The sequence below is a fragment of the Choloepus didactylus genome, chromosome 2 (genome assembly GCF_015220235.1).
Source record: "Choloepus didactylus isolate mChoDid1 chromosome 2, mChoDid1.pri, whole genome shotgun sequence".
Lineage (NCBI taxonomy): Eukaryota > Metazoa > Chordata > Mammalia > Pilosa > Megalonychidae > Choloepus > Choloepus didactylus.
This window is the reverse complement of record NC_051308.1, coordinates 216401574-216473432: the sequence shown is the minus strand read 5'-3', so window position 1 is coordinate 216473432 and position 71859 is coordinate 216401574. Positions and strand designations below refer to the sequence as shown.

Sequence of the window (71859 nt, the reverse complement as noted above, 5' to 3'; positions counted from 1 at the left end):
ATTTCCATAAGATCATCCATTTTTTTATTTAGTCTTGCAATGTCTTCTTTATGCTCTTCTAGGGTGTTCTTGATTTCCTTCATATCCCGTACTATGGTCTCATTGTTCATCTTTAGTTCTTTGAGTAGCTGCTCTAGGTGCTGTGTCTCTTCTGGTATTTTGATTTGGGTGCTTGGGCTTGGGTTATCCATATCGTCTGGTTTTTTCATATGCTTTATAATTTTCTGTTGTTTTTGGCCTCGTGGCATTTGCTGAACTTGATAGGGTTCTTTTAGGGTTTGTAGACCAGTTGAAGTCCTTATCTCTAATTTATCAGATCTACAGCTTCGTGGAGTACACTTTCTCTAACTAACCAGCAGGTGGCGTCCACGAGCCACCTGTTCTCCACAAGCCAGATCTCCCCTGCTTAGCCTTTTTGGTGAGTGGGGGAGTGAGTCTTGTGGGGCCCAATTGGTGTACCAAGCTTGCGTGTGTAGTTGGTGTTGCCTGCCCTGTATGTGGGGCGTGTTTCTGGGCAGTCGGGGAGGGGGGGTGGCCCTAACAATCAAATCTCCCTGATGGTCCTAGAGTTTTAAAGCTGCTGCAATAGTCTAATCCTTCAGTTCAGTCCTGCCACAGTTTGTCTCTGCCACTGACCCACAAGTCTTTGGTATTGGCGTATGGCTCCTGAGACTTGCAAGTGGGCCCCTCTTCCAGGCTGTGCACCCCGGGTCCTCTGTTGAGGGATGACTGTGCTATGTCACAGGTGAGTGCCGTCCCCCCAGTGCAGTTCTGGGCTGCTGGGCTGTGTTGGGAGGCTCCCAGTCTGCTCAAATGATGGCTGAATGGGGCTCTGTTAATTCACCCTGCTCCCCCTTCCCAGCTCTGGGACATTCAGCTGAGGTTGCAGGGAAGGCTAATGTCCATGCCCAGTTTTGTGGTGTGTGCCTGTTATTTGAAGCACTTCCGTCACACTGGGTTGTCTGGGGCAGCTCTGGGCTATGGGGCTGGCGATGGGCAGGAGTGTTTCCTGTCCACCAGGATGGTGGCTGTGAGCGGACACCCCCGTTTTCTTGGGAAGTTGTGTTGTTTAGTGAATTTTCTCAGCCACTGGATTATTGCCTTTTGTCTCAGAGCTCTCTTAGTTCTGCTCTTGACTTGAGGTGCCCAAATTTCAATTCTTTGAAGCTTTCTGTATTGAGCTTCTTAGAGTAATTGTTTTAGAAAAAGCAAAAAGGATTTAAAAAAAAAAACAAAAAAAAAAAACGGCCCTCCTCAGAGATCTAATGGGTTATTGAAATGCTAATAGACAAAGCAACCAGGGCCATTAAGGAAAGGTGCACAGGGCAGAGAGATCAGCTTTGCTTCGGGATTTGCATATGCGCCTCAAGGCCTGATCTCCGCCCTTCCCCTTTCTGTGTTCACCAGAACTCCAAAAATCCTCTGCTTTTATTTTGGAGTTTTTCGTGTTGTTTTTTTTCTATGCCTGTCTCATCTCTGCTGGGCTGGCTGCTCTCAGAGTCTCTGGTGTCTGGTCTCAGTCTATCTATGGTTGGAGTTTGAATCAGTAGAATGAGTTTCCGATAAGAGCAGCCACTGCAATTCTCCCTTCTCCTTCCCGGAGCTGACAGCCCCTCCTCCCCCGGGACTGAGCCTGGCAGGGAGGGGCGCGGGTCCCCTGGCCGCAAAAACTTACAGATTTCGCTGATCTCAGCAGTTCCACGTTTTCATGAGTGTTGTATGAAGTATGCCCAAAGACAGATTGCTCTGTGGTGTCCAGTCCACGCAGTTCCTGGCTTTTTACCTACTTTCCTGGAGGAGTAACTAAAACATACAGCTCACCAGTCTGCCATCTTGCCCCGCCCAAGAGGGACACTTTGAAGAACGCACAGGAGCTGAGAGAGGAGCTTCAGCTTACAGAGACGTTTTGGAGATGGCCGTTGAAAGCAGACTCTTGCTCTGGAGAAGCTAAGAGAGGACAAACACCCCAAGGGCAACTAAGAGTCACATTTTTGAGGAGCTAAAGGCTAGAGAGGAACGTCCTGGGAGAAAGCCATTTTGAAACCAGCACTCTGGAGCAGATGCCAGCCATGTGCCTTCACAGTTAACAGAGACCTTCCGGATGCCATTGACCATCCTCCAGTGAAGATACCCCCTTACCTTGGACACTTTATGGCCTTAAGACTGTAACTTTGTAACCAAATAAACCCCCTTTATAAAAGCCAATCCATTTCTGGTATTTTGCTTAAGGGCAGCATTAGCAAACCAGAACACTCTCCAACAATTATAATTTTGTTTCTTTTTAAATAGTAGCTTTTATAGTGGTTGTGAAATGGTATCTCATTGCCATTTTGATTTGTATTTCCCTAATAGCTAACGATGTTGTGCTTCTTCTCATGTGATTTTTGGCCATTTGTATATTTTCTTTGGAGAAATGCCTACTCAAGTCTTTTGCCCATTTTTAAATTGGGTTGTAGGATTGTTGAGTTGTAAGATTTCTTTATATATTCTGGATTTTAAACCCTTATTGGATGTGTGGTTTCCAAATATTCTCTCCCATTGTGTAGTTTAACTTTTTACTTTCATAATAAAGTTATTCCATACACAGAGGTTTTTAATTTTGATGGGGTCCCATTTATCTACTTTTTTCTTTTGTTGCTTGTGCCCTTGGGTGTAAAGTCTAAGAAACTTGCCTAACACCAGGACCTGAATACGCTTCCCTATATTTTCATCTAGGAGTCTTATAGTTTTGATTCCTATATTTAGGTCTGTGATCTATATTGAGTTGTTTTTTGTAAATGGTGTGAGGTAGGAATCCATCTTTATTCTTTTGCAAGTGGAAATCCAGTTTTCTCCCAATTGAGTGGACTTGACACTCTTGTCAAAATCAGTTAGCCATAAATGGGAGAGTTGATTTCTGAACTCTCAATTTGATTCCATTGCTCTATATATCTGTCCTTATGCCCATACCACTCATGCCATTTTGATTACTGTGGCTTTGTGATATGTTTTAGGATTGGTGAGTATGAGTCCTCCAACTTTATTATTCTTTTGCAATATGGCTTTGGCTCTTTGGAGCCACTTACCCTCCAATATAAATTTGATCATTGGCTTTTCCACTTCTGCAAAAACTGCTGGAATTTTGTTGGGATTGTTTTGAATCTGTAAATTGCTTTGTGTAAAACTGACATCTTAACAATATTTGGTTGTTTAATCCATGAACACAGACTATTCTTCCATTTATTCAGTCTTCCTTGATTTTTAGCAACGTTTTGTAGTTTTCCATGTATAAGTCCTTTACATCCTTGGTTAGATTAATTCCTAGATATCAGATTCTTTTAGTTGCTATTGTAAATATAATTTTTTCTTGATTTCTTCTGCAGATTGTTTATTATTGGTGTATAGAAACACCACTGTTTTTTTGGGTATTGATCTTACACCTTGCCACTTTGCTGAATTCATTTATTAGATCTATGAACTTTTTCAGGATTTTCTATATATAGGATCACGTCATCTGCAAATAGGGAAAGTTTTACTTCTTCCTTCCAATTTGGATGACTCATATTTCTTTTTCTTGCCTAACTGCTCTGGCTAAAACTTCCAGTTCAGTGTTGAATACCAGTGGTGACAGTGGGCATTCTTGTCTTGTTCCTGATCTTAGAGGAAAAGCTTTTAATCTTTCACCTTTAAGTATAATGCTAGCTGTGGAATTTTCATATATTCCCTTTTTATGTTGAGAAACTTTCCATCTATTCCTAGTTTTCTAAGTATTTTTTTTATCAAGAAGGGTGATAGATTTTGTCAAATGCCTTTTATGCATTAATTGAGATGTGTTCTGTTTTGCTAAAGCTGCCATTATGTAAAATACCAGATTGGCTTTTATAAAGGGGAATTATTAGGTTACAAATTTATAGTTCTAAGGACATAAAAGTGTCCAAACTAAGGCATCAACAAGAGGATACCTTCACTGAGGAAAGGCCAATGGCATCTGGAACACCTCTGTCAGCTGGGAAGACACGTGGCAGGCATCTGTTGGTCCTTGGTTCCTGGGTTCTGGTTTCAAAATGGGTTTCCCCAAAATGTCTCTGGACTTCCATCTCTCTTAGATTCTCTCTTTCAGCTCCTATGCATCCTTGCTTGTTCTCCCAGGGTGTTTCTCTCTAAACACCTGGGAGTCCTCTCTTAGCTTCTCTGATGCAAACTCTGGGCTTCATCTCTTAGCTTGACATCTCCAAACATTGTTCTGTCTGCATCTCCAAGAGTCTGGGTCTGGTTTAGCCTTAGCTCTCTTAAGGACTCCAGTAAACTAATCAAGACCCAACCTGAATGGGCGAGTCACAACTCCATGGAAATAACCTAATCAAAAGGTCTCACCCACAGTTAGGTGGATCACATCTCCATGGAATCAGCCTAATTAAAAGATCCCACCTATAGTAAGTCTGCCCCCACAAAACTGCATAAAAGAACATAGTCTTTCCTGGGGTACATAACAGTTTCAAACCAGCAGAAGATGATCATGTGTTTGTTTATTTTTCCCCTTCATTCTGATAATGTGGTGTATTACATTAACTGGTTTCCTTATTACGAACCACCCTTGCATTCAAGGGATAAATCCCACTTGATCATGGTGTATAATTCTTTTAATATCCTGTTGGATTCAGTTTGCTAGTGTTTTGTTGAGGATTTTTCATCCACATTCATAAGAGATATTGGTCTTTAATTTTCTTTTCTTGTGGTCTCTTTATCTGGCTTTGGTATGAGGGCAATGTTGGACTCTTAGAGTAAGTTAGGGACTGTTCCCTCCTCTTCAAGTTTATGGAAGAGTTTGAGCAGGGATTGGTGTTAATTCTTGTAATGTTTGGTAAAATTCCCCTGTGAAGTCATCTGGTCCTTGGCTTTTCTTTCTTGGGAGGTGTCTGATTACTGATTCAATCTCTTTTCTAGTTATCGGTTTGTCAATATCTTCTATTTCTTCTTGAGTCACTGTAGGTAGCATGTGTGTTTCTAGGAATTTGTTCATTTAATCTAGGTAATTTAATTTGTTGGCATGCAGTTGTTCATAGTATCTTCTTAAAGTTCTTTTTTATTTCTGTGCAGTTCATAGTAATATCCCCTTTTCATTTCTGATTTTACTTATTTGCATCTTCTCTCTTTTTTCTTTGTCATTCTAGCTAAAAGTTTATCAATTTTATTATCTTTTCAAAGAACCAGTATTTGGTTTTATTGATTCTATTGTTTATTTTCTCCATTTCATTTATCTTCACTCTAATCTTTGTTATTTCCTTCTTTCTGTTTGCTTGCATTTAGTTTGCACTTCTTTTTCTAGAACCTCTAGTTTTGAGGTCAGGCCTCTGATTTGAAACCTTCTTTTTAAATGTGAGCATTTAGGGGTATAAATTTCCCTCTCAGGACTGTCATTGCTGCATTCTGTAAGTTTTGGTATATTGTGTTTTCATTTTCATTCTCCTCAAAATATTTTCTAATTCCCCTTGTGATTTCTTCTTTGACCCATAGGTTGTTTAAGAGTACATTGTTTAATTTCCACATTTTTGCAAATTTTCCATTTCTCCCTTTGTTATTGATTTCCAACTTCATTCCATTATAGTCAAAGATACATGATTTCAATAGTTTTGAATTCATTGAGACTTGTTTTATGACAAAGATATGGTCTATCCTGGAGAATGATCCATGTGCACTAGAGAATAATTTATATTCTGCTGCTGCTGGCTGAAGTGTTCCACGCATGTCTGTTGGGTCTAGTTGTTTTATAGTATTATTCAAGTCTTCTCTTTCCTTTTTGATCTTCTGTTTAGATATTCTATACATTATGGAAGGTGGAGTATTGAAGTATCCTACTATGAATGTTGAACTATTTTTCCCTTCAAATATGTCAATATTTGCTTCATATGTTTTGGGGCTCTGCTGTTAAGTGCATATATATTTATAATTGTTATGTCTTCTTGTTGAATTGACCCCTTTATTATCATATAATGACCTTCTTTGACCCTCATAACAGTTTTTTTTTTAACAGTTTTTTCATACACCATACAATCTATTCAAAGTGTACAATCAGTGGCTCTCCTTATAACACAGAGTTGGGCTTCCATCACCACAATCAATTTTAGAACATTCTCATTGCTCCAAAAAGAAAAATCCCATAACCCATATATCCCTCTATTATTAATACTTATCATTGGTATGGTAACTTTGTTGCAATTTATGAAAGAATATTACAATATTACTGTTAACTGTAGTCCACAGTTTGCATTAGCTGTAATTGTTCCCATATACCACTCTATTATTAACACCTTATAATAGTGACATACATTTGTTCTAGTTCATGTAAGAACATTCTTATATTTGTATAATTAACCACAGTCACTGTGCCAGTTCGGATGTATTATGTCCCCCCAAACACCATTATCTTTGATATAATCTTGTGTGGACAGACCTATCAGTGTTAATTAGATTGTAATTCTTCGAGTGTTTCCATGGGGATGCACCCCACCCAACTGTGGATGATGACTCTGATTGGATAATTTCCATGGAGGTGTTGGCCCGCCCATTCAGGGTGGGTCTGAATTAAATTACTGGAGCATTAAGTAAGATCAGACAGAAGGAGCGAGCTTGCTACAGCCAAGAGGGGCACTTTGAAGAATGCACTGGAACTGAGAGAGGAGCTTCAGCTTACAGAGACATTTTGGAGATGGCCTTTGAAAGCAGACTTTTGCCCCAGAGAAGCTAAGAGAGGACAAACGCCCCAAGAGCAACTAAGAGTGACATTTTTGAGGAGCTGAAGCCTAGAGAGGAACGTCCTGGGAGAAAGCCATTTTGAAAGCAGAACTCCAGAGCAGACGCCGGCCACGTGCCTTCCCAGCTAACAGAGGTTTTCTGGACACCAGTGGCCATCCTCCAGTGAAGGTACCCGATTGTTGATGCATTACCTTGGACACGTTATGGCCTTAAGATTGTAACTGTGTAACCAAATAAACCCCCTTTTACAAAAGCCAATCCATTTCTGGTGTTTTGCATTCTGGCAGCATTAGCAAACTAGAACAGTCACCATCCACAAAAGGGTTCACTACGTTATAAAGTGAAACTTTTCAACCATAATCTCAACCATAATCAAACCCATAATTCACACTGTTAATACACTCACAGTTTTGTGCTACCATCACCTCTATCCATTTCCAAACATTTATAATTAACCTTATTAAAAATTGTGTACAAATTAAGTATCAGCTCCTCATTCTCTACCCTCATTCTATCTTCTGGTGACGTATACTCTAGATTTCAACTCCAAGAAATTGCTGATTATATTTAGTTCATATTAATGAAATCATACAATATTTGTCCTTTTGTGTCTGGCTTATATCACCCAACATAATGTCCCCAAGGTTCATCCATGTTGTCACATGCATCAGGACTTCATTCCTTCTTACAGCTGAATAATATTTCATCATATGTATATACATTTTGTTTATCCATTCATCTGTTGATGGATGCTTGGATTGCTTCCATCTTTTGGCAATTGGTAATAATGCTGCTGTGAACATTGGTGTGCATGTGTTTGTTCATGTCCCTGCTTTCATTTCTTCTGGATATATACTTAGTAGCAGGATTGCTGGATCATATGACAGTTCTTTACTTAGCTTCCTGAGGAACTGCAAACTGTCTTCCACAGTAGCTGCGCCATTCTACATTCCCATCAGCAGTGAATAAGTGTTCCTATTTTTCCACATCTTCTCCAACACATAGTTTTCTGTTTTTGTTTTTTTTATAGTGGCCATTCCTGTAGGTGTGAAATGATATCTCATTGTGGTTTTGATTTGCATTTCCCTAATAGCTAGTGACTCTGAGCATCTTTTCATTTGCTTTTTAGCCATTTGTATTTCCCCTTTGTAAAAGTGTCTATTCAAGTCTTATAAATAAGTTCTTGACTCTACCTCACTCCAGGTTTCTGAGTTGGGAGACTTTCCAGGCAAGTGACCCTTCAAGCCTGTTTCAGGTGCCAGAGTCACACTCACTTGTTATTTATATGCTATGTAATTAATTCAGTATCCTCACTTATATGCACAGATGTTGCAAGGGGGTGGGAGGGGAACCAGTAGTCTTTTCCATTCAGCATATACGACAAATATATACCCCATCAAAAAATACACTAATAATAATGTCATCAATAATACATAACAGTCTGACAATTAAGCCAGCCCACATGCAATATACTTTCTTTGCTCTTGGAATGAAGTGCTTTTGAGTGGCTTAAAGTGATGGAATGAAGTTAACTGGCTTGATTTTAGTCTCATTTTTGGCTCTTCCATGTACTAGTTTTGTGTCCTTGGGCAAGTCACTTCATAGTCTGGGCCAGTTTTCTTATAGTTTTGAGGCCAGGAAAATGTCAAAATCAAGGCGTCATCAAGGCTATGCTTTCTCTCCAAAGACTGGCTGCTGGTGATCGTTGTCTTCTCTGCAACATGGCAAGGCACAGAGCATCATTTGCTGGTCTCTCCCTTCTCTTCTGGATTTCATTGACTTTAGCTTCTTGTTTCCATGGCTTTCTCTGACCCTCATAACAGTTTTTGACTTAAAGTCTATTTTATTTGATATTAATATAGCTTCCCCAGCTCTCTTTTGATTACTACTTACATGAGATATTTTTTTCCCATCCTTTCACTTTCAATCTACTTATGTCTTTGAATTTCAGATGAGTCTCTTATAAACAGCATATAGTGAGGTCATGCTTTTTTATGCATTCTGCCAATCTGTGCCTTTTGACTGGAGAGTTCAATCCATTTACATTTAAATTAAATACTGACAATGAAGGACTTTCTTCTGCCATTATGCTATTTAGTCTTTTTAAGTCATACTTTTTTTTGAACCTCAATCCTTCTGTCAATGCCTATTTTCGTATTTATTTAATTTTTTGCATTGTACCATATTAAGTCCCTTCTCATTTCTTTTTGAATGTATTTTTCATATATTTTCTCTGTGGTTTTCATGGGGTTAAAATTTAACATCCTAAATCCATAGCAATCATTTTTATTTGATACCAACTTAACCTCATTAGCATACACATATACTGTTCCTATATCCCTCCCTCTCTCCATTTTTTTTGTTTTTGTTACAAATCATATCTTTTTATGTTGTATGTGCCAAACCATAGATTTATTATTACCAAAATGCAAATGCATTTGCATTTTAACACCTGTAAGAAGTGGAGTTTCATACCAAAAGATACAATATAATAGTACTGTCATTTATAAATATCCATATGGTTATCTTTACTGGAGGTATTTCTTTATACCACATTGATCCACTGTCTAGTGTCCTTTCCTTTCAGTCTGCAGAACTCCCTTTAGTATTGCTTGTAAGGCAGGTCTAGTAGTGATGAACTCCCTTAGCTTTTGTTTATCTAAAAATGTCTTAATCTCGCCCTCATTTTTGAAAGAAAGTCTTGCCAAATATAAAATTCTTTGTTGGCAATTGATCTCTCTCAGTACTTTATTTCATCCCACTGCCTTCATGCCTCCATGGTTTCTGATGAGAAATTGGCACTTAATATAATTGGGACTCCCTCGTACATAACATGTTGCTTGTCTCTTGCAGCTTTCAGAACTCTCTTCTTGTCCTTTGCGTTTGACAGCTTGACAACTATGTGTCTGGGCATATTCTCTTCAAGTATATCCTATTTAGGGCTCATTGGGCTTCTTGAATGCGATATTCATGTCTTTTGCTAAGTTTGGGAAGTTTTCTGTCATAATGTCTTTGTATATTCCTTCTGCCTCTTTCTCTCTTCTCCTTCTGGGACTCCCATAATGCATATATTGGTACACTTGATGGTGTCTAACAGGTTTCAGCCTATTTTTGCTTTTCTAATTCTTTTTTATTTCTGCTCCTCAACCTGAATCATTTCAATTGTCTGTCTTCAAGTTCAATGACTCTTTTTTTTTGCCAGCTCCAATCTGCTGCTGAAACCCTCCTGGGAATTTTTCATTTTGGTTATTGTGGTCTTCAACTCTAGTTGTTCTGTTTGGTTCCTTCTAAAACTCCCATTTCTTTATTAAGATTCTCATATTGTTCAATCATTGTTTTATGATAATCTTAGTTCTTTCTCTGTATTTTCCTTCATTTCCTTGATCATAATGAAGATAATTTTTAAAAAGTCTTGTCTAGTAGGCTCACTGTCTGGTCTTCACTGATGTTTTCTGGTTTTGTATTTTCTTCCTGTTCTGGTTTGCTAATGCTACTGGAATGCAAAACACAGAAATGGATTGGCTTTTATAAAAGGGGGTTTATTTGGTTACAAAGTTACAGTCTTAAGGCCATAAAATGTCCAAGGTAAGGGGGTATCTTCACTGGAGGATGGCCCATGGCATCCGGAAGATCTCTGTTAGCTGGGAAGGCACGTGGCTGGCGTCTGCTCCGGAGTCCTGGTTTCAAAATGGCTTTCTCCCAGGATGTTCCTCTCTAGGCTTCAGCTCCTTAAAAATGTCACTTCTAGTTGCTCTTGGGGTGTTTGTCCTTTCTTAGCTTCTCTGGAGTAAAAGTCTGCTCTCAAAGGCCATCTCCAAAATGCCTCTGTAAGCTGAAGCTCCTCTCTCAGCTCCTGTGTATTCTTCAAATTGTCCCTCTTGGCTGTAGCAAGCTCGCCCCTTCTGTCTGAGCTTATATAGTGCACTAGTAAACTAATCAAGGCCCATGCTGAATGGCTGGGGCCACACCTCCATGGAAACACTCAAAGATTTACAATCTAATCAACACTAATATGTCTGCCCACACAAGACTGCATCAAAAATAATGGTATTTTGGGGGGACACAATACATTTAAACTAGCACACTTCCTTTGGATGGGCCATAATTTCCTGTTTGTTTGTTTGTCTTGTAGTCTTTTGTTGCACATTGTACATTTTAATATTTTAAAATGTTAATTCTAGGATTTAGTCCCTGAGCTGTTCAATTCTTGAGTTTGTATTCACCTAGTGCTATGAAGAGATTTTCCTGAATGGGGAACTAACAAACCAAACAAACCCATGCAAAAAACACCTTTCATAGTCGTTGCAAATTGGCTTTGCATTGGCTAGTTATCTCCTTCAGAGTTCAGCCCTCCTATCCAGAAGGTCATCCCAAGGTGAACGCAAAGTGCAGGGTCTTCCCCGGATTTTTTTGTTTTGTTTTTTCCTGAGCTGTCTTGTCCTGGGCTTGTCCTTGCTGGTGGCCTCAGGAGTTTCCCTGTTTGCAGGAACTTGAATGTTCCCTCTACTCCCTAAGAAAAAGAACTTCTTTCTCCCTGGTTGCTCCCCCACAGAACGTGAAGTAGGTAAGCCTTTGCCCTGGGCTCTCCAACTCAATTGTCTCTTACACTGCTCTCACTGTCCCAAGCTGCTTTTGCCTGGAGGGCAAATTATGACAAGGGGAGTGAGCTGGAGAGGAGTTTCCTAGGTCAGTCTTTCTCAGCCAGGAACCCACAAAGGAAGTGCTGGCCAGCTCCACACTGCCCTGGAGAAAGGGCTGAGGGAGGGATGAGCAAGGGTGCCAGGAGCTTCTCCTAGAACTCTCCGGAAGCTGCGTTTTCTTGATTTGGCTCTTGCCTGGTAAACGCAGCCCTTTAACTATTTCCTATAGTTTTGAGGAAGGGTACTGCCTTTAAGACTCCTCTGCTACTTTTGCCTGAGGCAGGTTTGAACAATGCAGGTTTGAAGAGCCAGGCCTTCAGCAATCTGTAGCAGCTGATCAAAAGCAGTGATCAGTGGTCAGACTGCACATCGCTGGGTCTTGGGGAACTAGGTCTTTATATCTCACCCTGGCATCAGCAAGTTGAACCAGGAGCTAGGGTTTAGGATCTCACTGCTGTCTGCCATGAGGCTGGGGGATGGGGGATGGTAGATGCAGCAAGGAGAGTGAAATTCACTAGTATTTCCCCAATTTACCAGTCTCTTCCTTCCACTCTTCCCTGGATGCTGCACAGTGTTCTACTAGACCCCAGAGTTTCAAAATAGTTGATTGAGACAGTTCCTGCCTTTTTAATAGTTGTTCTGGTGGAGGGACAGATTCCTTGAGCTTCCTGCTCTGACATCTCTCTTCCCAGAACGATTCTTTTCTAGCATAAACCAGATTATTTGACTCCTCTGCTCAAAACTCTTTAAGGATGCCTCATCTCAGAGTAGTAGCCAAGTCCTTATAAAGGTCTACAGGCCCACCCTGAGCTGTCTGTTGTCCCCCAGACCTCTCACCTCCTATATTCTCCTGACTTGTTCCACTTCAGCAACCCTGGCCTCCTGGCTTTTCTTCAAACATGCCAGGCACACTTCCACCTATGTCTTTTGCACTTGCTGTTTCCTCTGCCTTGAGTGCTCTTTCCCCCAGAGAAAAATATGGCCTCTCCACTCACTTTCTTCACCCTCCTGCTCCAAGAAAGTGATATGTTGGAGAAGTCTTTCTTGACTACACTATTTTAAATTGCAACTCCACACCCACCCCAGCTTCTCTCCATTCCCCTTCATAGCTTTACTTTTCTTCATAAAACTCATTATGTTGCTTATTATATATTTACTTTTAAAAATACTCTGTTTTCTTCCATTAACAGTAAGCTCCAGAATCTCAGGGATTTTATATATTTTGTTCATGTCTTATTTCTTACTGCATAGAACAACATCTAGCACATGGGATCAACAGGGCTGCTTGCTGGGGGTGAGCAAAGAGAGAAATCAGGAACGACTTTCAGGTTTGTGGATTAAGCAACTAAGTGGATAGTGTTGTGCTATTTATTGGAACTTCCCCTGAAATGGGGACAACCTGGAGGGGAGCAGGTTGGGGAGAGCATGGTAGGGCAGGAAATCAAGTTTATTTTGCCTAAGTTAAATTGGATTGACTCTTTGACCTCCAAGTAAAGATGATAAGTAGGTAGTTGGATATAAGAGTCTGGAGCTCAGGGGAGAGGTCAGTGCTGGTAATATAGATTTGTAAGTAATTGGCAAATAGATGGTATTTAAAAGCTATGAGACCAGATGAGATCACCCAGGAGAGAATGCAGAGGAGAGAAGGGAGCTCAAGTTTCCAGGTGTAGCTTATGTGCCCATATTCAGGCACTTAGATGGGAAGCAGGAGCCCGGAGAAGGAAGATCTCCAGAGGGCAGGCCCTGCTGAAGTCCAGACCAGGGGTCCAGTGGGGCAATTGGAGGTGACAAATGACAACAAACATGAATTGATGGGACACAGAATTCTCTGAGATACTTGGGAAAAGGACCTTGGTAAGAGACTGGATTTCCTCAAATCTTTCAGGTTAAGGGCTAAGACTGTTGCTGCTTGTGCATTAGAGGGAAGTGTGGCTTGTGGCAGGAAGAACAGGGGTGAGAGGGGCATTTGGGTTTCTCTTCCCATCCATCATGAGCTTCCCGAGGGTAGGGACTTTGCCTTCTTTGTCTCTGTGCCCCAGAGCCCAGCTCACAATAGCTGTGGCATAAATGACGGAAAAGACTGAATGTTTAACAGGCTTTGTGCCAGTTCTCTCAGGAGATCTGAATAATGTAATCTGCCTGCCAGAAATAAAGGTGGCAGAGAGAAATTGGGACTGGACCACTCCTTAGAACCCAGACTGCCAACTCTCTATTGGTATGGAAAGTGGTGTGCTTTGCTGCTTCCCAGAGTGAGGGAATGTTTTGCCACTCTCCCCAAATCTGGGGAGAAATTCTGTCACCACCAAGCATAGCATCCCAGCAAGCTCACAATATAGACAGGCAACCATATGGAGGGGGCATTCTAGGAAATTCCCAAGGAAGATGCCAGCTTCTCCTTCCCTTTCGAACTCCAAAGGTAGATCCATGGGGGGAGAGTGTCAGTCCCAGCAGGTGAGGAGAGACCTCAAGCAGGTGTGGGGGCGGGTGGTGGGTGGATGGCAGGGCAAGCATGGCTCAAAGCAGTGATAGGCAGAGCTTCTACATCCTCCAAAGTTGGCCTTTGATTTTAGATCAGCCTGGTTGTTTCCGCGAGATGGAGTGGCCATTGTCAGTCATAAGAACACTGAAGTGGAGATTGCTGTTCAGGGGAGAGGGGAAAGTAGAAGCAGAGATGAGAAAGGACTAGACTACTGGCAGGTCTCTAATGACTCCATGCCCTAGTTCAGTCCTCTCCTAGGCCTGGCTGATTAGGGTCTCATCAGATCTCCTCAAATTCTTCCAATAAATTCTGCTTGGGTTAGTCTGAGTTGATTTCTGTTTCTTGACACAAAGAGAACCTTAATTAAGACAAAAAGTAGCCTGGCCTCTTTCACTTCTCCAACAGGGTTGACATTGCTGCCTTCCCACAGGACTACAGGAAATTCTCTGAAAGTTCCGCTCAGCAGCCCCTGGCTGGATTCTCATTTGTTCCGTGCATCAATTAAAATATTTCCTTTTTCTATTGCTCTTGTTCAGACTCCTCTGTCTGTTTTTGTGATGTTTGAACTACCAGGAAACAAAGGCATTCTTTACTGGAAGCTGTCTGGAAATTACATCTGAAAACCCCAAAGCTACAAAGGCAAAAAGAACAAAGGAACTCACAGTCAAACCTCAACTGTCCCCCTGGAAACCCAAATGGGGAAGTAATAACTAAGACTTGCTCACTTTTTACAGAGGAGGAAACCACCCCAGGGACCTTGAGCAGGTCTCACTTCCTGTGGCCCTAGTTCTTCAACTGGAAAATGGAGGTGTGTGTGACACATCCAACCAGCTTATAAGGACTGAAAAAAAGGATATAAAGCATAGTATCTGTCACATAATATGTTCTCAACAAGTTTTAATTATTTTTTTATTATTGAAAGTATTTCTGAGTAGCTAAAAAAGGGGGATTCTGGAAAATAAACATTTCTGGGTTTATGATGTTTAAAGTGCTTATCAGGATTTCTGGCACATAGGAAGATGAAAAAATGGTAGTTAATATAAAAAGTGTTACATGTATGGACAAGAACTGAAGCAAACTCAAGGAAGTGAAGGCCATTTGATTTAGTAGAGAATTATGGATGAAGTATTTCTTCTTTTTATTTAGAATTCTAGTGATGCTAACCTAACATGGTTTAGGCAAGGAAATGGCTGAAAACTTGTTAAAATTAGAGATGATATTTGCTAACCAGTTAACAACTCACAGTGAATAGTGAGAGTGGCCACTTGGATTTGCCAGAACTCTGTCTTCCAGGTAGAAAGGAGTGCCCAGGCAGGACTGGGGAGCATTGCGTCGCAGGAAAAGGAGGTGGTGGGGATAGGTGATCAAGTGACAATGTGGTGAGAAAGGATCTGCTGTCATGGAAGGAGGAAAGATGGGTGAATGGAGAGAGAAAGGAGAAAGACCCCTCTAGGAAGTGGCCTTCTTGGACAAGGAGTTGTTGTGGGCTCTAAAAGCTTCACCTAATTTCTTATGGTTGGGGGCAGAGGCTGCTTGTTACAACCAATACTCCATCCTCACCCAGCATGACTGCGACCCTGGCTTCTGGTCCCAGCTCTACCACCTGCTCTCTGCTTGGTCCCTGAAAATCCCCCTCTCTCTTGGCCTCAGTTTTACCATCTGAAAAGCAATGTGCTAGACTAGATGAACTCTGAGGGCCTTTCTATCTCAGACAGTCTGAGTACCTGAGATACCAGAAGGACCACTAGGGAAAGGAAAGAGGGATGTGCAGAAATTCCAAAGAGCTTCCCATCAAATTCCCCTCGTTCCATGCTGGGGGTATAGTTAACAAGTTATAGATGCCATAAATTTCTTTGTCTAAGGTACAAGAAGAGAGATTAGACTATTGAGTATATTTCCACATGCAACGTATTCCCCACCCCCCAAATATATCCCCAGAATGCTCCCAGAAGACAATCCCTTGGTGAAGGCATTGAGAAATACACCAAAGAAGGAAGCACTGTCACCTTTGAAAAACACTGCAATGGCTGTTCTCTCTAAGACTGGGAATACTGGTAGGAAGTTGCAGTTGAAATGAGCTTTTTGATATCAATAGGGATACCAAGGTGCTAGGGTGGCAGACTCCAAGTAGTAGCACTTAACCACTAGCAGCAAGGTGGGTGTGGTTATCAAATAGGCATAAGAAAGAGCTCAGATAATAGATGAAGAACAAATGCCCATTACAGTCGACCCCTTGGGCTATCTGTCAGTAGAGCCCCTTCTTTTCATACTTACACTTCAAAATACAGCTTCCACCAACAATAACATAACCAACTGTGTCAGTTTGTATGTATTGTGTCCCCCAGAAAAAGCCACGTTCTTTGGTGCAATCTTGTGTGGGCAGACGTATTGGTGTTGATTAGGTTGGAACATTTGAATTGGGTTGCTTCCATGGAGATATGCCCCACCCAACTGTGGGTGATAACTCTGGTTGGATGGTTTCCATGGAGGTGTGGCTCCACCCATTCAGCATGGGCCTTGATTAGTTTACTGGAGCAATATATAAGCTCAGACAGAAGGAGCGAGCTTACTACAGCCAAGAGGGACACTTTGAAAAATGCACAGGAGCTGAAAGAGGAGCTGCGGATGAGAGACAGCTTGAAGATGGCCATTGAAAGCAGACTTTTGCTCCGGAGAAGCTAAGAAAGGAAAAACGCCCTAAGGTCAACTAAGAGTGACATTTTTGAGGAACTGCAGCCTAGAGAGGAACATCCTGGGAGAAAGCCATTTTGAAACCAGAACTTGGAGCAGACACCAGCCATGTGCTTTCCCAGCTAACAGAGGTTTTCCGGACACCATTGGCCATCTTCCAGTGAAGATACTCAACTGTCAGTCTTAAGACTGTAACTGTGTAACCAAATAAACCCCCTTTATAAAAGCTGATCCATTTCTGGTGTTTTGCGAAAAGGCAAGTGTTAGCAAACTGGAACACCAACCATCTTTCGAACAACTGATAATGAAGTAAACCTACCCAAAGGAGTCAACCTAAATCTTATCAGTAACCATATCTCTATATCTGGCTTCAAGTTCAGGATTTGTGGGTGATGCTCACTCCTCTGGTGATAAAACTATCCTGTCTCAAAATTCTATAATCTATGCAATAAATTATAAACTTAACCACCATCAACATTAGGTAATAATGAGGGAAAGGGAAAGGAAAGAAGAGAAAAATTTATCAGTTTAAAAGAGTTAAATGACTATATTTAATTGAATCTAAGAATCAATTGTAAAAGAAACCATTATTTTATGTACTATTAAGGAAAAAGATCTAGTTAAAGAATGACACAATGCTTTCTCATCTCTTAGAATTTAGAGCTATTTTAGATTTATTTAGACATAAACATAGATTCTAATCTTAATAACCGATGTGCATACATAAAAATTAAAATATAAGAAAAACATATTAAGGTGTTCCTCAAACTTTTTCATATTTAGTGCCTACTCTGAATTCCTCCAAAATGATTTCTCCAACAAATATTTGTCCCACTGCTCTGTTTCCATGCCTTTTTGAATATACAGTAACTTTTCAATTCAGTGTGGAATTATAATACTTTATTTTTAAAGACATTTTAAATGTCAATTAAACTAAAATGGGTAGTACCAACAATATACATAACTCAATCGAAAGGATAGCATAATAATACAAACAGCTATGACCAAGTAAGCATATCTGCAGACAATAGTTACTATATTATTACTATATATAGCAATAGCAAGGTGCTATTAATTATAGGATGCAGGCCTATTTCAAAGGTGTTAAAATATTTAAAAAAATGAACATCTTAGTGTTGATGAAATATAATAGTTAATATAAAATATACATGATACAAAAAAGAAATACTGTTATATTCTACAGTCTCCGATGGTATTTTTACTTCTGTCCTCCAATAACTGTTCCACATACCATTCGACTTAATATAACACCTCAACCATTTTTATTTATTTTTGTTGTGGTTGTTCTCTTTACCCAGTAGAGTAACCAAAATCTTCATTCTTGAGGGATTTGAGTCATTGGTAGTTCTACCAGTACAGGGTAGTGGTAACTCATGTCTTTTTCCTTGTTTATGTAATGGGCCATTTTCCTCTAGCTGTTCTTAAGATTTTCTCATTACCAGTGATTTTCAACATTTTGATTATGACATTCCTTATTGTGGTTTTCTTTGTGTTTATCCTCTGTGGGATTTCTCGAAATTCTTGCCTCTGTAAGTTTATAGCTTTAGTCAATTTGAAAAAAAAAAAGTGGCTCTTATTTTTTCACAATCCCCCCCTCCTTTTTTTCTTTTCTTTTTTTAACCCTCTAGGATTCCAGTTAAACATATGCTAGGCTGTTTGATTTTGTCCTACAGGTCAGTTTATTCAATTTGCCCCTGCCTTTATCTTTCTATACTTCACTTAGAATAGTTTCTATTTCTAGGTCTTCAAGTTCACTTAAGATTTTCTTCTGCATTGTATAATCTGTTATTAATCCCATCCAATGAAATTTTTACTTCAGATATTGAATTCTTCAGTTCTACAAGTTCCACTTGGTTTCTTACATTTTCCTTTCTATTTTCATTATGTTCATGTTTTCATTTAAATCTTTAACCATATTCTGTGTATTTATAATGGATTATTTAACATCTTTGTCTGCTAATTCCACTACATTCCTGTTTGCTAAAGCTGCCGAAATGCAATATACCAGAAATGGATTGGCTTTTTCAATGGGGATTGATCAGGTTACTAATTTACAGGTCTAAAGCCATGAAAATGTCCAAATTAAGGCATCAAGAGGTAGATACCTTCTCTGAGGAAAGGCTGATGATATCCAGGATTTTTCTGTCAGATGGGAAGGCACATGGATGAACTTCTTTCCCAGGTTTAGCTTCTGCTTTCAGTGGCTTTCTCTAAAATGTCTGTGGGCTTCTGTCTCAGTTCCTATGAGTCCTTGCTTGCTTCTCCCAGGGGCAAATTCTGGACTTCATCTCTTAGCTTAGCATTTCCAAATGTCTTTCTGTCTGCATCTCCAAGCATCTGGGTCTGTGTTGGCTCTGAGCTCTCTCTCTCTCCTTGAGCTCTCTTAAGGACTCCAGTAAACTAATTAAGACCCACTTTGAATGGATAGGGTCACATCTCCATGGGAATAATCTAATCAAATGATCACACTCACAATAGTTCTGCTCCCACAAGAGTGGATTAAAAGAACATAGTCTTTTATGGGGTACATAACAGATTCAAACCAGCACACATCATCTCTGTCATTTGTGGATGTGTTTCTACTGAGTGATGTTTCTCTTGGTTATAGGTCTCATTTTCCTGATTCTTTACATATATTGAAATTTTTGATTGGACACTGGACATTGTAAACGTTACATTATTGACTAGCTGGATTTTGTTGTTTCCCTTTAAAGAGTATTGAAGTTTGTTTGTTTGGTCAGGCAGTTTATTTGTGGATCATCTTTACTTTTTCAAGACTTGTTTTTAAGCCTGTGCTCCAGGTTAGTTTACCCAGCTACTAAAGTGTGACCTATCTGGGTTCTCTACTGAATGCCCTGGGTGCTCAACAAAAGGTCCCTCATATCTGGCTTGTTAGAAGTTAAAATCTCAAAACCCTATGAGAACTCTGGAAATTATTCAGCCTATACCTCTCCAATAGTTATTGTTTGCCTAGCCCTATAGAATTTCATTCTATGCATTCTCAACTTAGTGTTCAGCCAAAGATCCAAGGGGACTCATGCTGATTCTCAAGCTCTTTCTCTGTGTAGCTCCCTCCTCTCCTCTACTCTGTCCCACAAGTTCCAGTTGTCTTGACTTTCTGTTTTCTCATCTCACTAAGACTGCTGCACTCAGCTTGGGTTCTCTCTCTCTCCCTAGGCTGCTCTAGTAAATGCCTGTAGATAGAAAGACAGGGAAACAGTAGAGATCGCCTCATTTGTTTCCCTTCTTTCAGGGATCTTTGCTCTATATCCCCAGTTTGTCTAATGTCTGAAAAGAGTTGTTTCATATATTTGGTCCAGTTTTCCAGTTGTTTATGGTGGGAGGGCTACCCTGGTATAACAGTTATTCCATAATGGGAAAAGTGGAGCCTTTTTTTTTTTTTTTTTTCCCCAACTGTTTCTTTTCTAATGTCTTGTGGTTATCGGTTCATTAATTTTCAGCTTTTGCTGTTTCTTTTCTAATACAGACTTAAGGCTATATATTTCCCCATAGCTATTGCTTTAGCATCACCTCACAAGTTTTTATATGTAGTATTTTTGTTATCATTCAATTAAAAATATATCCTAATTTACACTATGGCTCCTTCTTTGACCCATGGTTTATTCAAATTATATCTTTCTTATGTTCCACTGTTAAGTCCTCTGCTGAACATACATACTGCAAGTATCTTCTCTTGGTATGTTGCTTGTCTTTCCAACTTCTTAATAATATATTTAATGAATAGAATTTCATAATTGTAATGATTAAAATCTAATTTATGAAATTTTCATGGCTAATACTTTTAATGGCATATTTAAGAACATTCTGATTATCCCAAGACCTTGAAGATATCCTATGTTTTCTTCTAAAACACTTCTCACTTTATTTTTCACATTTAGTCCTATGGTATACATGAAATTATTTTTATGCAGATAAATGGAATTGAACAAGTGCCTTTCTATAAATCAAATTATTGGATATGTTTAGACTTATTTCTGGACTCTATTTTGTCCCATTTACCCATATATTCTTGTGTCTTCTTATTTTAAAAATTTTAAGCATTTTCCAATTTTCTGTTGCTGGATGTACTCCATTGCTTTAGTTTGTTCCTCTAGGTCTACTCTCTGTTGTTTTCCACCTTGCTCTTTGCTCAGGGATGCTTACCTGAATGGATTACATCAAGAATTTCCCCTCTCTGATACTGGGGCCAATGAATCCTGGCAGGATATCAGAGGGAGGGAGGACAGAGGGGTCAGGGCAATTATTCCCCTGATTCTTCCTTCTTCCCTGAAGATCTCCTCAGGTTGGCTTTGTGACTCGACTGAAAGTTATTGCTCCTCTCAAGGCATCTAATGCTGCAAAACTCTCTCTTCTTCCAAGTTCTGGTAACTTCTCCTAAGCCTTATCCCTTCAGTCTTAGGAGTACTGACAGCTCCTATGGTGCTAGCCCCAGGTTTCCATACTACCCCTTATGATACCCCCAAGTCCTACCCACATCTCTATGATCAATCCTTTTACCTATAAACCTCTTAGAAAAATCCTAATTTGAATGTGCTATTGGTCCCCTACTGAGACTGACTACTAGAAAGCTTTAAAATGTATCTAGTATCCAGCATCTTTGCTAAACTCCGTTTAGTTTTTTTTTTTTTTTAGTCTTTTTTTTTTTTTCATTTTTATTGAGATTGTTCAGATACCATACAATTATCCAAAGATCCAAAGTGTACAATCACTTGCCCCTGGGTACCCTCATACAGCTGTGCATCCATCACACTTAATTTTTGTTCAATTTTTAGAAATTTTTCATTACTCCAGACAAGAAATAAAGTGAAAGATGAAAAAGGAAAAAAACAAAAGGAAACTCTAATCCTCCCCTATCCCTAACCAACCCCCCTCAATTGTTGACTCCTAGTATTGATATAGTACATTTGTTACTGTTTGAAAAAAATGTTGAAATACTACTAACTGTAGTATATAGTTTGTAATAGGTATATAGTTCTTCCCTATATGCCCCTCTATTATTAACTTCTAATTGTATTGTCATACATTTGTTCTGGTTCATGAAGTGATTTCTAGTATTTGTACAGTTGATCATGGACCTTGCCCACCATAGGATTCAGTTTTATACATTTCCATCTTTTGACCTCCAAATTTCCTTCTGGTGACATAAATGACTCTGAGCTTCCCCTTTCCACCTCATTCACACACCATTCGGCACTGTTAGTTATTCTCACATCTTGCTACCAACACCCCTGTTGATTTCCAAACATTTAAGTTCATCCTAATTGAACATTCTGCTCATACTAAGCAACCACTCCCCATTCTTAAGCCTCGTCCTATATCTTGGTACCTTATATTTCATGTCTATGAGTTTACATATTGTAATTAGTTCCTATCAGTGAGACCCTGCAATAATTGTCCTAATGTGTCTGGCTTATTTCACTCAGTATATTGCCCTCGAGGTTTTGTCATCAACCCATTTTTTTTAATATGGTTTTGTTCACTCACCATACATTCCATCCCAAGTAAATAATCAATGGTTTTCTGCATGGTCATACATTTATGTGTTCACCACCTTCACCACTATCTATATAAGAGCATCTACATTTCTTCCACAAGGCAGGAGGGAGAGTCAAAGAAGGTAGAGAGGCAAAAGAAAGAGGAAAAAAAAAATGACAGCTAGGAAGCAGCAAAAGGAAAAATAACCTTAAATCAAAGTAGAATAAAGAATCAGATAATACCACCAATGTCAAGTGTCTAACATGCCTCCCCTATCCCCCCCTCTTATCTGCATTCACCTTGGTATATCACCTTTGTTACATTAAAGGAAGCATAATACAATGATTCTATTAGTTACAGTCTCTAGTTTATGCTGATTGCATCCCTTCCCCAATGCCTCCCCATTTTTAACACCTTGCAAGGTTGACATTTGCTTGTTCTCCCTCGTAAAAGAACATATTTGTACATTTTATCACAATTGTTGAATACTCTAGATTTCACCAAGTTACACAGTCCCAGTCGTTATCTTTCCTCCTTTCTTGTGGTGTCTCACATGCTCCCCATCTTCCTCTCTCAACCGTATTCATAATTACCTTTGTTCAGTGTACTTACATTGTTGTGCTACCATCTCCCAAAATTGTGTTCCAAACCACACACTCCTGTCTTCTATCACCCTGTAGTGCTCCCTTTAGTACTTCCTGTAGGGCAGGTGTCTTGTTCGCAAAGTCTCTCATTGTCTGTTTGTCAGAAAATATTTTGAGCTCTCCCTCATATTTGAAGGACAGCTTTGCTGGATACAGGATTCTTGGTTGGTGGTTTTTCTCTTTCAGTATCTTAAATATATCACACCACTTCCTTCTTGCCTCCATGGTTTCTGCTGAGAGATCCGCACATAGTCTTACGAAGCTTCCTTTGTATGTAATGGATTGCTTTTCTCTTGCTGCTTTCAGGATTCTCTCTTTATCTTTGACATTTGATAATCTGATTATTAAGTGTCTTGGCGTAGGCCTATTCATATCTCTTCTGTTTGGAGTATGCTGTGCTTCTTGGATCTGTAATTTTATGTCTTTCATAAGAGATGGGAAATTTTCATTAATTATTTCCTCTATTATTGCTTCTGCCCCCTTTCCCTTCTCTTCTCCTTCTGGGACACCAATGATACATACATTATTGTACTTTGTTTCATCCTTGAGTTCCCGGAGACATTGCTCATATTTTTTCTTTCTTTTCTCCATCTGCTCCTTTGCGTGTAGGCTTTCAGGTGTTTTGTTCTCCAGTTCCTGAGTGTTTTCTTCTGCCTCTTGAGAGCTGCTGTTGTATGTTTCCATTGTGTCTTTCATCTCTTGTGTTGTGCCTTTCATTTCCATAGATTCTACTAGTTGTTTTTTTGAACTTTTGATTTCTGCCGTATACATGTCCAGTGCTTCCTTTACAGCCTCTATCTCTTTTGCAATATCTTCTCTAAACTTTTTGAATTGATTTAGCATTAGTTGTTTAAATTCCTGTATCTCAGTTGAAGTGTACGTTTGTTCCTTTGACTGGGCCATAACTTTGTTTTTCTTAGTGTAGGTTGTAATTTTCTGTTGTCTAGGCATGGTTTCCTTGGTTATCCAAATCAGGTTTTCCCAGACCAGAACAGGCTCAGGTCCCAGAGGGAAGAAATATTCAGTATCTGGTTTCCCTGCAGGTGTGTCTTAGAAAATTGCTCCACCCTTTGATGCCTCCGGTCACTGTGCTTTTCTGCCCAGCAGGTGACGCCTGTTAGCCTATAAATCTTGACTGGTGTGAGGAGGTGTGGCTGTGTTCCCCCAGGCTCTGGGGTCTGGTTCTGAATGGAAAGGGCCCCACCCTTTCCTCCTAGAGAAGACAGACCCCTCAGGTGGAGGTCATTAGCATTTCAATGGTCTCTCGCCTGCTTGTGGTGTCTCCACCCTTCCCAGAGTCACAGCCCTGGAAACTGAAAATGACTGGGGCTTTCTCCACTGAGCCAAAAAAGAAACAGGTAGTCCCCTTCAGACCCAGTCCAAGGCGACCCTCCAGCTCTCCCAGGTCAGTTGTCACCCAAAGCCTCTGTCTGTTTTTTGGGGATGCGTACCTGTAGTGAGCAGTTCACACTCGCTACTTAAAACCCCAGCTGGAGCTCAGCTGAGCTGTATTCGCTTGCTGGGAGAGAGCTTCTCTGTGGCACCACACGGCTCCGCAGCTCGGGCTATGGGGGAAGGGGTCTCCCGACCTGGTTCCGCAGGTTTTACTTACAGATTTTATGCTGTGTTCTCAGGCATTCCTCCCAATTCAGGTTGGTGTATGATGAATGGATGGTCTCGTTTGTCCCCCCGCAGTTATTCTGGATTATTTACTAGTTGTTTCTGGTTTTTTGTAGTTGTTCCAGGGGGATTACTTAGCTTCCACTCCTCTCTATGCCGCCATCTTGCCCGAGTCCTCCCTTTAGTTTTAATAGTTCGATTTTAGAAATTCTTGGATTTTCTATGTAGACAATCGTATCATCTTGTAAATGGCAAAATTTTGTTTTTTCCATTAAAATACATATACTTTTCTTTTTCTTTCTTATTCTCCTCACTAAGGCCTCCAGTACAATGTTGAACAGAAGTAACTACAGTTGTCTCATTCTTGGCTTTAAATCAGATACAGTGGATGGTTCACCATTAAGAACTGTATTGGTTGTAGATTTGTGATAGATTCCCTTCTTTAAGTCAAAGAATTTATCTCCTGAATTATTATTTCTTAGAAAAAATCATGAACACACATTGAATTGTACTGAATTGTTCATTGCATTGTTTGAGATAATCATAAAGCCCCTTTACTTTTCTCTTTCTGTTCTCTTTTGGGGTCCTAGCTCTGTCAGCATAGTGCACATTCAAGGCCATAGAGACCTTCCCCTGCTCTATTCTGGAAGGGCAGGAATGGATCCCCACAGTGCTCTGGATAAGCTTGAACCTTTTGAAATCTTCAGTGTGGATCATTACAAGATGTCCATGATGTCATCATTTCAATGCATTAATCTGCTTACAAAATATCTGCTTTTTTAGAAGTAATGAGAGGAAGTAGTAAAGGAGGTGATAAGAAGAGATACCCCATTTTGCCATCCATGTGTAATTTGAAGCAGTCCTATGAAGCAGGTATTAATGTGCTTATTTTACAGATGAGGAAGCTGAACTCAGAGAAAGGTGAAATGCACTGCTATGGAAAAGGGCAGAGTGGGGTCCTGGCCCCAAATCTTGTGCTCAGAAACCCTGCTTGCTTCCTCACACCAGGGAAGTGAGACTTAGTGGTTTCTCCTCACCAATAGTATTCTTCCTCCTTTCTATGATCCCTGGATTGGGAGCTGTAATAAGCATTTTCTATCTGGCCCATGCTCCCTTTCAGTTTCCCGGCTGTTCTGCAGCTTGGAAGCAGTGTGGCCCTCTGACTCTGTTTGCAGATTCTCTTGGGCTCACTTGGAGTTGTTGCTGCTGTGAGTATTGGGTATGTGTGTGTGGAGGGCATGGGTGGAGTCTGGGTCCCTCCCTGGGAAAGGAAGGGGAGCAGAGTGGGGTTCTGATTCTGCTTCTCTGTGCATCAGCCTTGGCGCCGAGATGGGCAAGCACTTGCTACTGCCTGGTCTGCTCCTGGCCCTTCCTCTGACCGCAGCCTGGACAGCTTTCAACTGCCTAGTGACTGAAGGGTCTCGACTGCCTCTGGTCTCCCGCTTCTTCCTGATCTGCCCCTTGGACTATAGTCTGCCCCTCCTTGCCTTGTGTTCCTCAGTGACCAATCTGACACAGGCTTTGGAGGCTGTGCCGCGAGGAGTGGAAGGGCTCTGTCTCACCGGCTCCACTTCTGTCCTGCCCCCGGATGCCTTCTCCCACTTCCCTGGGCTTAAGGTCCTGGGGCTGAGCCTGAGACTCACCCAGCTCCTGCCAGGAGCTCTCCGGGGCTTGGGGCAGCTGCGGCAGCTTTCTTTCATGGGCATCAAAATGGATAATAACCTTTACCTACCCTCTGATGCCTTTGGCAACCTGAGCTCCCTCCAGCGCCTTGCTTTCCGGGGTCCCTGTCTGGAGGGGAGTGTGGGTGTCCGGTTGCCTCCCAGTCTACGATGGCTGTCTGTCCAGCAGAGTTGCCTTCAGAATGTGAGCACGCTGGCCAACATCTTCCCAGACCTAGTGCTTGGTGCCTCCTCTGGGGATGGCTGGACCCTGGACAAGTTGGACCTCTCCTTGAACAGAAAGCTGAAGATGGCCAGCCCTGGGGCCCTCCAAGGTCTCAAGCTGGGGACTCTGCATCTGGATCACACAAACATGGGGGCCACTGCAGTGATGGAACTGGGGCTGCAGAGGCTGGAAATCCTGTCTGTGGTGAAAACGGGCAAGGCCAAGCTGCCAGCCAGGGTAATTGCCCACTTTGAGCTGCAGGAGTTGAACTTGGGATTCACGCAGATAGGGCACATAGCTCCGGAGGACCTGTCTTCCTGTCACAGCCTGAAGAGCTTGGTTCTTGGCAGCAATGGTCTGACTGACCTGCCGCCAGGTTTCCTGGCTGCCATGCCCAGGCTTCAGAGACTGATCCTGAGAGACAACAATCTGCAGAGTGTCATGCTCTGCACAAATGAGGCAGGGGCTGAGTCAGGACTGCAGACCCTAGATCTGTCTGCAAATAGGCTGCATACCCTGCCTCCTGCCACTTTCTCCTGTTTGCCCCACCTGCGGAAGTTGCTACTTGGGGAAAACCAGCTGGTTTGCCTGGAGGGCCAGGTGTTCAAGGGTCTGAGGCGGCTGGAGACGCTGGACTTGGCCGAGAATCCACTGGTGACCCTAGGCCAGGGCTGGCTGGCTCCTCTACTTGCACTGACCACCCTAAACTTGCTAGACACCCAAATGGTGCTGAGCCCAGCCTGGGATTTACAGGGCCCAGAGAATCTTCACAACTTGGGACTGAGGTTCCCTTCTGGCCCTTCTGGGGTAGTGTTGTCCTTGCCCATGAGGCTGACCAGTTTGGAGCTTCAAGCAGTCTCAGGTATGGAGCCTTGGAAGCTGGCTCCTAATGTCTTTCCGGTCTTGCAGACCCTGACTCTAAATGGCTGGGGACTGTGGCTAGAGGCCCAGAGCGTGTCCAAGATCTTCCCTGCTCTTCGCCACCTCTCCTTGCTTGGCAACAGCTTGGAAGCCCTCTGCTCCCAGGACACCTCCAGCTTCCTCTGGCAGCTCCCTGGGCTCAAACAGCTGAGTGTGAGGGGGGATGGGCACAGCCCCAGGCCCTGCTGCATCACAGGGCTGCCCAGCTTGCAGGAGCTGCAGCTGCAAGGACTGCAGTCCAGAGACCGGCCCCGCCCAGTGCTGCTTGAGGAACTGGTGCGTGAGCTGCCAAAGCTCGAGGTGCTGCAGCTGAGCAGAACAGGGTTGGAGACACTGTCTGCTACCGCTTTCCAGGGTCTGGGCAGCCTCCAGGTCTTAGTGCTTGACTGGGAGAGAGGCCTTGTGCTGGACAGCAGCCTCCAGGAACATAGTCCCCAGATGCCCCAGTACATGTATTTTCTGATAGTGTCTTTGGCCTGCAAGTGTGTCAATGCATGGGTGGGGCCCTGGCTTGAGCGGTCCCCCAGAACATATATGCACATAGTATCACAACAGCTGTGCGAGCCAGAAACCGGGGGCCACTCCAAGAATCCCCTTTTCCCCTTTCTCTGGAGCCACTGCCCCAAGACTTTGGAACTGGAACTCTTTTTGGGCAGCTTTGCCCTGCTACTTCTGCTGATCTCCTTGCCCTTCCTACAGGAAGCCAGGAACTCCTGGATCCTCTATCTCCAGGCCTTGTTCAGGGCTTGGCTCCAGGGTCTGAAGGGCCAGAGGGGTGAGGCCAAGAAGTTCCTCTATGATGTGTTCGTGTCCCACTGCAGGGAAGATCAGGGCTGGGTGGTGCGGGAGCTGCTGCCTGCTCTGGAGGGCTGCCCTCCTGCTGGCCCGGGGCTGCGCCTCTGCCTCCCTGAGCGGGATTTTGAGCCAGGCAAGGATGTGGCAGACAATGTGGCAGACAGCATGGCGGGCAGCCGGGTCACCCTCTGTGTGCTGAGTCAGCAGGCCCTGCTCAGCCCCTGGTGCCGCCTGGAGCTCCACCTGGCCACCTCCCTGCTGCTGGCTTCATCCCAACCCCCAGTGCTGCTGCTGGTCTTCCTGGAGCCTGTCTCCCGCCACCAGCTCCCCCGCTACCATAGGCTGGCCCGTCTGCTTCGCTGTGGAGACTACCATGTGTGGCCCAAGGAAGGTGAAAACAAGGATGACTTCTGGGCTTGGCTGGGGAGCAGACTGGAGCAGTCTAGGTTGTGGTAGAGTGGGTGCATGTATATTGGAGGGTGGGCATAGGAAAAACAAGCAGCCTCGCAGGGAGAGAGTGGGTATGTGTGGGTGTGCAACCAAACTCAACTTCTGGTGAGAGGGGGTGCTGCATGTGCAGAGAGGATCGATGATTGGGAACACAGGATTTGGGAAGGCTCTGGAGGCTGAATGAGAAAGTTTGGACGATGGCAAGTGGCTGTGCAGATGTGATGTGATCTCAAAACCTCCAAATCCTCTCTAAATTGACTAAGTCCACAACATTCTTGGCCTGACTGGGTTTTTTTAGAGAGAAACTTACATGAGGTAGAAGGCTCACAGGAACTGAAGCCCAAAGCAAATAAGGTTGGGAATTCACAAAAAGCACAGGGAAGGAGGGAGGGTATGGGACAGTCCTACGCTGTGGGATGGGGACCAGGCCAAGTTCAACCAGATCTTCAAGGGGTAGAAGAGGGTTATAGAGGGATTGACAACTGAGGACCAAAAGGACTTGAGCATCTGGGACCCTGCTCAGGAGGCAGCAGACTGGTTGTCTGTTCCTGCAATAAAAACATGAAGGTATGTTCACATTGTGGACTTGTTTCATCCTCATAGCAAAATGTGGAGGAGGAATCCACCCTCCTGGGCACTCTGAGCTCTAGCCATGCTAAATTCCTCATAGCTTCCAGAAATACCATGCTGTCTTCTTGCCTCTGGGTGTTTGCATGTGCTGCTCCTTCTCCCAAGAACACCAGTCTGGGGAACTCCAACTTATTCTTCAAGATTCAGCTCAGCCACCACTTGCTCCAGAAGCCTTCCCTGATCTCCCAGCCTGGAGGAAGTGCTGCCTCTGGGCTCCCACAACTTCCTGTACTTTACTTCCCTTTCTCAAAGTACTGATCACACTGTATCTTCTTTCAAGTGATGGGGAGCCCCTGGAGCAGTGGTTTCCAAAGTGGTGTGCACAGATGGTCCACTGGAGTTTAGGAAGAATGTCATAACTTCTATTTCTATTTATTATTATTATTTAATCTCAGCTTACTTTGAAGCCAGCCTGCCTGCTTTTTAGCCATGTGCCTTTAGCATTTTACTTAAACTCTCTGAAACTCAATTTCCTCTTCTGTAATATGGGATAGTGTTAGACCCTCCCTCAAAGGGTTTTGTGAGTATTAAATTAGTTAATGTCTATAAAGCACTGAGAATGGGACCTAATGTATTGTAAATATTCAATAAAAGTTAGCTATATTTTTGCATGTATATCGTTTATAAGCAAATAAATATATGTATGTTGGGAGTGTGTGCTCAGAAATGTTTTACTCATAGGGGTGTTTGATAAGGAAAGTATAGAGAGCAGGCCTGAGGGGCAGGAACGAGGTTTGAGTCATTTCTGTATTCTTAGAGCCTAGTGCTGGGCCAGCTTGGCAAGGCTCTTGACAGTCAGTTGTGGACAGAATGCTTGCAAATCAAATCCTGGTAAATGCTGAAAACCAGGGCCAGTTTCAGGCTCTGCCACTTATCTCTATATGACACTGGGCAGGGCACTTGGCCTCTTGGGGTCTTGGTTTTCTCTTCTGCAAAATGCAAGGCTTCATTTAATTAGACAAAGGCTAAGGGAAACCATAGAACAATTTCAGGCAGGATTTTAGGGTGAGAAGCGCCCTCTTGTGTCCTAAGCGGGGGGGTCCTTCCCTCTCTGTGCACTCATCTCCATTCCTCCTTTTTGGGGGAGATGATCCTGGAGTGGATGTCCTTCCCTAGACCTTCAAAGCTGCCTTTCCAGCTTCAGGTCCTGACACTCTCTCAAATGTCTCCTTGCTCTGCTTTCCAGTCCTCCTAGCACCCCATACTGCCACATCACATCCCCACTCGCAACTCTGTGGTCTCTTCCTCATACAGCATGGGGCCAAGAAGAGACTTTTAGAGTGTCATGATCAGGGGTTCAAATCCCATCCCTGGCACTTTTTTGGCCATGTGATCTTGAAAAAGTCAATTCATCTTCTTAAACTTCCATTTCCTCCTTGTAAATTGAGGATAATAACACCAACCTCATAGGGCTGTTAATAAGACTTCAGTAACAAGGAGTACTTAGATATTGTTATTACATCTACTGAGCAAAACTGCACACATTATGATAAATAAGTCAGTACAGAGGAGAAGGAATTTGAACTGGATCTTTAAGACCAAGATACAGAATTCCCCTAATTTTGGCACCAACTAACATGTACTGAGCACTTACCATGCGCTAGGTACTGTCAATCTAGCTGTCATAAGTATTAATGAAAAGAATAATAGCTAATGATTATTAAACTCTTTCTGTGTGTGCCAAATGCTTTACATATTGTTCCTCATTTATTCCTCTCAACAACCCTATCAGGTAGATAACATTATTAGTCCCATTTTACAGATGAGGAAACTGAAGTATAAGGAGGTTAAATAATTTGCTCAAGATTTCACAACTAGTGAGTGGCAAAGCCTGCACCCTGCATTTGAAAGTAGGAAGTTTCAGACACAATTTGACTCCAGAGACCATCCTTTACCTGCATTATCTCATTTAGGTTCTATTATATGATTCACTTTTACATATGAAAAAACCGTGCACAAAAGAGGTGTAGTAATTTGTCCAAGGTCACACAGCTTGGGAGTAGTTGGTTGGGTTTAGGATCCATGTCTGAGTACAAAACCCACATTCTCAATCCCATATCAGATTCTCACACCTCACAGGATTTACAATGGCATAAAGCAACGGCACTGATATTAAGATTATTCTGTAATAACGATTACATTCTTTTGACACCCACGAGGTGCCAAACTCTGTACTGATTTACATAATAATAGCTAATATTCCTTGTGCCTCATTAGGACCCAGGCACTGAGTTAATCGTTTTAAACGTATTTTATCCCATTAAAGCTGCACAAAAACCCGGTGACATAGACGCTATTACCTTCATTTTATAGGTGTGGAAAGCGAGGTTCAGAATTCACCCACAGTCACATAGATGGGCGGTTAGCGGGAAATTGAACCTACACTCGTCCAGTTCTCTCCTGGCCACCAGTCTAGCCACCTCTACCCACCCTCTCCCTATTTTCTAGCGTTTCTGCTTTGGTCTCTCCGGAGTCTATAGCTCCGCCTTCACTCCTTTCATGGGCCCGGCTCCGCCCCCTTCGGCTCCAGCGCTCGCCCACTGAGCGATGCCGTTAGTCCGGAGCCTACCGAAGGCGCCAGGATCTCAGCAGGCCCCGCCTCTCCCCACCCCCTCCGCGTTGAACCTGTTCCTATTTGTTCCGGTGCCAGGGGCCGAGAGAAGATGACTTATCTATTGGGTTAAGAAATCTGAAAGGCCTCAAACGGAGGGGCCGCTTACTGGTGCTCGCGCGGTGCCTTCTGGGAATTGTAGTCTCAAGCGGTCTTTTACAAGGGTGGCGCTGTTAGGACTCCCCGTCCCGGCTTTCCCTGCGCGAAGCCTGGAGCACTTCCGCCCTGTTGTGAAGTGGGTGTCTCAGTGGGTGAGTCTGGGTGGCGGAATGGGGGCAGCTGAGGCTCGGGCTCTTGGTTTGAGATTTAGGAGGAGGTGGTGTCATAGCGGGTCGGGGAAGGTGAGAGGATAGAAAGAAGCTTTTATGTGTGTGGGTGGCTGGGGGAGTGGACGGGGGAGGGCGGTCAGAGGATGAAGCGTCCGGAGATGGAAAGGGTCATAGAGTGGACGGTGATGAGGAGGGAGATAGACGGCGCTGGGAGTGAGGAGGGTCTTAGAAAGAGCTGTAGGTGAAGAAGCGGAGAGAAGATTTGGAGGTGGGGGAGTTATAGAAAGGTCTGGAGGCCACAGAGGGAAGGGTAGAAGGCTTTGGGGCCCTGGCAAAGAGTGAAAATAAGAAGGCCTGAGCTTGAAGCCCGACCTTAAAAGTGATGTTCAGTTTTTGCTTACCCACCTAGAATAAACATGTCTGAATTTGGTCCCCCTTTACACTTTCTTAAATAATTGTTACCTCTGGAACCTAGTGCGTGGGAGTGGCTCTTGTGTTCTGCCCCATCCCTACATCTCTTTCCTTATGCGATGATGGAAGCGAATGGCTTTACCCGTCGCCCTCTTTGATCCCTCTTACATTCCTCTATATCCAGTGTTTCTTAAATCCTTTCACTTTCCTTAGTATGTTTTGAATCTGCCCTTTCATTGCCAGGGCCTTTGCAGAAGCCTTCACCTCCCCACCTTACCAACATGGGCTCACATATTGCAACTAGTGTGATTTATTTAACCCACAAATCTGATTATGCTTTCTCCTGCTTAAAACCTTTCATTGGCTTCCATTATCTACAGAATTGAGTCCAGAGCCTTAGCCTGACGTTCAGAACCCTTCATAAATTGTCTTCAACTCCCTTGTACTTCATCTTCTGTTATCGCCCTTCATACACCCCATGCTCCAGGGCTGTCAAGGTTCTCCCCATTTCCTGGGTAGGCTGTTTGGTTCACTCTGCTTAGAATACTCTTTTCTCCTATTCATTGCCAAGAGAACCACTCTTGCTTCAAGAACTGACTCAAATTTTGCTTTGTTCAATTCTCTTAGGCAGATAAGTCCCCCCCCCCCTCAGCTTCCACAAACTTATCTTACTGCATTTACCGTGTTAGATCATAATTATCTTTGAATCTTTGACTTGTTTGTCTCTTCCACTAGACTGTGAGCATCTCCAGGACAGGAACTGTGTTTGAGTTACTTCTATTTCCTCATTGCCCAGCCCAGAGCAGGCATCAGTAAACACTTGATGAATTTGTGAATAAAGGCTATCCAGGGAGAATTTTTCTTTATCAGCTTTGACTGCTACTTCCAATGGATTTCCAGGGGCATGAAACTGTAGTTTTCTCCTACTGCTGTCAGGATTGTCTTTGTAGGAAACTGAGGCTGATTCAGTGCTTATGAGAGTTAAGCCAGGGGTTGCAAATGTATAGTATATGTGCTGCCACTGCCACTTCCCCTTCGCCTTTCCCTGTGTCCCTAGTAGTCATGGCTGATTGGTCACAGCATATATTTCACCAGGGCATCCCACTACTCTAGGCAGCCACTTAAGTTCATTGAAGTTGGCACCTTAAACATAAGTTATTTGCTCTCCTTTGTTTAAGCCCTTAAACAAGAGGTCAGGCTGCTTTAATCTATAGCCTGGACCATTAGCCAACTAAGCCTGACAGCCTCTGTGAACTTTCTGTTTCTTTCTCTTTGCATCACTCCTGGCCTTTCTTGTGGTTTTGGGCAGATCCCCTCTTCCCACTCCATTTCACTGAGTGGGCTTCTTTTGTCTACATCCATATTGAATACCCTAGGAGCCAGGATGCTACTATCCTGATATTGACAGGAGTCAACACCTGTCCCTGATGGCTTGTAGGTATCTATACTGTTTCTAGGTCTTGGATATTGAAAGAGATGTTTAAGATCATTTAATTCAAAGGTGGCTAATGGAATGTGTGTTGAATGAAGCCCACCATTCTGCTTTATTTAATCTTCATGATGTTACAAATAATTTCAAATTGTTGCCAAAATTAAAAGATCCAGAGCTCTAACTTCTCTTGGAAAAATTCAAAGGCCTGGGAATACTGGGGCCATGTTTAGTCACCATCCCTACTCAGCCCACTTCACTCATTTATATTATCTGCTTGGTCCCTGCAGCCATTTGAATTTGTAGCTGCTGATTCTTTTTCCCTATTGCCTTGTTTTACCTCTGTCTTACTAATTGGGGTGCCTGGGGCAACTTCTGAATAGGGTCAGGCTGTAAGCTGCAGCCTAAATAGGTAGCTGTGGAGACTGTGTGACATGCCCAAAGTCATGGCTGATAAATGGCAGGAGAGGGACTAGAACCCTGATCTTCTCATTACTGTCTGAATAGTATTCATTCCCTCATCTCCACAGTTTGGATGACTGGCAGACCTAGAGGAGGCTACATGGTGTGGGTAAGAAAATGACCGGAGAAAATGGATTTGGGTTTTAATCCCAATGTTGCCACTTGCTGGTTGTATAACCTTAAGTGATTCTTCTTCACAGATGCTCACTTTCCCTGTATGTAAGGTGAAAACATAGTAGAGTCATGCTTTACAGGCTGATTACATTCTAATGTCAGTGTAGAAGGTAAACATCACATTTAATCAAAAATCACATTTAGTCATCTTGAAAATCCTTTGACAAGGAGCCATTTCAGAAAACAACATGCTTTTTGTCAATAAGCTAACCAGCACAGCTGACTTTTGTGGGTGGACATTGTATGAAAGAGTTGGCCTGTGTTTAGGGGTTCTGCTCTATGAAAGACACTCCACTCACACTCAATGGAAAGGAAGTCTTGAGAGAAGTAAGACCATTTTGGGAAACAGCAGTGTGATGGATATCATTACCATATGCTTACTTTGGGATGGACACATAGTAAATGGAAGTGGCTGCACTATTTGAATTTTGCTTTCTCTCTGGTCTTTGTATGTAGTTGATTATGTGGAAGTTATAGGCCAGTGTAATGCAACTCAACATAATATTTCTTGCCTGGAGAATTCAGTGCGCTCATAAATGCAGAACACCCAGTATGGGGCCTGGCATCTGGTGGGCACTCAGTAAATGAGTACTCTTTGAGGTTGCTGATCCTCGTGGGGTCCTACGATTCCTGGTAGTCTCAGGTCAGAGAAATGCTTCAGTCCATTTTCCTTCCGTCAGCTTTGTAAAGTCACCTTGTTGTTGGCTGACTGTTGACATCTCTCTCTGCAATAGGCTACTGTCCATATCTGTCTAAGAGAGGAACAGAAAAAGCTGTGGTGATATATGGCCCCTGGGGCTCTCTGATTTCTATTCGAAACTAACCTTGGGACTTTTAAGTCTTTCCAGAAGAAAATACCCATTATCTGACACTGTGGACTTTGGCCCTGATGGGACTGCTAATTGCCTATTTGTTGTAATATCCTCTCTATGCAGGAGCACATACTTTTTTGCTTGTTTATTGACCATCTCTCTCACTAGACTGTAACTTCATGAAGGTGGGACTGTCTATCCTAGACACTGTTGGATCCCTAGCTCTCAGTACAGGGCACATAACAGACACTCTGTAAATGACTGGTGAATTAGTCCTCATGTGAGAGAGGAACACAAATATGCTTGCACTGCTTGATCAGTAAGGCTATGATTAAAAAAGAAATTTCATGAAAGGTTAATTCTTTAATTTGATATAAATAATGGCCCCTCCTTAGCCCAATAGGCTGTATTATATGTTTTGAATTGTGGTAAAATATACATAACACAAAAATCATTTTAACCACTATCTAGTTCCAAAGCATTTTCATCCTCCCAAAGAGAAACTTTTACCTGTTGAGCAATAACTCCCCATTCACTCTTTCCCACAGACCCTGGTAACCACTATTCTGCTTTTTTAAATGTTTGATAGAATTTGTCAGTAAAGCCATCAATTCTGCTCTGAGCTTTCTTTGTTGAGAGGTTTTTGTTTACCAATTCAATTTCTTTACTTGTTATAGGTCTGTTGAGATTTTCTATTTCTCTTTCAGTCAATTAGGCAATTTGTTTATTTCTAGGAATTTGTGTGCCACAGGTACCTCAGGTTCTTTTCATTTTTATTTATTCTTTATTATTTTTGCTTCTCATACTGGATAATTTCAACTGCTTTATTTCCAAGTTTGCCAGTCTTTTCTTCTGCCTGTTCCCATCTGCTCTTTAATCCTTCTATGAGTTTTTCGTTTCAGCTATTTTACTTTTCAGCTCCAGAATTTCTGTTTGGTTCCTTTTTATAATTTCCGTGTATTTTGTTCAGACAGTGATTTCCTAATTTCGTTTTGTTCTTCGTCCATGGTTTCCTTTAGTTCATTGAACTTATTTGAGACTTGATTTAACATCTTTGACTAATAGTTCCGATGTATGAGCTTCCTCAGGAATGCTTTCTGTTAAATTCTTTTTTCCCTAAGAAGGGGCCATAATTTCCTGTTTCTTCATGTATTTTATAATTTTTTGTTGAGAATTGGACATTCTGAGTTGTAACTCTGGAAATCTAATTTTCCTCCTCCTCTGGAGTTGTTGTTTTTTCCTCTTGTTAAGGGCTTGAGCCACCAGTTTGTGACTTTTCCATACTATTTTTGCTCCCTAAAAGGGAAAGAAAAGAGAAAAAAAAGAAAGAAAAAGAGGTCTGTCTCTTTAAGACTCCTCTGCTTATGACTATGGGGTTGAAACAATGGCTGACCTTCATGCTAGGCCCCCAAGTGATCAAAAGCAGCGATCAAACCACATACCCTCAGATTTTGGAGGACAAGTTCCTTATTCCCAGCCTAGCACCAGTAGGTCACACCGGGACTTGGGCTGCAGTCCCCACAGATTCTGGCTATGTAGTTGGGGGATGGCAGATGGTAGTTACTGCACAGATGGTGAAATTCACCAATCTTGACCACAAATCACTAACCTCTTCATCCAGCTCTTCCCTATTTGCTGCAAATGTTTCACTAGACTTCAGAGTTCCCAAAATAGTTGATTCAGACAGTTTCTACCAGTTCAGTAGTTATTTTGGTGGAGGGACTGATTCCTGGAAAATCTGATTCTGCTGTCTTCCTGCATTCCTCTCTCCCCATTAGGCTTCTGATATACCAGATTTACCATTTTAATAAAAGACAGCAAAACTTTTAAAATGCCCTCCTATTTATCAGACACTGGGTTGGGCACTGTAGATACAAAAATGAGTAAGACACGGTATTGGTCCTAGTAATAGTTACAGTCTAGTGGGGCTGTCAGATGTAGGAATAGGTGACTGCAATAGTGTGGGATAAGATCTTTGGGAACACAATTGGGAGAGACAATTCTTGGGGAGCAGGTGGAGGCAGGGCATGACAGGAGCATGCCATTTGAGCTGCTAACTGAAGGATGACCAGGAAGTTACCAGGTGGTCATGAGATGTATTTCCACCCAGTTCCTACATCTGTGGAGGGCTTTAGGACAAGCCTTTACTTTTCATCACCCTTGTTTGTTTCCCAGCAGTCCAGTCAGATGGCCTAAAATGCAAAGTACCACCCTCCCTCCATTCTCAATTCAGCTGTGTCATTCCCACTTGAAATCAGCTGATAGCTTCCTTTGACTGTTTTTGTTTGTTTGTTTTTGTTTTTGTTTTTGTTTTTTTTAAGAAACTGTTACCTAGATTTGTTGGGAATAACACACAGAACTCATTTTTTTTGATAGCCCAGCTTGAGTATTGTCAGGGCCTTCATTGTGAAAAGGAGGCAGGCCCAGACATTCATTCAATAAGCATTTACTGAGAGACTCCTGTGTTTAGTGCACCATGTTTATTTCTGGGGAATAATATAAAGAGGAATAAGGTACATTCCTTGCCCTCGGTGAGGTTACAATCATATATGCATACACATATCCCTCTGTAGTACAATGCTTCAGGGTCACAAGAGAGAGATAAAGAGGAGAAAGAATTTTTTTCTGGCATGAGCAGAAAGGTCGTTTATTTAATTAATTTATTTGACCTCATATGCACAGAAATGGATTAATTGTAATCCTTGATTCATGACACACCATCATCATTGGTTGATCATTATTTCATTAACTATATATGAGTGTTTCCTGTGTGTGCTGAGCACTTTGCTAGGTCCCTCAGTAAGTTGATGATCTAGTAAGTAATATCATTAAAGTATGACCAGGGTTGTGGAAGAGAAAATATAAGGTGCTGCAGAAGTGTTTGGCTTAGGATGTCATCTCATTTCAGTGTACAGGGAAGGATTCTTAGAAAAAGTGCAATTTGAACAGAGACCTAGCAAGGTATAAAAGGGAAAGAGACTGTTCCCAAAGGAGACCTCACATGTGGGCAGGTTCAGAGAACACACAATGTGGGAACTGGGAGCCCTGTAGCTGGAACACCATAACTAGTGGGAGAGTGGTAAAGAGATGAGGTTGGAGACTTGGGCAAGGTTTGCACTTAATCCTGAGAGAAATGAGAGGTCACTGAAGGGGATTTGGCAGCGAAGTGACATGGTCAGATTTTGATCTAGTCTGGTTTCTGTGCCAAGAATGGATGGGTACTGGGGTGGGGGGAGTGGAGACAGGGACTTGATCAGTGGAGGCTGATCAAGTGGAAGACGTGATGATTTCCTGGACTTAGATGGTGGCATTAGGATATAGGTGTTTAGCTGGCCAGTGGGTACAGCATGATGATGAATTTGATGTGGGGGTCTTGGAGAAGGATGATGACCAGGTTTCTGGCATGGGTAACCAACCTGATGGAAGGCGGTGCCTTCACTGAATGGGGAGCTCCAAAGAGGAACAGGTTTGTAGGAGAAAATGATGAATTCAGGTTTTTAATCAATGGTTTTGAGGTACCCGTGGGTTAGTCAGTGTCCTGTAGGTGGTTGGATTTGGAAGTCTGGAGGTCTGGAGATAGGTTCTGGCTGGAGTTTGGGGAGTCATCAGTATAGACATGGTGAAAAAAGCCATGAGTGGGATGACCAAGGGGAGCATAGAGTGAGAGAGGAATTTTTCAGGGAGCACTTGAAAGCAACACCAAGCTTTAAGGCTTAGGAAGAAAGGCCTTATGGAGATGGTGACATTTGGAACCGAGCTTGAGAGCAGGTTAGACTTTGGACATGTCTAGAAGGAAGGAAGGCTGTCCTGGAGCCAGTTGGTGGAAGCCTCAAATGCCAGGCTAAGGTGCTTAGGAATGTCCCCAGATGACTTAATACTGGGCTGTCTTTCTCCAAGTGTCCTGGTTGCTGGCTTTGGTACTGGAATATGATCTAACTTCCTGCCTGTGGGAAAGGGGCCTCTCTTAGGGCCCTCCCCCTTCCATCTCCCTTCTTGCATAGATGGTGGGAAGTTATGGGAGAAGTGAGGAAAGAGGCTCCTGGGTTCTCTTGCTCATTTTGTCCTTTGTCCTTCTGCCTTCAGAGCCTTGGGGAGCAGTCCCTCTCCGAGGACCCCCCTTAAAGGACACATCATAGATGCACAAAGGAGTCAGAAGGGGACAACTCAGCTGAAGTGACGTGTCCAGGCTAGACATGGCTGTGGCCCTGGAATCCCAGGCCCAGACCTCTCCCCAACCAGAGCCTGATGGATTCCTGATCGTGAAACTGGAGGAGGACTCGTGGGGATCAGAATCTAAACCCCAGTTGGAGGACCATGACCCAGTCCCCGTTCCTGAGGCCTCCCGCCAGCGCTTCAGGCAGTTCCAGTACAGGGATGCAGCTGGACCCCACGAGGCCTTCAGCCAGCTCTGGGAGCTCTGCTGTCGCTGGCTGAGGCCAGAAATCCACCTCAAAGAGCAGATCCTGGAGCTGCTGGTGCTAGAGCAGTTCCTGACCATCTTACCCAGGGAGGTCCAGACCTGGGTGCAGGCGCACCACCCTGAGAACGGGGAGGAGGCAGTGGCCCTGGTGGAAGATTGGCACCGAGAGGCACAGGCTGTAGGACAGTCGGTGAGGCAGAGTCTGTTCTCCAATGAGTGGGATGGGCAAAGCAGCAGGGTTGTGAGTAGGTTAATAAATGCCGAAATCACAATAAGAATAGCAATAACAGCTGACATTTATTGAGCACCAAGCGTTGTTCTAAGTGCTTTACATGTATTAACTCATGTAATCCTCTCAACAACTTAATGAGGTGGGTACTGTTAGCCTAATTTTACCAATAGGACACTGAGATGGAGGAAAGATAGGTAATCCCAAAGTCACACAGCTACTAGATGGGAGAGTCAGGATTTGAACTCATGCAATCTGACTCTAAAGCCATAAACACCACTCTAAACAGCATTCCAGTACCATACTCACACTATGGTTAATTTGTCTTATTTTTTATACTTAACCAAATGTTTTTACATATGTAATCTGTAATCCCCATTTTACAGATGAAAGCAAGGCCCAGAAAGGTTAAGTGGCTCACAAAGCTCACTCAGCTAGTGAACCAGAGCTTAAACCCAGATCCTTAGGCACCAAGGCCATTTTTCTTTCCACTGTTCAACAGATGCCTTATCTGTAAGCCATGGGAATTTAAAATACCTCAAGTGAGATGTTAACTGACATTTATTGAGTGCTTGCTGTGTTAGACACTTTTCTAAGCTTTTTATGTTTCATTCATCTAAACAACCCAGCAACCCAATAAGATACTGTGATCACCATTTTTCAAATGGGTAAACAGAGACAGAGACAGGTGAGTAACTTACCCAAATTTAAATAACTAAGTGGTAGAGCTGAGATGGGGAAGTAAAAGTATTGTGGCTTTAACATTCACAATTACAGTAATTTGCAAGTGACCCTGAAGGCCCATGATCTAATTTTGCTGTGACACAATTTGGAATTCTCCACAATTTGGAAGCTGGTATCTGTAAACAAGTCCTTTAGCTGGCTGTGGGCTGTGCCAGTCACCCAAAACCCTCATCTCAGCTTAATCCTATTGCTTTCCACTTGTCATATCATCAGTAATACTTTTGATATTATACTTAACCGCATTTTGTTGTGGGAAATTGTAAGTTTGAGAACATAATCCCTTGCAGATGGGATTGTTATATTGTTGGGGTTTTAGAGCCAGGAAATAACACCTTGATCCCTACCTGTGAATTCAGTATCAACTGAGAGACAGATCAGATCAGATATTAGCTTTATTATTGATAAGGCTGAATTGGTTTTTGTGGCTTCCTGATACCTTACTCCTGGACTGAACTCAGCCCCACCAGCCCCCTTCCCACTCAGGTTCCCTCTTCATGGTCAGAGGCTGCCTTGGCAGATAAGACTGTATCCTGAGGGCCTGCTGTGGCCCAAGAGAACAAAGGGCTAGTTGGGGTGTGCTGAGCTCTTCTGATCTCAAGAATCAGACAAGCAATCTCTCTCCATTGGAGAAGAGGGAATGAGTGGGGAGAAGAAGTAAAGTCTAGTAAAGTCTCTGTATGGAAAGATACAGCCAGGGGAATGGAGGTTCCTTCCTGAGCCTGTGTGTAGCTTATAAAGTGGCTCATGAAGCCATTTCCAAAGAGGAATGTAGAAATGTTTCTCCTGGTGGTGTCATTGTCACCTAGGTTTTAAAGGTATTGTCATAGGGTGTAAAATCCAATATATAATAATTCCATTTACGTAATTGCATTGTTTATATTCTTGGTTATTATTATTATTTTAATCTTCTTTACCCCCATGGGCTAATATAGTGGCTTAAGAAACTTAACAATTGGCTTGAGTCCAATTCTCTTTGTATTTCCAAATTTTGTTTTATATATTTTTGCTAAGTTTTAGAGCACAGAAAAGTTTAATCATGTTATCTCTTAATTATTCCCTTTTATTTTATATAAATTTTCTAAATCCCTGAATACTTTTTTGCCTGAATCTACATTGAGATTAAAATTGGCACTTCTGCTTTCCTTTTGGATTAGAGTGCCTTATCTTTGTTTATCCTATTTTTAGGGTTAGATTTGTCCTTCTAAGCAGCACATAGTTTTATTTCATTTTAAAATTCCGTCTTTAATTCTTTTTCCTTCCTTTTAAAATATTTATTTTAAATGTATTGCCTTTCAGGAGGGGTATTCAGAGCAATTACATTTAGTGTTATATAAATATATTTGTATCTTTTTTTTCCTGTTTTTATGCTTCCCTTTACCTTTTAATGTATACCTTGTTTACGTTTACTTTCTTTGATAACTTAAAAGGTAACCTGTTTTTGATGCTTAGGGATTATTTTTTAATGCCACAGACATTTTACATAATTTATCTTTTTATGATTCAGAAATGTTTTGAACAGTGGCATCCTCTTTGAAACACTTGAAAACCTCCCTTTGTTGAGCAAGACAGCACTCATTTGGTAGTATAAAAGCTGGTCTTTTTACTGACATCAGTCCGATGCCTTTATTGTCATACTTTAGGCCATCTTTGGATCTTAAAAGAGCCTGTTTTAGCCACAGGTGTACTCAGGGTAACATTTCCTGCCCTACCAAAGGTGGGTCTTACAGAACTGACAGTTGGGACTTTTGGCCATCTGTGTATAGGAACTGGAAGTGTGTGCAGAAGAGACAAGGGCCTTAAAGACAATGCAGGGATCTCAGTGCTTCCAGCTGCAGCCAGCGGATTACTGCTTCACCCAGAAGCAGGGGGTGAAGAATACATGCCCTGACTTTCCCAAGCATCTAGACTCCAGGGTGGCACTACAGTCCTTGAAAGAGAATGGTGAGTATAAAGAGCCAGGGGAACATCAGGGAATGGGGCCTTCTCCCTCAGGGTAAGGAAGGGCGTGTGGGAAGGAAGCACCTGCAGAATTCAAGGCAAGGAATAGGATAGTGTCTAATGGTACACTTACTGAGAAGTAGGGTAAGTAAGTAAGCATTATAAAAGAGAATGACGTTCTTTACAATCCCAGCATGCCCTGATGTAGCTGGAATCATGCAGCAGGACAGGCTGAGCTGGTGCGGTTGGTGGTCATGGGAGTTCAGGACTGGCCCCTCATATACAGCCCATCAATTAAGGTAGCTTAGGAACTAGACAATCAAGAAGGGGAGTAAAAGGGAAAATATGTACTGGTCAGAAGCATAGTCTCAGTGTGATCCAAGCATGACTTTTGGAAGGCTGGACCTGAGAGGAGGTGGCTCCTTGAAGAACCAGAGCTTGGGTTTCAGAGTGTTTTCCTTCTCTTCAGCTGTCCTCACTCCCCGGGTCCCTACCCTCCCGAAGATGGGGAGCATTGGAGATTGGGAGGTGGCAGCTGAGTCTCAGGTAAGCTGCCATGTGTTCTTCCTTCCCTATCATCACTACTCCTGTGCTCTTGGCTCCAGTGCTCCCCATCTCTCTCCATGGCCTCCCTTCAGGGCATAGGACATAAGGACTGCCCACCTGCCAGCTTGTGTCCAATTCCCCCATCCCGCCTACCCCACCCCAATTCCCTGGTCCTTCCTCTCTTGGTCATGTTGGTTCTATGATGCTAGTCTCACCCAGCATTCCCATTATTTTGTCTGGGGTCTGGTAGGGTTCCCAGGCTGTTTACAAGGGTCAGTGACATTTGAGTCCCTTCCCTTGTGCTTCTCACAGGAAGCCTTGGGCCCTGGCAAACATGCTGAGAAGGATTTCTGCAAGGACCACCTGAGAGAAGACTGTGGGTTCAGCTTGTCCCTGGGTAAGAAAACAATGCTCTGTGAAGAAGATTCTGTTAGGTTTCTGGGACATTGAATTCCCAAAGATTTTAGATTGTTCCATCACTCCCTTAAGACTCAAGGCTTGGTGGAATTTCAGAGATAGGAAGATGAGTTACTTTTGCAATACCAACACTGGTGACATGGATGGCATATGGGGAGTGGAGTTGGCCTGGATAGAGGCTGGTGTGATGGCGTCCAAGAGCTGGTCCTCTCAGGCTCATTATCTTCCTTACCTCTGTGCATTCACCGTAGTCCAGGTCTGGGCCCCACTTTGTTGTCTCAGAAGCCTGATCTTGTCAGCACCAAAATGAAAGCCATCTCAGTCAGACTTAATCAGTAAGCCCATGACACTGATGTATTAAATCACCATGAGAACTAAATACTTGGAGTCCAAATGACCAACACAGTCTCCTTTCTCTACAGGCATACTTACATAGGGAGTCAAATATTAATGAGCATGGGATCAGTATGAGGGGAGTTAGAAACCTCAGTGGGATAAAATGAGGGACTGTGGTATGTCTTATTTATGGTGAGGTAAGATTCTAGAAACTTCTTGACCACAGGGCCCTATAATCATGTCCACATAGGAGTAGCCCCAGGAGTGAAGGTAGAAAAGGCAAAGTTCATTGCAAGGTTTCCTTCTCCTCTGGCCGGGGCTTGGTTGAACATCACATATGTTGCCTCTGCATCCAGCTTCTTTTCTGGTGGAGACATTTCTTTTCAAGTTATGATAGTGTTTTCCGTCAGGTGACAACTATGTCTTATGGACATGAGGGTCATTCTCACTCTTTAAAGGCAGGGACTGCACAATTTTTCCACTTGGTACACTGGTACAGTGGTTAAGAGCTTTGACTCTCACCTCAGTTTTCTTGATTGTAAAGTGGAATGATAATCAACCCAGCTCATAGGCTTACTGCAAGAAGGTAACAGAGATAAAGTGCCAGGCATTTGTCCTCAGCAAATGTTAATTGTTAAGAACCAAGTGATTGTAGAGGCTCACTCTGGTAGTGATTTATAAGATGCTGTAGTGGTGGGGACTATGTCTGTTTCCCCTCACCCCCCTCCCTTTTTTTAAATACATTTTTAAATTGTTAAATCCAACATATACACTGAACAGTGATAACCTTCAAAGTGTGATTTAACAAGTAGAGAGCAAATCTCAAAGAATGTTATGGGTTACAGTAACACAATTTCAGTTGTTTCCCAATTGTGATATAAAACATATATACAGAAAGGTGATAACTTTCAAAGTATGCTTCAACAAGTAGTTATATAGGTAATATCAAAGAATGTTATGGGTTACAGTTCCACAGTTTCTGCTACTTCCTTGCCCTCACCCCTTTTGAGAATCAGTCATTTGAATGATTTTGCAAACCTTTGCTCTAATATTGCATTTCCCTTCAGGTCTCTGAAGGCGATCTTATTTCCTGGTTCTTGGGAAAAAGATTTGTAACTCCTATATACTATAACCACAGTCTCTTCTACATCAAAACAGTATTATATCCAGGGTCACTGTTGATTGTGCGTTCCAGGTTTCTGGTGAGGTGAGAGAGCAGTTTTTGTGCCTTGCTGGGCCTTTTTTCCCCCCAGCCAGTTCTCAGTGAATGAATGGTTTAGGGTTCTTTTGCTACTCTGGTTGCAGTCATCAGAACTTATTCCAGTTCGTCTATTTCACTCCTAAACTTTGTGCCTAACACCAAGCTTCAGGTGACAGTAAATTCCTTGGGGTTTGTTTATAATATGGAAGGCCCTAGCAATCATTGAAGACCTACTTTGTGCCAGGTACTGAGCTAGATGGTATATATTATCAGCTCCCTTTACAGATGAGGAAACAGGTTCAGTGAAGTTAAATAACTGCCCAAGGTCACCACAGAAATGGAAGAACTATGACTAAGCCCAGGTCCTGAATGTAGTGTGACTGGAAGCTCCAGCTCTACGAGACTGTGAGGTAGAATGGAAACGGCAGTGAGACCAGGAGTAGGAGACCACGGTTTTAGTTCTAGCTCTGCCCTTGATTCTTGGCGTGACTTGAGGCACTTACTCATTATGTTGCCAACCTCAGGTTTCTTAGGTCTAGAGTGAGAGTGATTAATTAGAGCAGCATTTCCAGAGAGCACTATTGAACAGAGTCTTGTGAGATACTCTCTTTCCAATTCAAGTGGTTTTGTGGACAAAATAGCTACATACATGTATTTCCCTCTCAGAGAGATGCAGAGCACCAGGCCAGTCAAAGTCTTGAAGTCTGTAGGAAATAAACCTCTTTAACTTTATTTCATGTAGAATTTTCCAAACTTACTTGACAGTGGAAACTCTTTTTAATCTAGGAAAATTGTATTCAAAAGACAGACTTTAGAAAATAGCTAAATACCGATCTAGATTATCCATAACCTTCTTTCATCTCTAAAATTCTTTTATCTATTTTTCCTCAAATTTTATTTTAATAAAGGCTCCCATTTTGTTAGAGCCAGGAACTATATGGGGTGGCAGTCTTTTAAATATTGCGTATTGAATAAAAAGCTAATATTATTTTAGGAAAATTGGGCTCTTATGGAAAAGGTCACAGGACAAAGGACAGATTCCCTATTTAAAAAAAAAAACACAACTTTTTACTGTAGTAACATGTACAGCCCAGAATTTCCCATTTTAATCACTTTAACCCTTCCTACAGAGATAGCTCCTAGTCAAGGAATAATTTGTAAACAGGTGCCTTATCCAGAGACTAATGTCTTCAATGAGTAGATACCCTTCCTTTCTCCTGGGGTAGCTGGCTGTCTGCTCTCGGAGGCAGGGTAGATGCGATCTGAACAGTGGCTGTACAGCTCACACGGCCCTTTCCCTCTCACATCTGTTTTCCCCTCCTCTGTCATCTGGGAACTGTCCACCAGCCTTATACATGGGAAGAACTCAGGCATTCTTCTTTGGCTGATGCTTTTCACCCTTATGGCCCTTGGGCCACACGCAGGTGTCTGCTGCCTCACCCTAGTTTCTGCTCCAGGTTACCACATCTGGCTCAGAGTGCTCAGGAGTTACTTAAGTTGAAGGCAGCTTTGTTGGTGATCTTGATGGTTGTAGCTCTTTAGGCTAAGTACAAGTAGTTTGCCCCGGTCTTTTTGCTGATGTAATATCTTCTTGATCCATTTCTGCCAAAAATACCTGGCCTTGCCCAGAAGTCTTCTATCTTGTGGAGTTGTTGAACAGGCATAGGACTGTGGGTGATTGTCGAAGTATAGGTTTAGGCCTTACACAATCCTTGGTCATCTCCTCCTTCGTTTTCATCCTCTTTGCTAATTCATCATCCACCTAGCTTTATTTGTTGGTTTTCTTCCTATCTCTGTGGTTTCATTTGGGTGTAATTAAAAGAAAAACTCCTTCTCATACTGGTTGAAAAAATAAGGAAATTTATTTTCTTACATTATTAGAAGTCAAAAAGGAGGTATGCTCCAGCCACTGTACAAATTAGTCATGGATCCAGGTTCATTTTTTTTTTTTTTTAACTCTCCCATCCTCAGTATCAGCTTTATATCAAAGCTGTTTTGCCTCATGGTCGAAAGATAGATGCCAGTGGCAATTGAGGCTGCAGTTTCCTAGCAGGACAGACATGTGCATGCATGTGTGTGTTCAGTTGTGCTTACATACACTCAGAAAAAACTTTCTACCAACCATTGAATTCAGTCTGATTGGGCCAGTTTAGTTCATGTGCCCATCTGTTGGCCAGTAATAATCCCTGTTTTATATTATATGTTTCATAACAACAGTAACAACCAAAAACAAACAAAACAAGCAGATGAACGTTTCTGGTGAAGAGGTGCTGTCACCTCTAGTTACCTTTCCCCATCCCTACAAACATTCAAGGAATTAGCATGGAAATTTGTCAACCTCTGGAAAAGATGCCAGATTGTAACTTTTAATTTTTAGAAGTTTAAAAGAAACTTCTTAATAGTCAAATATTTCCTTTAATGCGTATTAAAAGAATTATAACTAGCACATTAGACCGTGATTTCAGGTAGTAAATTTGGGTAAAGATGTCCATTTTCAGGGACATTTTGGAAAAACACTCTGCTCATCATTTCTACTTGGTCACTTATCTTCTTCCTTTTGTGTAGGAGTTCCAGTTTCAAAACCAAATATCACTTCCCAGCAAGAACAAGGACCAGAATTTTGGGGTCCAGGCCCTATAAATTCTGGTAAAAGGAACACTGCAGGAGATTACAGCCTGGATAATGAGGAAGCAAAACCAGCTCAGGCATTGGGCTGGAGGGACTCAAGGACCTGGGAACAACAAAACCAATGGGATGTGGAGGACATGAAAGTATCAGGTGTTCACTGGGGCTATGAAGAGACTAAGACTTTCCTGGCAATTTTGAGTGAGTCTCCTTTCTCTGAAAAGCTCCGATCTTGTCACCAGAACCGCCAGATATATCGGGCCATCGCAGAGCGGCTAAGGGCACGGGGCTTCCTGCGGACACTAGAGCAGTGTCGCTACAGGGTCAAAAACCTCTTACGGAATTATCGGAAAGCCAAAAGCAGCCACCCGCCAGGGACCTGTCCCTTCTATGAGGAGCTAGAGGCCCTGGTGAGGGCTCGAACAGCCATCAGAGCCAGAGGCAGCCCAGGAGAGGCTGCGACACTCCCCAGGCTGGGAGATAGTGATGCAGAGGAGGACGAGCAGGAGGAAGGGGGCTGGGAGCCAGAGGAAACGGACTATAATGGTGGTGATCTGACCACCGATGAGTCTGTCCAGGGACCCAGGACTCCAGGGGGCCCACCTCTGTTCCAGAGTCGTATTGGTAAGACCATGGGGATTTAATACCTTCCAGATCCCAACCCTTCTACCAGCTCAACTTCTACTTCCTGAGGTCAGGGTACAGACTCCGAGCCTGGATTGATGCCACTGGACTTAGGTGTTCAGTTCCTTAGGCCGTCCTCAAACTCTTACTCTTCTGCTTGATAAAGTCTCCTCCTGTGAGTTTTCTTATTATAGAAGTATACAGTTTTAAGGGACCTTCTAGAGGTAAATCCCTGGTAGTTTGGAGATGATCTTCGGTGTTACATAAGTGAACTTCTAATTTTATATTTCTCTTAATGCGTATTAGAAAAAAATATAGCGAGCACGTCACCCTGTGATTTCATAGGTAGTAAATTTAGGTAAAGATATTGAATGAAATATTTGATGGATATGATAGAAATCGTGACAGTGTATACTTGAGCAATTGATGTTTGGGAAACACCCAGATATTATAAAGGTGAAAATACCAAAGTCCATGAGGTGAAGAGTCTTGTCCAGAGACACACAGTGAAGTAGGGGCAGAGCCAGGATCATGGCTCAGGACTCCTTCCTGCCAGTTTCATGTGGTCTCCCTCCATCCCTTTCTAGGATACATCATTGACCTGCAGGGGAACTGAGAATAGACCATGTCTTTCTTCATTCCTCCATGAAAGAGGAAAGGGTATCCTTGGTTGGACTCTTGCATGACTCTGAAATACACTTATGTCTCTTAAGGCATGATCCTGCATTGCAATTTTTTAAAAAAATGTTCTTTAACTTTTATTTATATGTCCTTCTTATGTGCATGTCTCTTATCAAAAATATGAGGCATTGTGGCATAGTATTTAAGAACACAGGCCCTGAAGCCAGAGAACCTACCTTCAAAATCTGGCTCCATCACTTCTTTAAAAAAACTTTTTATTTTGAAATAATTATAGATTCACAGGAAATTGCAAAGAAGTATACAGGGAGGACCCATGCACCCTTCACCCAGCCTCTCTCATTGTTAACATCTTGCATAACTGGTACAATATCAAAACCAGGAAATTGACATTTGTATAATTCACAGAATTTACTGAGATTTCACTACTTAGACAAGCACTCATTTGTGTATGTGTGTATAGCTCTATACAATTTTCTCATGTGTAGTTTTCTGTAACCACCACCACAATCAAGATACTTAACTGTGCCGTCATCACAAGGCAGCTTCATGCTATCCCTTTATCACCACATCCATCCCTCCCCCCGCCTTGCGCTTTTTATAATAGAACACCAACAAATAAAAAACAGATGATGTTCCTGGTTTCCTTGTTCCAATAAAAAATGTCATAGCACAAAGAAAGAAAAGAGGTTCAAGGATAACCTAAGAATCTCCTAAGGCCTGAGACATAATGCATTACTGCAGAAGTATTATCTCTGGGCCTGTGTGCTATGTACAGATTTCAATAAAAGCTTAGACCTTGGCTAAGGAAAGGGAACAAATTAGAGAGTGTTAGATTTGGAAAGGATCTTGGAGGCTGTATGAGCGACCACCCGTGTTTACGGGTGAAGAAAATAAGGCCCAGAGGGGGTGAATAATGTTTCCAAGGTCTTTTTGTTAGTAGCAGCAAAGCCAAGACTAGAACCTAGGTGTCCTTATTTCTAATCTGGGGCTGTTTCTATAACACCAAACTGAGGGTTCCTGCATATTGAACTAATCTTAAATCTTTCCTAATAATGTAGCTGGAGGCCTTAGATTAAATTCTGGGCCCCCATACGTTCCACAGTGTTTGTTAACTATGAAACAGAGTTCCAGCTTCTTCTAAGAGGACTATTTGGATGGCTCTTTCCCCCTTTAAAAAAAAAATTAATGTAACAGTAATAGTGAACATCAAAAACCAAAAAAAAAAATTATCTGGAATCCTACCATGCAGGTCAAACCATTTCCATTTTGCTGTATTCCATTCTTGTATTAGTTGTCATACAAACATCCCTTTTACATAGCTGTGATCATAATACATTATCCCTTCCCGCCCCCTACCCCCCACCCCCCATTAGCATTATACCTTTGCATATAACTAGACTTCAAGGCAGGGACCATGTCCCCTATTTGTATCTAACATGCTTGCACAGTGCCTGGTACAAAGTGAGCACCTGAGAAGTATTTGGTGAGTAGCTGAATGAATTACTATCTACAGCTGTATCAGTAATGGACAAGCGTCTTGATCTTGGAGTCAGATTATGTGTGTTTAACTCCTAGCTTTGCCACTTACTAGCTGTGTGACACTGGCAAGTCTCCATAGTCAATGTCTCCATAGTCTTCATAATTTCTGTTTTATTGCCTGCAGAGTATTCTATTGGTGGTTTACCATATTATTCTCAACCATTCTCCTGTTGGCCTTGGGGGCAAGAATGTGTAGTGTGTATTAGGAGAATAGCAAAGAGAACAGCTTGGCAGTAGAGGTATGTATTGTTTAGCAGTAAGTGATGGGGTCAGAGTTGGATTTTTTTCTGTAGCCAGAGTTGAACTATTTAAGGATCACGACTTTGAAGGATGGGGAAGGGGAGGAGGATACCATGTGACCAGTCTCTTGGATGCAGGAGAGTCAGCTAGAAGAACTTCCGTTGGAAGAAGAAGTATATACTCTGGGATCTTGGCTGCTTAACACCAAACAAATCTTATTGTATGCCTGCTGTGTGCATGACCCTGAGCCATGGGCTGGGGAACATATTGGAAGGGTATGACAACCCCTTCTTAAAGGCCATTTGGAGAGACAAGATGTACACGTGTGCAGTGGCAAGGGCCCTGTGCTATGTGGTATGTAATATATTATGAGACTCTGGTATTACACATTCTGTCGCTGTTGTCTCATGTAATGCTCACAATAGCCTTATGAAGTGGATATGTATTATCCTCATTTTACAACAAAGAAGCCAAAGACTCAGAGAAATTAAGCAATATTTGCCTAAGGTTATTGATCCAGAATGTGGTGGAGCCAGAATTTGAACTCAAACCTCTCTAATTTGGTGCTGTGTAGGCTTATATTGGCTGTGCTAGCAGTTGAGGCTGGGTAGAAGAGGTGAGGCAAACCTGGAATACCTCAGTAGCAAACCAGGTGTACCCTGAAGAGAAATTTGAAAGTGATCTAGTGAGGAGGTAGATATCAAGTATCTTTGAGAGGAAACCTGAACCACCTTGGAGTATCCAGGAATTTGAAATTGATCTAGTGAGTGGTTAAAGCTTTATTGTCTCTTAGGCAGAGATTTAGATTAGTAAGCAGAGGATATTTGTTGAACAGATATAGGGAGAAGCTCTTGGATTCCAATTACAGGCCTTTCTCTGAACCAGTCAGCTGAAGCCAGCAGAGCAGAGTCACCTGGTATAATATGGCAACCTAAGCCCTTCCCTTCAGCAGAGACATTTGTTTTAATTAGAATCTCTTAGAAGGGAGTGTGGATTGGGAAGTTATGGTTGATGTTCCTAGCACCTTCCCCCCGCCCCCCACCAAAAAGCAAGGGTATATTCTTTGCTGGTGACCCAGGCACTTGGATAGTTTCTGTTCTAGGTGTTTAGCAGGGCAGGTCACTCTGATCCCTCATGACCTAGGCAAATCTCATTAAATCTCACAGCTCTGAACTCTTCATTCTTGACAGCAGGTGTGCACTGGGGCTACGAGGAGACCAAGGCTTTCCTGGCAATTCTCAGTGAGTCTCCATTCCCTGAAAAGCTTCGTACCTGTCACCAGAACAGCCAGGTGTATCGGGCCATCGCAGAGCGGCTGTGTGCACAGGGCTTCTTGAGGACACTGGAGCAGTGTCGCTATAGATTCAAAAACCTCCTTCGAAGTTACCGGAAAGCCAAGAGCAGCTACCCACCAGGGACGTGCCCCTTTTATGAGGAGCTAGACTCTCTGATGAGGGCTCGAACTGCAGTCAGAACCATGGGGACCTTCAGGGAGGCCACAGGTCTCCTCAGGTCTGGGCAGAGCAGTACTGAGGCTGATGACCAGGAGGCCTGGGATGAGATGGCAGATGAAGATGGCTTCAGACCTCCAACCCCATGTCCTAAAACCCCAGACACTGGTAAGCCTGAGTAATTGGATGTCCACAAAGTCTACAGGCACAGAGAAAAAGTGAGAGAGCCAGGCTTATCTTTTGCCACCGAACTGAGAGAACAGGATTGAATAGGAAAATGATTTATGCTTCGCTCAGTTTATCTAGTCTCTGGCCTAGTATGATCCCCCAAATGAGGTAAGCAGTCAATTGGTCTAGATTTTCTGGGATGCATCTGGACATAATAGAGTATACTAAATCTCATATGATACAGAATATACCTAACACTATTGACTTGAAGGAGGTGTTCATTATTGAATAGTGAGACAGGAGAATTAACCAAGGAGGCTGGTTAGCTGGTTGCTTGGACTGGGCCTAATGGCTCCTTGGTGATATTACCATAGCCCAGACTTCATTCCTCAGCTTTGTAGGTCAGAAATGCTAAAACTTGGTTAATTTAATGTTAGCCACATTCATTAAATACAAGATACAAGTGTATGTTAACCACATTCACAGGATATAAGACAGATGTAAAGATAAATGCTAACTAATGAATGAACAAAACTGCATTTCTATTCATTGTTTCAGGTTTTGAGATGAGGCATGAAGATGAAGACCAGATTTCAGAGCAGGAAATTTTTGAGGATTTGCCTGGAGCATTATCAGAATGCACTACAGAAAGTGTTCACCAACCTCATGATTGGGGGGAAGACAGTGAAAATGAAAATGAAGGTGAAGGGCAGTGGGGAAATCCCCCACAGGAACGGTGGGAGAAAAGTTCTTCTGAAGAGGACTTAGAAAAACTTATTGATCACCAAGGCCTGTACCTGGCAGAGAAACACTATAAGTGTGACACGTGTGTGAAAAGTTTTAGTCGGAGCTCCCACTTCATAGCCCACCAGCGGATCCACACAGGTGAGAAGCCCTACAAATGCTTTGAATGTGGGAAAAACTTCAGTGACCGCTCCAACCTCAACACTCACCAGAGAATCCATACTGGAGAGAAGCCCTACAAATGCCTTGAATGTGGGAAAAACTTTAGTGACCACTCCAATCTGGTCACTCACCAGAGAATCCACACAGGGGAAAAGCCCTACAAATGTGGGGAATGTTGGAAAAGCTTCAACCAGAGCTCAAACCTTCTGAAACATCAGAGAATCCACCTGGGAGGAAATTCTGACCGCTATAGTGAGCCTGGGGAAAGCTTTGACCAACATCCATCCTTTAGTACTCACTGGAGGAACTCTATAGAGGAGAAATCTGAACAATCTCAAAGTGGAAGCAGTATCAGTAAGAACTTGAATTCTCCTGGACCACCCAGCACCAACTCAGGGGAAAAACTTTATCAATGTTCTGAATGTGGAAGAAGATTCTCTAAGAGCTCTGCCCTCATTAGTCACCAAAGAATCCATATAGGAGAGAAACCATATGAATGTGCTGAATGTGGGAAAAGCTTCAGTAAGAGCTCCACTCTGGCTAACCACCAGCGAACCCACACTGGGGAGAAGCCGTATAAGTGTGAAGACTGCGGGAAATGCTTCAGTGAGCGCTCTAAGCTGATCACACATCAGAGAGTACACACAGGAGAGAAGCCCTACAAATGCCTCATGTGTGGTAAATACTTCCGTGACCGCTCTAACCTCATTACTCACCAGAGGATTCACACAGGAGAGAAACCTTATAAGTGCAGAGAGTGTGGGAAATGCTTTAACCAGAGCTCAAGTCTTATTATTCACCAGAGAATCCACACTGGGGAGAAACCCTATAAATGTACTGAGTGTGGCAAAGACTTCAACAACAGCTCCCACTTCAGTGCCCACCGGAGAACCCATGTGGGAGGGAAAGCCTCATAGGAGACAACTTCTCCTACAACAAAAGAAACAAATATATATTCAAATATCCCAAGGTCTTGAGACATGCTAGGAAGAAACTTTTCCAATTTTAACATCCTGTGGATGTTATCTTGGTATAATCCAGGTAATTTAGAAGTGAATTGCAAATACTAAGGATCCTGATTTGAAGGCACATTTCTCAATGTGATTTGTTTTTCACCCGTACACAATCCCAAGCAGTCCTTATGTTTGCTATTGTGAAGAACTTTATCAGTGTTTGAGCCAAACTGTTAACTTAGAGGGTCAGAGGTAAATCAATAGTCTTGAGTGGTGATTCCAAACCTTTGCTATGCCTTCACACTGTCCATGTGCAAACATGGTTCTCATACATGGTAGTTTTCAATCGTGGCATATCCTCATGGAAGAACTTTGAGACTCTAGTGAGAGAGGAGCATAATTAAGAATCAGTGGTATGGAGCAGACCACCATGAGCTTATCAAAGAGCAGGAACGCCAGTAACATCAGCACTGAGTCATTAATAATAGCAGAAATACTCAGTATCTATTGAGCATTTGCTCTTTGGCAGGCTCAGTGCTAAGCATTTTAAATGCACCATCTTATTTAATTCCCTCAGCATCCCCAAAAGGTGGGTACTAATATTATTCCATTTTCCAAAGGAGGAAACTGAGGCTCATCGGAGTTAATTAACTTACTTGAAGTCACACGTCAAAAATGGCAGAGGCAGGATTCAATCATATCTGTTTTCAGTGCCTGAGATACTCTTAGTGCTATCCTGAATTCCTTTTCATATTAAGGTAGGTGTCTCAGGTACCAGGATCTCAAGATACTTTATAGATCACATTTCCTGTTATAATTATTTGATGAATTCTCCTTTTAGCAAATAAGGAAACCAGACATCCCTAAAGATTAAAGGACTGGGGAATTCAGAATTGCCATAGTGCTTTGAGCAAGGCTGAGCTTGATGAATTTCTATCTTTAAAATAGTATGGGTGAGAGATAAAGGTGGGTTGAGATTGGGGAAAATATTTAGTCAAAGTGATGTTTCCTCCACTGAGATACTGCTGTGGCTGAGGAAATGGAGTTTCAGAGTATCCCTTTTCTCCAGGGTGTCAGTCTTTCTTCTTGATATAACTTGATTGGGTCATATGTTAAGCCTTTAAGAAACTTGGGGTTCCTTTCCAGTGCTCACTCATCCCTGCATTTTTGCCTCTCTGACCCTTTGCATTTTGATATGGCAGCAGCTTTGTTCCTGATCTTCATGCCAAGACTGAAGCAGAAGAGAGATGAAAGGAGTGGGTGTGTGGGGTACTCTAGTGAGAAGTCTTTGAACACTATTCTGCATTCCAGGTTCATTGCACAATTCTGTCCTGCACCTTCTTATCCTTAGCCTACCCAGAGCTTTCTAAGTCTTGTCTATTAAGATCAGCCTTCCACACAGATAGGCTAAATAAGAATAATACAAGATGTTTTTCTAATTTGCAGCACTTGGGCCTCCAGAGTTTCTCCTTAGAATGGTTTAAAAATGTGGACCAAGGACTTGCATTTCCCTAGGATTTTAAAGGAAAATCCCTCTTTTAACATCCACTTTTGACATTGGGATGCCATTTATACCCTGGTTATTTTGTGGACTTGGGGAGTACCTATCAAATAATTGGATGCTATGGAACCCTGAAGAATGGAACATTCTGTTAATGTGAGGAAGTCATTGGAGAGCTTTGCCACTCTCATGGAATATCATTCCTTAACCCCTTCCTCTGCTTTATAACCCCCTTCCAAAGAACCAGCTTATCTGGGATCACTGCCTGTCAGTTCTTTCCCAGTTTCCCATTCCTAGTTCTCATCTCTGAGGGGCAGAGGTCAAGGAGTGAGCCCTACACTGAAGCCAGCAGATATCAGTAACTGCCATAATAAAATGATACCTGTGGTACCATGTGAGGTGAGAGGAACAGTCTTGAAGGAGGGAAAGAGAGTTCCAGGGGAAGGCATAGTGTGAAATAGCATAGATTCAGGGTGCATGCTGGGGGGGCAATAAGCACACTATTAGGGTGTAATATAGGAGGTGGGGAGTGTTGGGAGCTGAGATTGGAAGGGTGCTGGGACATGTTTGTGGAGTTCTTGTGTGAGTGCAGCCTGGACATCAGGCTTGTGATGACACATTCAGAAGTGCATTGTTGAAATCTCTGGTAGCTGTATGGAACTTGATATGATGCAATTAGGATGACAGTTGGGAGACTATTGCAGCATTCCAGTTAAAAGATGAGGGTCCAAACGAAAACAGCAGTTTCATCGAAAAGGAGGAGATACATTTGACAGGTTTCATAGGCAGAATCAGGGATGCCAGAGGAAAGCTTGAATGCCTTGAGTGATTGCACACATCATCATTCAGAATTGGGAGCACAAGGAGGAAGGGCAGAAAATTATAAGTTTAGTTTGAACTTGAGATATCTAAGGGATATCTAGGTGATGATATCCAGTGGGAATTTGTCTATCTGGGCCTGAAGCTAGGGGAGAGATTATGAAGGAGAGTTATCTGCATATGCTTGGTGGTTAAAATCATGAGAAAGGGAGTGTGTGCAAAATCAAAGAACTGTTGTGCCTAGGACAGAATTTGGGAAGCAACAAAATGCAGAGGAATGAGCTCCTCAGAGATCTAGACCACATCCCACTGTCAACAGCCCCCTCCCATCATCTTTAAGACAGTCTCCATCAGTGCTGACGTGTGACTTTTCAATATAGTCCTGAGTTTTCTGGAGTCTTCACTGGAGAAATCAAGCTGAGCTCTGCGTACAAGTGCAGAACCATTGGTGGCTCTCTATCTGCTTGAGTGCCACCCTTTCCCCTGCTCTCGGAAGTGTGCTAGGGTCTCATGTTTTCAGTGAAAGCAAGGGCAGTATGGGACAGGACAGAAAACTAGGAGCTCAGATGGTCCCCATTCCCCTGTTTACCTGACTCTTCCTTTGGAAGAAGTACTCTTTCAGGTGGCTTCAGTATGTGGAACCTAACCTATCACCTTGTTGGAGCATCCAAATATCTTCTGGAAGGTCTTTGTACCTCTGAGCTTTAGACCTAGGAGCCCAGCTACCTGCCGACCCGCCTTACTTGATAATCCCCTGGCTCCTCAACCCCCCCATCCCCGTGTCCTGTTCGCTCACCCATTCACACACGTTTACATGTACACTTAGTGACACAAAAACAAGCCTTCACACATCCCCATGGAGGTTTACACATTCAGACTCATCAGAGACTCAGTCCTACAAACAGATTTCCTTCCTTCTAAGGTGGTTTTCTGATTGGGCTGGGACTATCCAGCTGCCTGGGCAGTCTTCTGAATGGAGTCAGTACCTGAAGTCAAAATTAATCATATGAAACAACTCCTTCAATTTTGAGGATCTCCTGATCCCATCCTCCCTCTGAGCATCCCTTAACCCCTTCCCAGTAGGAGCAAACACCAATCTTAAGCACCTGCCACAACCTGCTAAAGAGGTTAGCGCTATGTATGTGGTGGAAGGTCTGGGAAGGCTTTGCAGAAGAGGTGTGATTCAAGCTGGGCCTTGAAGCCTGGGGTGATAGACATTTTAGTTTTTTTATCCGGACAGCTCCTGGCAGTTTATCTCTTCATACTCCTTACATCAGTATTACCATTAGCATGTCTTTAGCATCATTTCCCCTTCACTCTGACTTTAGGCACACCTGGGATTACCTCCAAATGCACATTTTAGGGAGGGGTAAAGGTACTTTCCTTTGTCCCCTCATTGCTCCCCTGTAGCATGCTGAAGCTGAATTGATCTCTTCTCATTTCCCTCTGATTCATCTCTCACCTGGTCTCTGTCAGGAACCCATGGTCCTAGCAGGAGTCCCATGAGCCCCATCCTGTGCTGCTTGGAAAAAGGTGGAGAGCTGAAGGTTTTCTCGTTCTCAGTATATAGTCAGTTCTCCCATTTCACAAAGCTGAGAGCTTCTTTGCTCTGAGAGCCATTCAAGTCAAGGCATGAGAATGGTAAAGAGCAGAATCCAATGACATAATTTTGCCTAAACACACTGTGCAAGTAGAGTAGGGTTTCATACAAACATTGATCTTCTAATTGGCACTATTAGTACTTCTCTTTATATGTGAAGATGATTCTGATCCTGTCTGCGGTTACACTATACGTATTTTTAAAGTTGCATTTATTTTTCATATTTCCACTGTAGGAAAATCCCTTGTGGTTGGGCCATCTAGAGGGTGAGGGCCAAGAAAAACAGTGTCTCTGAGGTTCATTCTGGAATCTGCATTATGGAATCATCTGAGCCCATGCTGGAGAGGGGCTGCAGGTGGGGGCTGACAGTTGTCACTAAAATCTCTTGAGTCCTTGGGGCTGAGTGGACTTTATAGCCAGGGGACAAATGTGACATGGAGAAGAAAAGGGTCTTCTCCCTACATCTGCATAGAACATGGCTTCAGTGCTTTGGGGAATTCATCAACCACAGAGAAGCTTCTGCATCTTTAGAGGCAGTAGAGACCAGCAGGAGGTGGTTTGAGGGTGTACCTTGGAGGTAGTGGTGAAAAGCTTCTTTGAAAACTATGTGTTGCAAACTTCACCCAGGGGGCCAGGACAGAAGGGAATGCCTTTATGGACAGCACTTGATAAGGAAAGGGCTTGTCTATGATATATATGATGTCCTCAACCCAACTCCATTCCTGAAGGTTCCCAGAAATAGATGGAGGAGGGAGGGCTCGCAGGGCTGGAACTCACGCCAAACCCTGGTGTGTCCTAGGGAAATGGGAAACACAGGTATTATCTCCAGAGATCTCTCCTGAGCAACTGATTTCTTATGGATGCTAGACATTTATGACCAGTTTTGGTTCTTTCAGGGACTGAAATGAAATTGGATTAAATTTTGACCATCAGCAGGCTCAGATTTAAGGATCGATTCTAAAAACAGGCCATATGGTTTGTAATTTGAACATCAATCTCTGGCTTTATTTTATCTGACATTGATTTCACTTGCCTATCCTTTATTATTTTTTCCTGTGGTATTATTTTGGGATAAAGTGGCCTGATAGATTAATAAATTATGCTAATTGCCACAAAAAAGGAACTTGTTTTTGGATTCTTTTGGCATCTTCCTGGTTACACCAAAAGCATCCAGGAAGGAGGAGGGAAAATCAGTGAGGCACACTGGGGCCCTAAGGGAGGAGTGGGGTCCAGGCTCTCAAGCCCCTTGTGTTGGACTGGCATCTTCTTTTCATCACTGTCTGTGGTTTTTCAGACATGGGTGGATGTATCCAACTTCAGGGACATTGTCTTTTGTCTTTGACAAATGGCTCCTTGTTCTAATGGCCTTCTCTGCACATCTAGTTTGGTCATGTCCCCTAGGATCTCTGTGCTAGGAAATCTACCTGAGGTTTCTGGGATCCAAGTAACACAAGGATGATTATGGTTGGAAAGAAAGGAAGGAGTTCCCAAAGCATTGATTTTTTACCTGACTCTTATTTGCTTCAGGAATAGAGCTGACACACTTGGTACTTGAGAAGGGGGGAGAGCTGGAGGGTGTTTATGGAGATTCTTTTTCTTAACCTGTATCCCTCATACTGGTGACACTGAGAAGACTTGATAGCTCCAGGTTGAAGTTTCCTAATAAAATTTCAGTCTTTTTTCATTGTTGGATGGGATATGGGCATCTCTTTACTATTTAGACCCTATTGTCCTCAAATTCTGATCATAAATCAGTAGAAAGAGATATCTTTCACAGTTTGGCATGGTTTTGATCAGAATCCATTGGAAACCTGTTTCTTCCTGTTGAAGTCAGAATCTTAAGTCTAGGAAGTCTGTAGTGGTTGGAATGGACTAATACTTTACATGTCTTAGGACAAAGATGAGATATGGGAATAAATGAATCATGGTGTGTCTGGAGGAGCAAAATCGGGGTCTTGTTTACATGCTTTCACGAGGCACTCTTTCTAGCCATTGGTCCAATACTGACCAGATGCACAGAATTTGCTTCCCTGGAATTCATTAGAGAAGGCACAGACTCCCCCTGGTCCAAGTTCTTGTTATTAGCCATGGTTTGACCACAGATACAGCAGGGCACAGAGGTCAGTTACAAATATAGGTGTCCACTAAGCCTGGCCAGCCCAATCAGGCCAGGATTATCTGAAAGGGTCTAACCTAGATATCCAAAGAACTGGTCAAGGCCAGTATGACTGAGAATATAATACCAACGAAGAAATCTTATCTGAGGGAGATGCCCTTGTGTAACAGGGGGCCAGCTATCTGTTGGCCCCATGTCAGTAGGCTGCTGGGTGCCCACATTGCCAGAAGTTGTCAGCTGAATGAGGAATCCCACTGGCAAGAGCACCTAGTCTCCAGCTAGGCTTGGAAATTGTTAGGTGAAATGGGGCCTCTTTGGGGGTTGAGGTCTGAAGAGGAGTAATAAAGGACCTGAGACTTATAGGGCTCAGGCAGCTTAAGGAAGAAGCTGAGTGAGGGGCAAAGGAAGGATTGAGGGAAGAGAGAGGAGCAAGTAGGAGAGGATGGTGGGTGAATGGGGAGAGCAGAGAAACAGCAAAGGGAAGAGAAGGAGCAAAGAGGCATACAGGGGAGGAGGCAACCAAGATTGGAAGACAGTAAGGATCTAGGAGATAGAAATAGGGGTCAGCTGTTCCAGGTGCTTAGTGAGTAAGGTAGGCAGAAGCCAGGTGGGTGGATGTGTGGGGGGATGTAGATAGGGCAGGTGTAACTGGAGCAGGTAGAGAGGAAACTGAAGCAGGAAAAACAGGAGGCAGCTTCCTCATGCTTCCCAGGTGAGAAATGGAGGGTTGGGTTTCTTGGTTCAATATTCTATATCCTTTCCCTGTTCCATTCTCCTATGACCTGGACTCCATAGTAACCAAGAGCAAGAATTGTAGGGCTGTGCTGTCTAATATGGTAGCCACTAGCTACATGTGCCTCTTGAGCACTCAAAGTGTGGCTAGTCTGAATCGAGATGTGTTGTAAGTATAAGATACACACTGGATTTTGAAGACTCGTATGAAAAAAAAAGAGTGTAAAATATCTCAATATCTTTTATATTGGATATGTGTTGAAATGATAATATTTTGGATATATTGGGTTAAATAAAATATATTATTAAAATTTCACCTGTGTGGTAGATTGACTCATGTATGCCAATTTAGACATGTTCTTAATCTTAATTTGCATTCCTGTGGGTGTGAACCCATTGTAAGTAGGACCTCTTGAAGATGTCATTTTTTTTTTTATTAAATTCAGTTTTATTGAAATACATTCACACACCATACAATCATCCATGGTATACAATCCACTGTCCACAGTATGATAATGTAGTTATGCATTCATCACCACAGTCTATCTCTGAACATTTTCCTTACATCAGAAAGAACCAGAACAAGAATAAAAAATAAAAGTGAAAAAAGAACACCCAAATCATCCCCCCATCCCACACCATTTGTCCTTTAGTTTTTATCCCCATTTTTCTACTTATTCATACACTAGATAAAGGGGGTGTGATCCACAAAGTCTTCACAATCGCACTGTCACCCCTTGTAATCTACATTATTATATAATTGTCTTCAGGAGTCCAGACTGCTGGGTTGGAGTTCGGTAGTTTCAGGTATTTACTTCCAGCTATTCCAATACATTAAAACCTAACAGGTGTTATCTATATAGTGCATAAGAATGTCCACCAGAGTGACCTCTTGACTCCATTTGAAATCTCTCGGCCACTGAAAGTATTTTGGAACATGTCATTTTTAGTTAAGATGTGGTTCAACTGAATGAGGGTGGGTCTCAATCTGTATTACTGAAGGCCTTACAAAAAGAAGAAACTGGAAACCAGAAATCGGAGAAGGCCACACAGGAAGAAGCTGAAAGTCATTGGAAACCCAGAAGTCAGTGGAAACCAAAAAAGCTGATGAAAGGAGAGGACATTGACATGTGATGGGTGGTAGAAATACAAACCAAGGAACCCCAAGGATTGCTGGTAGCCAGCACTACAATGCTACAGACTCAGAGAAAGCAAGCCTTGCTGCTATTTTGATTTGGGGTGGCTTCTAGCTTCAAAATTGTGAGCCAATAAATTCCCATTGTTTAAGCCAACCCATTGTTTGGGATTTATCATAGCAGCCTGACAAACCAAGACAATCTGTTTCTTTTTACTTTTTAATGTGGCTACTAGAAAATTTTAAATTACACATGTGGCTTGCATTTGCAGTTTGCATTATATTTCTGTTAGACGTCGTGTTCTAGGGCATTTGAACAAGAGAAAAACACCCTTGAAATCCTCATAGATGAGGAGATTAAATCCTAGGGACTTATTCATGGTGCAAATGTAGCTACACTTGGACTCCGGGTCTGTTGATCCCCAACCCAAGCAGCCCAGACACAGTAAGACATGGGCAGAGGCTTAGAAGGTGGCTGCCTTCCTACTATCATAGAAGCATGACAGGTGTGCCTGCTGCCTCAACATCTGCCTCTTTTCTCAAGCCCAGGGCCTTAAATGGCCCCATTATAGCTCTGGTAGGAAAAGCTATTGAACACAAGATGAAAGAAATAGCTAATCTGTCACCTTCAACTGGCCGTAATTGATCAAGAGCTGATTCTGGGTGTTGGGAATTGGGGAAGAAGGCTCTGAAACAGGAAAAGGGTGAAAGAGAAAAGTCAAAATTACAATCTTAGTCTATTTGTTTTACACCAGCTTTCAAAGCCCTTTCAGATTGTAATCTCATTGAAACCTAATGTGAAGTTCTCAAGTGAAGATGTTATATTCATTTTCCAGATAAGAAAACTGAGGCTTAGAAAGGGAATTTGTCCAGAAGCACACAATCCAATGAACCTTTAGAATAGCAGCTGCCTTTCAACCAGGCTTCCTGCTGGTGCAGTGTTTTTTCTACTGAACAGTCAAAAGCCAGGTGGCTAGGATAAAGGGGATTAACATAAAAATCAAAGACCACTGGTGTGCACCTTTCCCATTCTCCTGGCCCCCATGAAGAAATAGATTCTTGGGTGCTTCAAGTTAAGGTGCTTCAGTATTGATTTCCAATATTGATCAGTCTCTGTGGGATTCTAGGGTGTGGAAGAGGACACATGGGTGGATACTGTTGCTCACCCTAGACTTACAGGGCAATGACTCCCCATCTGTCTGACCTGTATACTAGCTCAGGGCCGAAGTCCACCAAAGTCCTTCCCACCCCAGAATGCTGAATGACCTGACTCAGTTCTCTTCTTCTTGCCCATTGCTCTGCAGGGGGCCACTGCTCCTTATCTTCTCCTGGACTTTCTCTTACTGCCCAGAAGAAAAAAAAATATCTGTAGCTGAATTCTATGAGACAAAAATGCCCACTGTCAGGGCCACCTATATGACATTGCTGATTCATTGATCATGCCCTCATAATGCTCTGGGCTGCTACTTCTCCTTGACCAACCTCTTCAGACTCTTCCCCGCCTCAACAAACTTGTCCATCCGGCCCTTTTGAAGTCCTGCTTCATGATTAACCAACCCCCGTCACCTCCATGTCTTCACTTGCCCGCACCATGTGTCCTGATTGAAACCTCACTTTTTCCTGAGGATCCTGCCTCCTTGGCAGTTGTCCTATCAAACAGAGGCTACTTGTTCTCTCACAGCCCAAGTTTCTCTTGGATGAGAGGCAGGGTTGTTCTCATCATGTCTTGCTGCTGCCTCCAGGTTGTTACCCTTTTCCCTCTTTTATTCATTTCACCAATAGTTGAGAGCTAATAGCTATAAAGGCTAACATTTATTAAATGCCTGACAGGTACTCGGCTGAGGACCTTACATGGATGACATAATTTCAGCTTTATCACAACTGAATGAAGTAATGTTATTATCATACCCATTTTAAAATGGGGCCACAGAGGCTCAGGTTAATAACTTTCCTCAGGTCACACAGCTAGTTAAGTGGGGAAGCCCAGATTCCAACTCAAGTAGTTTGGCTTCAGGGCCCACACTCTTAACCACTCTCCTCTGCCATCAGGTCCTGTGAAAGCCCTTGCTTCTTGGGTCATCCAATAACCCCTTCGCTGTCTGGGTCAGCTCCCGCCTCATGGACCTTCTCCACCCTCTGCATCCCAACCCTTGCCATCACCCCGGTTGACTTGACATCCACAGGAGTACCACACAGTCTTTGACTTCTACAGGGCTCCTTTCTCCACCCCAGCTCAGCCACATCCTAGTCCCTTTCCCCATCACCTCTGATATCAACAATTCAACAAATTCAGCCACAAATCTCTCTTCTGAGCTTCAGACTTGCATACTAATTACTTGGCATATGCTCTTGAACTCAGCATGTCTATGCCACTGTGTCCCCTAAGGTTGCTCCCCAAACTTCTACCCCTTTCTTTTTCATCCTTGTAAGGAGTATCACCATCTATTAGTTGTTCAATAGACATCTGGGAGTCACCCTTGAATCTTCCCTCTTCCTTTTTTCCATACCCAGTCAATCACCAATTCATGTGGAATACATCCCCAAGAGATATCTTGAATCTGCCCATACTCCTCCATTCTCATTGCTGCTGCCTTCATCCTGGCTACCCTCACCCCCACCTGGTCCACTGCAACACTCTCCTAACTTATTTTCTTATTATTACTCTTGACCCTCTTTGACCAAACTAAAAAAAGCAGCCAGGTGATTTTCTTACAGTTTAAATCAAGTCGCGCCACTTGTCTTCCCATTACACTTGCATCATTTTGTCCTTGCCTTCTGTCACACACTGTTCCCCCTACTAGTCCATCTTTCAGCCACTTTGGCCTCCTTTCAGTTCCTCCAACAGGCTGAGCCCTTCCCAACCTTTGCATATGGAGTTCCTGCTACTTAGAATGTTCTTTCCTACATTCATCACCTGGCTAACTCACGCATATCGTTCAGAAGTCAACTTAATAGTCACCAAAAGGTGTTCTTTAATCCCTACCCCAACTGACAATACACTCCCCTACTCTGCTGTTTTTCCTTAGAGCATTCAGTACAGTCTATTACGTGTTTGTTTGTTAGTATCTGTGGTTGTCTTCCCCCTTCCTAAGAGGACTGAAATTCTGTTCCGGTAACTAATTCCTCTCATGAAGCCCACGCCTCCGAGGCACTTTTGTTCCCACTTCCAGGTGTGGACCTGCTTTGTCCAAAGGTAAAAATCCCATTCTCCTTGGCCCATTTTCCATCTAGGAACTAATCAGTGGTGACATTCCCATGTTGGGAAGGATTGACTCAGGAATGGGCAATCCTATTTATGCCAATGAGATGCTATAACAGGTTGGAGGGGTGGGATTAAAAAATTAGTTTTCTTTACTCTAGAAAGAGCCAAAATACTCCTTTTGTATATGGCTTGTGGATATGAAGCCTACAACTGCTACAGTCATTTTTACTACCTTGAGAGAAGACTGCCTGGAGCCGAAGCCACCCACAGAGAACATAGCTGAAGGAGTCCTAGAGAAATGGAGCTGGAGATTCTGACTTAGCAAATCCCAAAGCCCACTCGGACTCCACTTCGTGAAAGGCCAATAAGTTTTCTTGTTAAGTCAGTTTGAGCTGGGTTTCCTCTTATTTGCAGTTGAGAGAAACACACCAAAGACCTTCAGTTTCTATTCTCCTCTGTTTCTCTATACAACACCTCCTTCCTGTCTTCATATCCTTCCTAATCATTGTAGGTACTATAATACAGAATTTCAATCATTCTTACCAATATCCTTGTATTTCTTATTTCTGTGTTTTGTTACATCTGCCTGGTATAATCTCAACCATGAAAGAATCCAATAATGCAAACTCTCAGTTGCCTGCATTCATGGTTGTTGACTTTTGCTGGAAGAAAAAAATCACATGATCAGAAAGATTGGTACCATAATAAATTCATGGTCAATTAGGTCCTAAACAATTCCCAACAATCATCCTATGATGTTTTTCATGGCAGCAATATGGTGGCAAATCTTTTTATAATCAAAACATCCAATAAAGGGGAATGGCAATATAAATTACAATATGAGCAGGCAATGGAAAACTAAGCAACCATTTAAAATGTGAAAAAATGTACATATACACAACAGCATGTAAAAATGCCATAAATAATTGTTATTTGAGAATCATAATATTACAAAAGCACCCTGAAAGGATACAGCATAATGTTATTGTGCTAATCTTGGGGGTGCTGGAATTACAGATTTTTATGGTATTCTTTGTAATTTTTATATAATGCTCAGTATTAATTTTACCATAAAATTTAAAATTATTTACATTTCTATGAAATAAAAGCAAGGAACCATAGGTGGCCCAGAGTCCTTGTCAGCTTCTAAAGATCCCCCAGCTATCCCCTCCCACCCCACTCCTGCCCTTGCAACTACGTGGCATCTGGGCCTATGCAGAGTTTTCAGGTAGGGCCAGGCAGACTTAGGCCTACTAACAATTATAATGATAATGTAATCCAGAAGAAATTTCATATCAATGGCTACAGAGTTTAATGTATGTACCTATTTTTATTGCAGAGAAATATGATAGGGTGAGCAATAAAATACTTTCATGCATACAAAATAATTTATATGTATATAAATGTAATATACATATGATATATATAACTATATGTATATATATTATATGATAGGGTAAAATTCTGTAAAAATAAAATGGAAATATGAGTTCAAGGAAAAAAAGGGAACAATGTGAAATTTCTATTAAAGGAAATTGTCAGCATATTTCAATTTTTAAAATTTATTTCAACTTTTGATTATGAGCAATTTCAGACATGCAGAAGTTAAAAAACAGTGCACTGAATGCCTGTGTATCTACTCCTTATATTCAACAATTGTTGACATTTTGACACATATACTTTATTCTCCATGTGTTTATTTTTGTTGAACTTTCTCAAAATAAGTCGCAGACATCATGATCCTTCATCTCTAAATACTTACGCTTTCATTTGCTAAAATAGAATAAAATAGAAACAATTATTTCCCACATAATAATATCATCATACCTGAGAATCAATAATGTTTCCAAATTTCCAAATATCACCTGATACCCAGTTTTTATTAAAATTTCCCATCTATATTCAAATTTCTCCAGTTGTCCCCCAAATGCCTTTATTGACTATTTGTTTTGTTTTTTAATGAACCAGGATCCAGTCAAGGCTCAAGCATTGTCTTTGGTTGTTCTGTTTCCTTATTCTATTTTATTCTGGAACAGTCTTTCTATGTTTTTGTTTCATGCTATTGACTTTTTGAAAGACTAGGCTAAATGTTTTACAGAATGTCACACATTCTGGATTTTTCTGATTGTTTCCTAATAGCGGTGCTTAACTTGACCCATATCCCTGTATTGTCAATAAACCGGAAGTCAGCTCTAACGGTTTAATTAGATTCAGGCTAAACATTTTGGCAATAATATTTTATAGGTGATGCTGTGTATTTCACATTGCAACACTTTAAGATGTCCACGTTAGGCTGACAACCTGTTGGTCATTTGGTTAAGATGGTGAAGTTTAGAGCTCTTTTTGTAATGGTATGTCCTGTCTCTTCTACCCCTTTGAAAATAGCAAACGGCCTCTGTGATAACACATTGATACTGTGAAAATATCCTGTTCCTCATCAGTTTTTCACCTAAAGCTTTATCCGATACTTGCCTGAATCAGTTGTTTCATCAGTGCTTGTACAATGGTGATTTTGCACTTATTAGCTGCCTTTCTTTTGAAAAGGGGAGATTGTCTTTTTCAATTAGGGAGCCAGCCTCTGCCCTTTGAGGGGCTTTACTTACAGTTCTTATATTGGAGATCTCTGCCATTCCACCCATTCCAGACTGGTGTATGATGTGTGTCCAGTCACCAATGTTCCCCAAACAGTTGTCCCAGACTATTTACTAGTTGTTCCTGGCTATTTATTAGTTGCTCTAGAGAACTAAGTAAGTTCCATACCTCCCTATGCCACCAACTTGCCACACCCTCCCTCCCTTTTTATTTTTTAAATATTTGAATATGTGAAACATTTGCTTGGTATAATAAAGTTGAAAACTCTATACAGAGATGTACTCAAGATTTTTGATCCTATCCCCATCCTTTTGTCCTATTCCTACCTATCACCTGTAGGTAATGGTTACTAATTTTTCCTGCACTTTTGGGCAGGGATTTATATATGTATATAAATTATTATTTGCTCATCTTTATTGTTTTAACTTCTTATTATGGAAAAATTTCACAAATATACAAAAGTACAGAAAAAGTATAATGAATGTCCAGCTTCAATAAATTATCAAGTCATGGTCATTCTTGTTTCATGTATATTCTTACTTACTCCCTCCAAAGATGACTGAAAAGCAAATCCCAGACATTGTATCATATAATCCACAAATATTTCAGAATATATCTCTGAAATATAATGAGACTTTTAAAGATAAACATATCCACAATACCCTTATCACATCTAAATGTTAAAACTTATTTATTAATATAATCAAATATTCTATTAGTGTCTGTATTTTATGGATTGTCTCATAATTTTTTAAAATTCATTTTTATTGAGATATATTCACATACCATACAGTCATACAAAGCATACATTCAATTGTTCACAGTACCATTATATAGTTGTGCATTCATCACCAAAATTAATTTTTGAACATTTTCATTACCACACACACAAAAACAATAAGAATTAAAATTAAAAATTAAAGTGAAAAAGAACAATTAAAGTAAAAAAGAACACTGGGTGCCTTTTTTTTTTTGCCCCCATTTTTCTACTCATCCATCCATACACTGGACAAAGGGAAGTGTGGTCCATATGGCTTTCCCAATCACATCGTCACCCCTCATAAGCTACGTTTTTATACACTCGTCTTCAAGATTCATGGGTTCTGGGTTGTAGTATGATAGTTTCAGGTATTTACTACTAGCTATTCCAATTCATTAGAACCTAAAAAGGGTTGGCTATATCATGCATAAGAGCTCCCACCAGAGTGACCTCTCGGCTCTTTTTGGAATCTCTCAGCCACTGAAACTTATTTCATTTCCTTTCACATCTCCCTTTTGGTCCAGAAGATAGTCTCCATCCCATGAAGCTGGGTCTAGATTCCTCCCCAGGAGTCATATTCCATGTTGCCAGGGAGATTCACTCCCCTGGGTGTCAGATCCTATGTAGCGGGGAGGGCAGTGATTTCACCTGCCAAGTTAGCTTAGCTAGAGAGAGAGGGCCACGTCTGAGCAACAGAGAGGCATCAGAAGGAGGCTCTTAGGTACAATTATAGGCAGGCCTAGCCTCTCCTTTGCAGCAACAGTCTTGCCAAGGGCAAGTCCCATGGTAGAGGGTCTCATAAGTTTTTAAAAATAATTTGTTTGAATCAGAATTAAATAAGCTCATACATTGCAAGAGGTGGATATATTTTCCCAAAGAGTTCCGGTTCCTTTTATTGGGAAATGATATTTAGAGACCATAATTTGTGGGTTAAAGGTGTTCATTGCAACTAGATTATTCATTGTTTCTGGGCCTTTTCAGCAGACAGAGCTAGGAAATCCATTCATTCATCCCTCCATCCCTCCTTCCATCCCTCCATCCCTCCATCCCTCCATCCATCCATCCATGTATTTTAAAGGTAAAATACATTATGAGATCACACTGGTATTTCCCACTCAAATTAAGGGCTACAGTGCTCTTACTTAACTTCATCTATTTAACATATGAATCTCTTTTCTCCCATGAAGACAATCCTGATTCCCAATGACACCAACACTACTCATTTGCCATTTTCTATAATACACAAAACAGTCTCAAATTAAAATACCAATGCTATCACCACCAGTATGGTTTCTGAAAACAGTTTACAAATATCTTTTCAGTTCTTTTGTCCTTTAGTTCAATCCTCCTGGGAATATATGTTAAAATTACTATATTTTAAAAGTCATTTGAAATAGTTCCTTTGTGTGGCTATTCCACTACTCCATAAGAAGGCATATTTAATTCATTTTACTTTTGATTTGCAAATCTAGTCCCCTTCTTTCTTATGTAAAATGTAGTCAGATATACACTCTTCTGCCAGTAGTATTTTTTGAGCAATATTGTATTTTGAGAATCACTCCATGTTAGTTCCTGGAGACTTTCCTTATTTTTTAACAGCTATGTAATGCTTCATTGCATGGATGTACCCTGGTTTTCTCAACCCATCTCCTATTGATACACAGTGAGGTTGTTTCTAGTCTTTTGCTTTTGTGAGTAATGCTGCTGTAACTGTGAACATAAGGTATTTCATATTTGAGGAGTTATCTTCAGAATACATCCTTACAAGTGGGACTGCTGGGTCAAGGGGTAAATAATTATGAAAATTAGTTATGTATTGCCATATTCTCCTCCATAAGAGTTGGTCTGGCATCATCTGAGAGTGCCAGTTTCCCCATATCTTTGAAAACAGAGGATGTGGTTTATGTTTTTGATTTTTGCTAAATGTAATATGTAAGAAATCGTATCTCCAAGGAGTGAAACTGAGCAACTTTTCATATATTTAAGGGTCTTTTGCATATCTTTTCTCCATAGTCTTATTTGTTATGGTGCTTTTAGTCTTTTTCTTCTCAGTTTTTAAGCTTTCTTTACATATGAAGGAGATTTTCATGCTTCAGAAGGAAGTATATTTTCTAATATTGAGTTCTAGAGTTTAACAGACATTCATGAAAACTTCCTTATCATTTTGTTTAGATCTTCTACAGCCTTACTTTTACTTTTATTTTTTGTTACCTTCATCTATCTTGGACTGAGATAGGTGAGTCAAAGCTCCATGATATTAGTGCTGTGATTCCATCTATTTCTCTTTACAGCTCCTAGTTTCTGCTTTGTGAAGGTGGCTGCTTCTTGTTTGGTGCACAGTTCTATCTTCAGTATGAATCATGGCCTTTAGTGTTATAAAGTGTCATTCTTTGTCTTGTTTAATGCCTGTGTACCTGATCTTGTCTGATATCAGTATGGTGACATCTGTTTTCTTATTGTTTGCATATATCTGCTATTCCTTTCGTGATGGTTAGGTTCATGTGTCAACTTCACGAGGTGATGGTGCCCAGATGTCTGGTCAAGCAAGCAGTGGACTAATCATTACTGCAAGGACATTTGTGGCTGGTTAATAAAGCAGAAGTCCAATTGACTGCTTCTGTGACTGACTACATCAATGAATGATGTGTCTTCTGCAATGAGAGAATTCAATCAGCTGGGTTTAATCCAATCAGTTGAAGACTTTTAAGGGAGAAGAGAGAGAACCTTCACTTCTTTTTTGGCTGGTCAGCATCTCCTGAGGCATTCATCAAACACCTTCATTGGAGTTGCCAGTTCACTGCCTGCCCTATGGAATTTGGACTCACACATCCTGTCCTTTGAAATTTGGACTCATGCATCCCCACAGTTGTGTGAGACACTTTTATAAAATCTTATATTTATGGATATCTCTTGTTGGTTCTGTTTCCCTAGAGAACCCTAACTAATACAGCTTGCTACAGGAGTGGTTCTTGAGGAACAGAATCTTAAAATGGGCTCTTACAATTGGTTTTCTACTCTGATTAGATTCAAAGGCACTAATGACTCCATTTCCAATGATCAAGATGGCACGGCAGTCCATGTGAGTTGGCAATGGAGATATGCAAGATCTCACTTTCTGATTCTCCTAATCATAACTCTTGTATGAGGCAAGGCTTTGGGTGACAGTGGTTTTAACACCGTAACAGAGTTTTGTGGAATTAAGAGGTATAATGATGTTGGCTGGCTGTTCCTAGATATGCTGGACAGTTA

General features: G+C 42.1%; 2 protein-coding genes across 7 annotated transcripts; both read left to right on the top strand.

The window, feature by feature from the left end:
• The first annotated feature begins 25652 nt into the window (after nt 1–25652).
• LOC119520050 (toll-like receptor 12) lies at nt 25653–29613 on the top strand. The gene has a single exon (XM_037817805.1). It carries the CDS (start codon nt 25653–25655, stop codon nt 28380–28382), a length of 2730 nt encoding a protein of 909 aa, XP_037673733.1. The 3' UTR covers nt 28383–29613.
• A 2158-nt stretch (nt 29614–31771) lies between these two features.
• Nucleotides 31772–54289, top strand: ZSCAN20 (zinc finger and SCAN domain containing 20). 6 transcript variants are annotated; one of them, XM_037827796.1, is made up of 8 exons: nt 31772–31868; nt 39258–39784; nt 42331–42508; nt 42975–43051; nt 43364–43448; nt 47571–48254; nt 51869–52294; nt 52853–54289. In XM_037827796.1, the coding sequence occupies exons 2-8, from the start codon at nt 39368–39370 to the stop codon at nt 54115–54117; spliced, it is 3132 nt and encodes a 1043-aa protein (XP_037683724.1). In that variant the 5' UTR covers nt 31772–31868; nt 39258–39367; the 3' UTR covers nt 54118–54289. The 6 variants fall into 6 exon arrangements, with proteins under 6 accessions (XP_037683724.1, XP_037683720.1, XP_037683727.1 ...); XM_037827792.1 differs by having other exon boundaries at nt 51866–52294; XM_037827795.1 differs by lacking the exon at nt 31772–31868 and adding an exon at nt 34258–34297 and having other exon boundaries at nt 51866–52294.
• The last annotated feature ends 17570 nt before the right edge of the window (nt 54290–71859 follow it).

Bases quoted from the DNA above. Each gene is read 5' to 3' on its own strand.
- LOC119520050 (XM_037817805.1), top strand. From the start codon at position 25,653: ATGGGCAAGCACTTGCTACTGCCTGGTCTGCTCCTGGCCCTTCCTCTG.
- ZSCAN20 (XM_037827792.1), top strand. From the start codon at position 39,368: ATGGCTGTGGCCCTGGAATCCCAGGCCCAGACCTCTCCCCAACCAGAG. The intron at 48,255-51,865 runs GTAAGACCATGG...CATTCTTGACAG, and splicing joins TCTGTTCCAGAGTCGTATTG to CAGGTGTGCACTGGGGCTAC. The intron at 52,295-52,852 runs GTAAGCCTGAGT...TCATTGTTTCAG, and splicing joins TCCTAAAACCCCAGACACTG to GTTTTGAGATGAGGCATGAA.